Genomic DNA, 72,089 nt, shown 5'->3' on the forward strand with positions numbered 1-72,089 from the left:
CCTGCACTTCCCCTGCTGTCCCCTGCTGTTGTGGGCCTTTCCCCTACTTGTTTGCAAGCCCTCCTTTCATCCATAACCCTAGCCAGGTGCAGTGCTTGGTGCTCCGGGGGAAGAGCATGCAGGTGGTCCTGATGATCCCAGCACCATCAGAGGGACTTTTGGAAGAATTGTTTAGATATAAAATAACGGCAACCAGAGTTATATTTGCAACAAAATGGAAAGCAGAATATTGTCCAGGGCAGAAAGACTGGGAAAGTAAACTAGCAGAGGATGCAGTAATGGCAAAGTTAATGAGTTATGTGAATAATAGACCAGGCTCAGAATTTCAAGATAAATGGAAAACATATTCATAGTAGCCTCATGAAATGGGGAGCAGAGGAGGGAGAAGCTGAATTGACATACTGTATATATCATGTACTATTTTAGATTTCTTATCGTGTATTAAAAGGTGTTTAATAGAGAAAAACATTTGAATTAATAGCAAGTGGATGACAACTATATATGGATTTATTTTCCATATCACTATTATCACTATCAGTGTACCACCCAGGCTCTACACAACTGTGAAAGATGTCTCAAATCAATGCTCCTACAACCTGAAAATAATACTAACAAATGTAAATCAAGCCAATGGTTTGGTGCATTTGTACATTAACTTCCCATAGAAGTCAGTGTAATTTCTCTAGTTACTTTGTTTCATCTTAGTACCATGAAGTCTAAATTGAATCAGAAATTGGGAACATATGACCAAAATAAGGATGTATTAGATTTTATTGCTCTAGTTGTAAGAATGAAGTCATCTCAGAATTACTTCCCTCCTCAAGCTTAGGTTAAATAAAATGGATCATTAATTATGTATAATGCATTGTGATCCTGAACAGTTATAGCCTCCTTAGGCCATTGAAATTAACGGGCTAAGCTGTAACTCTGTTCAGGATTGTACTGTTGCCATTCAGTACAGTGTGTGTGTGTTTGAGAGCTGGGAAAAGTACAGAAGAGGGCAGCCAAGATGATCAGGGCATTAGAGCACCTTCCCTATGAGGAAAGGCTGAAGAGTCTGAGACTTCAGTTTAGAAAAGAGATGACTAAGAGGGGACATGATAAAGGTTTATAAAATTATGCACAGGGTTGACAACATTTTCTCCCTCTCCCAAAATTCTAGAACTTAAGGGCATCCAATGATGCTCATGGGCAGTAGATTTAGGATGGACAAAAGGAAATACTACTTTACACAGCAAGTGATTACAATGTGGAATTCGCTGCCACAGGATGTAGTCATGGCATAGTAGGGTTGCCAACCTCCAGGTATTAGCTGGAGATCTGCTATTACAACTGAACTCCAGCCAATAGAGATCAGTTCACTTGGATAAAATGGCTGCTTTGGCATTTGGACTCTATGGCATTGAAGTCCTTCCCCTCCCCAAACCCCGCCCTCAGGCTCCACCCCAAAAACCTCCTGCTGGTGGCAAAGAGGGACCTGGCAACCCTAAGGCGTAGACAGCTTTAAAGGGGGGGGGGGGTTTGGACAAATTCATGGAGGATAGGTCTATCAATGGCTACTATCTCTGGTAGGGTTGCCAGGTCCCTCTTTGCCACCGGCGGGAGATTTTTGGGGCGGAGCCTGAGGAGGGCGGGGTTTGGGGAGGGAAGGGACTTCAATGCCATAGAGTTTAATTGCCAAAGCGGCCATTTTTCTCCAGGTGATCTGATCTCTATCGGCTGGAGATCAGTTGAATTAGCAGGAGATCTCCTGCTACTACCTGGCAGTTGGCAACCCTAATCCCTGGTGACTAAAGGGAATCTCCATGTTCAGAGTCTGTAAACCTCTGAATACCAGTGCCAGGACGCAACATAATGGGGAAGGCCTCAACCTCTATGCCCTGTTGTTGGACTTCCAGAGGAACTGGTTGGCCACTGTGTGTGACAGTATGCTTGACTAGATGGACCAGCAGGGTTCTTCTTATAATGGATCCAGCAGGGTTCTTCTTATAATCGTGTGTGTGTAGTAGGATATAATGAAGTTCACCATGTTATGTAAAATGGGACTGATCTTGCTGCAGTTAATGTGCTTCAGGAAAGAAAAATCTTATTTTGCTTTTATTGGATCTATTACTTCCTTTGCAAAGTTCCTTTTCCATGTTGACCACTTAGGAGGGATTAATGGCTTTATAATACAAGAATGGTTTCTTTTTTACTAAATACTTGGCTGCATTTCTGTTCAATTCTCAGTCCAATCAGGTTGAAAAAACAGCTCATTCACAACCCCAAAATACTTGTTTTGATTTGGAATGAAGATGTTTGCACCAGAATGTAAAAAGGTAAAGGTAAAGGTCCCCTGTGCAAGCACTGGGTCATTCCTGACCCATGGGGTGACATCACATCCCGACGTTTTCTCGGCAGTCTTTGTTTATGGGGTGGTTTGCCAGTGCCTTCCCCAGTCATCTTCCCTTTACCCCCAGCAAGCTGGGTACTCATTTACCAACCTCGGAAGGATGGAAGGCTGAGTCAACCTTGAGCCGGCTACCTGAAACCGACTTCCTTCGGGTTCGAACTCAGGTCATGAGCAGAGCTTTTGACTGCAGTACTGCAGCTTACCACTCTGCACTACCAGGACGTAGGATGTGCGTAACATAAAATTTTATTTGCCATATTCACAGAGGATGTTCACAGTGTGCAAGAATGAACCTTATGCTCGCCAACAGGGGAAACGGTGGACAGGCCAGGTGGCTTTTTCAAGGTTGTTCTGTTTTTCTGTTTCACTTTGTTTTGACTCGCTGGTCTCTGAGAACGGGAAACCGTTATGTTGCCTAGGCAATCCAGAAAGTCTCTTTTCACCTATTTATCGTTTGCACCCAAAACCCTCCCTCATTCGCGTCCTTGCTGTTTCCTGGTCTGTTTCTGCATGTCACTGTGTATTTTCTGAATAAACCAACTTTCTATGGAATTCCTGCCTAGAGGTCGGTTATTGGATTTTGCCAAGTGGGCCCAGAGCTGACACCTTATTTAAGAATGAAAGCAAAGGCTTTGAGAGAAAGAGTAGAAGGTATTATTTGCCTACTGTAATCTCTAAAAACATCATCCTCTCGATTCATACAAGTAAACTGATAAGAAATTTAAATGTAGAATACATACAGAACACACTCACTGCACAACCTTTTGCCGTTTGTGTCCTTGTGGGATATAACCAAGTGAACCCTGTGCAACCATCAACTAATACCAAAATATTTACCATACCATCTGAAGGAGATAATGGTCCAATATAATCCATAAACACCTCAAATGGTGCACTCGAACGCTGCTGTTCAATGAAAGGAACTTGAACAGTGTTAGTACTGTTTACAACTTGACATGCTATACATTGTCTTAAAACAGAAATAACATCCTTTTTCATATTTGGCCACCAATATTTTTCTTTCAAACGTGTTAAGGTGGCATCTCTCCCCCCATGCAGTCCCCCCCATTTCAGCATGTGCTGTTTGAACAGGTTTTGGATGTTTAAAACAAGTGGAGGTAAGATATATTTACCACCAGATTTACATACAATTACATCACCTTGTTCGTTCCTGATGTAAGTATATGTTTTTGGGTATCCAGGTGGATTAGGTCAGGATGCATCTAGACAGTGAATTAGATCTAAATCAGTGATCGACTCGGTATGTATGGTAGTATATATTGAGCTAACGTGTCAGCTATCATGTTTCCCTGTGTATGTAGGGAAGATCCCAATGCTCTGTGCCCCAGCTCGTGTATCACTTGAATATCAGGGAGGTTTTTTGCAATGTGTACAATTGTTTTCCACTTACTAATGTGTAGTAGTGGTTGTTTCTTATTGTTCATGAATCCATTTGAGATCCATGTGTCTAGGTCCTCACTGAAACATCTGGCTAGGTAATTACTGTCAGTAACAATGAGTATTGGACCTTTTATCAGTGTAGCCTCCTTGAAGGCGTATTCCATAGCGGAAATTTCAGCATACTGTGCAGAATGATCTCCAAGTAAAAATTTCCATTGGTGGTCTATGACGAACTGTGAGTCCGAGTTAAAACGTCCTTGGGCAATTCCAATGCCAGCTGCATGCCGTTTCTTCTGGATAGGGCTGGAAATGGCGGATCCATCTGTATAAAAAACAGCTGTATATTCATTTAAATGAAGCTGTGGGAGAAAAAATGTAGTAGAGTTCATTTTCTACTTCTGGTAAGTCATCAAGTTGTGGTAAGGTATCATCATAATGAAACTCAAACCTTGTATCTTCAAAGTAAGACAGCCAAGTCAACCATCTACCAGAAAGTGCTTTCCTTTCTGTCTGCGGCATCTTTTGTAGACGCTGTGGTGAACGTAGCTGTGAATATACACGTATCTGTTGACCTTGTGATAAGTCAAGTGCTTGTAATAAAGCTTTATGCATTGTTGTGAGAAGTTTTTCAATTGGAATAAACTTCTCTGTAGGTGAAAAAATCAAATTTCCATACATAATAGGTGTAGAAGATGAAGCATTATGATATCTTATATATCCTGCAGTAGGAGAGATAAAAAACTTCACATCTAAAGCTTTATTTGAATCTCTTGCTTCTAAATATTTAGAGTCATTTATTTTCATGATTAAATCATTGAGTGTAGCTTGATATTCATGTGTCCATGGAACAATATGTTTTTCTGATTTTAAAATCAGTCCATAGAGAGGTTTGATGCTTTCAGCAAAATCTGGAACAAAATTTCTTGCAAAATTTAACAAGCCTAGAATGCTTTGCACTTGTTTCAAAGTCTTTGGTGGTTGAAGAGATACAATTTTATCCTTAAACCTTAGAGTCAGGCCTCTGCTGTGTCAGTCACTTCAAATCCTAAAAAAGTAACATCAGATTTGGCAATATCAGACTTCTTAAGAGAAATTACATACCCTCTAGCGAGAAGTTTTTGTATGATTTCCTCTAAGGCTTGTAGGTGTTCCTCTTCAGTGGAATGAGGAAAATAAATGATACGTTAGGAACTTCACGTAAAGTTTCAATGACATCCCCTGTAAACAATGCAGGTGAATTTAAAAACCCTTGAGGAAGGCGTATGAATGCATACTGTTTACCCTCCCAAGTAAAAGCTGTAATCCAATAACTTTCTGGAGAGATTGGACACGCCCAGAATCCATTACTCAAGTCCAAAGTAGTCTTGAACTTCTTTCGAATTAGGTTGTGTAGTATACTAGTTGAATGACAATTCTGTGCTGCAACTACAGGTGTTACTTTGTTCACTTCTCTGTAATCAACAACCATTCACCATCTGCCATCAGGTTTAGGTACCGGATACACTGGTGAATTCATTGGATTGTTTCTTGGAATTAAAACTCCTTGAGTTAAAAAATCATTGATAACAACTTGAATATCAGGTCTAGCATTGTGATTAACATGATATTGTTTTTGAGCTTTAGGCATTGTTGTACCTGTAGCAATATGAAATTGTACATCTTTCACGTGACCTGTTTGATTTTCCCATGTTTGAAAAACTTTATTATATTGATGAAAAAGACGTTTCTATTGTACACATCCTTTTCAGACAATTGAGATTCTTGAATCAATCCTCCTTGATATTGTTCTATTGGCAACTTAATAGTCAGTATTACACTTGAATCCATTCTCCAAGGAACATCTTTAATGGAAACTATGGCTTGTGTTCCATCATAAAAAATCACTTCAGTTTGTATATTTCTTCCATCCAAAGTTAAAGTAAAAAAATATAAATCATATTCCTTACCCCCATTAATGGTGGTTACCACGGTCACTGCCACTGGAATCTCTTCTTGTGTCTTCCAGCTGGTGGGCAGACATGTTATTGTTGCCTGCGTGTCTGGGACCACTCTCATTTGATGATTGTTGTACTGGACGAGTATTTCCATGTTGTACTTGTTGAACTCTATGGTCAGCAATAAGTACTTGTTGAACTCTGCGCTCTTGTTGTGGCTGTGATTGCCTCACAATCTGTCTCTCTTCAGCTGATTGAATAGAAGGTTCCCCTCGTCTATATGGATCTGGAGTTCCTCTCTCTGGATTTCCATACCAATCAGGTCGCTTAACATTTTGTCTCAGACCATATCTTCTTGGTTCCTCTTGACCTTCTGGTAAACTCCTCTCAGTTCCATAATCAGCTTTCCAGTTTTTATTAGTCTGGGGTCTGGAAAAGGAAGGTTGAGTTTGTTGTTTAACAAATTTCTGACCTTGTTGTGGACCGCTTTCAACTATGGGAGGTGTCCTTTGTTGGAAAATCCGGAACTGTTGTTTCAAATTACTTCCATTCCTTTTAATCCTCCTTTGGTTGGAGACTCTGGATGTCGAGCTACTTCTTAATGCGCTGGACGACCTGTAGAATCTAATCCCAGATTCTCATAGACAGTAGTTACTATTTGTGAAAACTGTAATCTTCTGACATTGTCATTTGGAAGAATAGACAAAGCAGTTTGAATTGAAGCAAGTACGGCAAGACCTGTACAGCTTGGTTTCAGAATACCCCACACTAAGGTAAAATCTTCTTTTAACATCATCCCTATATCAAAAGCAGCTATCAAACCTTCAGTTTTCACCAACTCTGATAAGGTTCTGGAAACCTTAACTCTGTTAAGGTTCTGAAAATGTCAGGTGGTACTGGCACTCAGTGGTTAAGCCAGGTGGTGTTCCAAGGTCGTACTGTTATTCAGTTCTGAGGTTGTTTTGTCTTGCTGTATCCTGGGAAGGGCAAGTGTTATCAGGGGGTTGCCGTGGCAACCAGTAGTTCAGAATGTTCACTTTCACTATATAGTGCCTGTACCCTTAGTGTTCCCCCCATTAGTGTCCTTGCTATTTCCAGGTTGGTTTCTGTAACTTGCTGTATATTTTCCATTAAATCAACTTTCTACGGAGAACCTGCCTAGAAGTCGTTTGTGGTATTTGTATGGCGAGCCCAGAGCTGACATTAGGACACTAATCTACTATTCTCCTTTCCACCGTTACATCGAACGCCTGTGTCCTGGCTGGGGCCACAGGAGAGGAACTCTAGCGGTCGCTTCTGGAGGAAGCGCGCCACGCTTATCAAGAGTCCTATCAGTTGGTGGGGTTGGTCGCCTCGCAATGGGTTCGCATTGAGCGAGCAGCGCCTTTGGAGTCCCAGGAAGACGCTATCCGGGCCCGGGAGGAAACCCGTTGGCTTGCCACCCTCCTCGAGGAAGCACGCCTAGCCCAGCAGGACTCTGCGCTGCTTACCCGACTTGTTGCCAGGAACTGCGTGTTAGGCGGGAGAGAGGCCCTGCTGGAGGGGACTGTTTCACTTGTTCAGGATCCCGTATTCCTCACTCCCATGGCGGAGAAGTCGGAGGAGGCGTCTCCTGCTCAACCCCGTTTTCGACTGGAAGCTGAGAACGCCGCCGCCAAAGCGGTCTTGCAACTGCTTGACTTACCGCCGGATACGGCCACCGACGCCACGGTCCTGCAAATTCTGGAACCCTGTTTCGGCTGCTCCGTACCTGTGGAGCTCGCGCAACAGGCGGTACCCTTGCTCCCTAATTGCAGAGAACTTTTACTTTTGTTGCAACAGGGCTGAACAATTTTTTGCTGCCGCGGCTGATGCCCAGGTTACCGAGTTGGAGGTAACACCGGCGGAGGCACTTGCGGCCTCGTGGGCCGCCGAGTTGGAGGCGCGACCCAAGGGCCTATAATTCCAGACATGGGGGGAGAGGACTGGACACTACCCTCATTCTCCCCCGACCCCCCGTTGTACAAACTCCCGAGGAGAGCGACGGCTCGCCTACTGAGACTGGCTGGAGCCAACCGCCACAGCAGTTTTGCACAAGACATTGGGGGGTACCCAGCCGAGGAGGACCTTGGTGATTAGAATACAAATCTCCAAGTGCCGCGACCCGGACAGACTAGGGGGGGCTGTGGACGAAGTCCAACGCCTGCGTTATTGAAACCAGGATCTGGAGGAGCAAGTAGCTCAGATGCGAGACCAAATGGACATTATGTGGCGGGAGTTTGGCAAGTTACAAAGGGCGCAACCTCCACACCACCTGGCTCCGCTGCCTCCAGGGCAACCTGGTCAGCCGGAAGCGCCAGCGCCGGACACCCCGCCCCGGGGCTACCCGGTGCACCTACTCCGGGACACCCCGCCCCGGGACTACCCGGTGCACCTGCTCCAGGACAGCCCGCCCCAGGATTGCCCGGGGTCCCCACTCCAGGACACCCAGGGGGACCTGTGCCGCCGGTTCAACCGCAACCACAACCAGTGAGGCCCACTCCACTACCGCGCCCATACGCCCAGCAAAGAGACTTGCGAGCAACGTTTCACGGATCCGTGGAAGGGCTACCTTACTTTTTACATCAAGTGGACAGTTTTATGAGAGAGCAGGGACCCACCTTTCCCACAGAAGACAGTCGGGTCAGGTACGTCTCATCTCTGCTGGAAGGAGAGGCGGCTGAGTGGATGATTCAACAATTTGACCTTCGGGCTCGATCCGTTCAAACTTTGAACAACTTTATGTGGGCGTTACGGAGACTCTTTGATGATCCCTTCCGAAGTGAGAAGGCGAAGACTGCCATCCTCCAACTGCGCCAGGTACTAAGTCTGTCAGGGAGTACACAAGTGAGTTTCAACGACTTGCCAGTAAGATTGCGGACTGGAGCGAAGCTGGTGATTTTAACGCACGAATAGGGCCAGATGATAATACTCTCTTCCAAAATCTTATAGGGAATTTTGATGAATCTTTCCTGAGCTCCCTATGGTATACTAGAACTTCCAGGGACTCGGTAATCAATTCTTCCAGCTTAAGCCTGGCCCAATTCGCTATTCAGAGAAACCTAATAATAGTCAATGGGCGATTGCAGATCGACCCTAATGGAGATTTCACTTTTTTTTAACCAAAATGGTACCAGTGTTATCGATTATTTTCTGGTTTCTGGTTTCTGGAGCGAAGCCACACGGGTACAATATTTTCGGGAAGGGCTGAATCCCGAAATCCTGTATTGGGGGTTTATGCAAAGAGACCCGCCTAACCTCGAGGAATGGATACTGCTGGCAGAAGAAGTGGAAAGTCGGCAGCAACTCCTCTCTCTCTCCAGGCGCAGGGCCAGGGAGATGGGGCCGCAGCAAATCCGAGCCACCCCAAAAGCATCCCCAAAAGTACCTGCACCACCGCCTGAAAGCTACCGAGCCAAACAGTTCCAGAGTGGAGCCTGTCTCATTTGTGGGACGGTGGGCCACTTCGCCGCAGCCTGCCCGTTGCACCCAAAACGGCCAGCTCCTACCCCCGCCCTGGGAGTACGACTCGGGCGGGTGGGAACAACCATCGGAAGAGCGCGGTTACAGGATGCACCGCCACCGCTGGATAAAAGGGTCCCCCCGCTCTCAATCTCAGCTTGGAAGACCCTCCATCAGCTCCGACTGCTCCCCTATCAGACTCCTCAGGGTCTCGGATTACAAATGCTGCTGTCCTAAGTGAGGACAGTACTGCCTCATCGGAGGAAGAGGGAAATTGGAGAGCCTCGGCGCTGAATCTGACATCCCCTGACCTGGCAAAAAATGGACCGGGTCTGTGGTAACTGGAGCGCCACCGCAGACCTTTGCTCCTGTGCAACCTAAAGTTCCACTAATGGTGAGTGAAGTGGGGGACACGATTTTCTTAGGTGTTATTTTACAACATCACAAGGGGGGTCCCCAGATATGTGTTAAGGCCTTGGTAGATTCCTGTTGTGCCCATACCTTAATTAATGAAAACACATTTAAGGCCTTAAAAGTGAAGTTGGTGCCTCTGCCCCAACCTGTCCAGTTTGCCCAAATGGATGGCAGTGACTTTGGGGGGGGGGCAGTGGATCGTCTCACCAGCAGAGTGGCCATGGGCGTGGGCCATCACTGGGAACAGTTGCACTTCACAATAGTGCCGGGCATTAGATACGCAGTGGTCTTGGGAGTGAATTGGCTGCATGGGCACAGCCCCACTATTGACTGGGCAGCCAGAACCATTGAGTTCACTCAGCCACAGTGCGACCGCCATCGCAGAGAAGTAGCAGTTAAAACACTGGCCGTGGTGGCACAATTGTGGTGGCGTCTCCAAACCCCCCCCCCACTGCCTCACGAATATATGGACTTTGCTGATGTTTTTGATGTGAAGGAGTGTGATGTACTGCCTCCCCACCGCAGAACAGACTGTGCTATTGAGGTGGTGGGGGAAGGCAAATTACCCAAGAGTAAAATTTACCCAATGAGTCCCAAAGAGAAGTCTGTGCTCAGAGACTTTTTAGACACGAATTTAGCTCGCAGATTCATTTGACCCTCCACTGCACCTAATTGCACCCCAGCCTTTTTTGTACAAAAGAAGACGGGTGATTTACGATTGTGCATATACTTTTGCAGACTCAGTGCGGTCACCCAAACTAACACCTATCCCATTCCCCTGATCTCTGATTTATTAAGTCAGCTGAAGGAGGGGCGCATTTTCACCAAACTGGATCTGGTTGAAGTGTATTATTGGGTGCGAGTCCGTGAGGGGGACGAACCGCTGACTGCCTTTTCCAGCTGTTTTGGGATGTTTGAATACCTAGTGATGCCTTTGGGGTTAAAAGGCGCCTCGGGAGTCTTCATGCAATTAATTAATGAAATCCTGCATGACCTATTGTTTAAAGGAGTGGTGGTTTACTTAGATGACATTCTGATTTACTCTAATACTTATGAAGAGCATGTTGTCATGGTCAAAGAGGTGCTATGGCGCCTCAGAGAGAACCAACTCTATGCTAAGGTATCCAAGTGCGAGTACCACCAAGACATTTCTGGGGTACATAATCTCGCACCAGGGACTAGCCATGGATCCCAAAAAGGTACGAGCAGTGGTGGACTGGGAGCCGCCCTCAACCCGGAAGCAGGTACAACAGTTTCTCGGGTTTGCAAATTTCTACAGGGGGTTCCTCCACAACTTCGCCCAAGTTGTGTTACCCATAACCGACCTTCTCAAAACCAAGGGGAAGGAAAATGCGGCAACCCTGCCATCTGCTCAGGTAGAATGGATGCCAGTGTCAAAGGGCTTTTGAAACACTTAAATGGTTGTTTACCTCTGAGCCCACGCTGAAGCATCCGGATTGCGGGCGGCCGTTAGTCGTTCAGGTAGATGCTTCCGAGATAGCCATGGGGGGCCCTCTTGCAGCGGGGGGCAGATGGTCAGCTGCACCCATGTGCTTATTTCTCCAAGACGTTTTCCCAATCCCAGCTAAACTAGCCCATTTGGGAAAAAGAGGCCTCCGCGGTAAAGCATGCTTTAATGGTGTGGAGACATTTTCTAGAGGGGGCAGACACCCCCTTTGAGGTGTGTACCGATCACAAGAACTTGGAAGCCTTAAAGGGGACCCGCAAGCTCTCTGCCAAACAAGTGCGATGGGCAGATTTCTTTTCCAAGTTCAATTTCATGCTACGCCATGTCCCGGGGAAACAAAACCAGCTGGCGGATGCTTTGTCCCAGCTCCCCCAATACCCGAGCAAGCTTGAACGTCCCACAGAGTCCCTTTTCACTCCCGCACCGAGGGGTCTGACGCCAACGTTAGCCGTGCAGACCCGAGCCCAAGCACAATGGTCCCTTGAGGTTATGGACGTACTGCGCTCGAGTGAGACGCTTGCCCCCATTCCTCCATCACAGCAGACTGAAGTGTCGGGGAAAACCGCAAGCCCTACTCCCGAGGAACCTCCTGAATCCCATCCCCCATTTTCTCTCCCGGAGGGACTACCTAATTCCTTCAGAGACGCTTTGGTCCAGGGTTACCAAACGGAACAGTTAACCAATGCCTTCCCTGCAAATCTTGTCAAAGGGGGGGAGCTGTGGTATAAAGACACCAAGTTGTATGTGTTGGGTCTTGTTCATGGGGCGAAATCTGCAGGACATTTTGGATTCATAAAGTCGCTCCACCTACTTTGTTGGCAGTTTTGGTGGCTGAAAATGCGATCAGACAGACGCCTTTATTCGCAGTTGTCCCACCTGTGCCATCACCAAACGATCCCCTGGAAAGCCCCCTGGGTTGTTGCAACCGTTGGAGACGCCCTCAAGACCGTGGGAAGTCATTGCCATGGATTTTATGACTGATCTCCCTCTCAGCAGGGGGAAAACGGTACTATGGGTGGTTACAGATCTATTTTCCAAGCAAGTGCATTTAATTCCTTGTGCGGGCTTGCCCTCCATCCCAAAATTGGCCCGTTTGTTTGTGTCACATGTCTTCAAATATCATTCGTTCCCACGCAAGGTAATCAGCGACCGCGGGGTTCAATATGTAGCCAAGTTTTGGAGGGCTTTTCTCAAATTGGTGGAAGTGGAGCAGGGGCTGTCAAGTGCATTTCACCCTCAAACCGATGGGCAGACTGAACCGGTAAATGCTGTACTGGAGTGTTATTTACAGTGTTATGTCAATTACCATCAAGATGACTGGGTCGACCTCTTGCCTTTTGCAGAGTATGCTTATAATAATGCTGTGCATCAATCTACAGGTTTTAGCCCATTCTATGGAAGTGTATGGAAGCGAGTTCGGCCCCCTAGGCAGTGTTGACGTCTCAGGGGAGGAGGGGGGTGCTGACATAACCGAGTGGGTCCATGCAATTCAGACCACTTGGCCATGGTTGCAAAAGAATTTGGAACGGGCTAAACGAAAGTACAAGGCTCAAGCCGATAAACATTGTTCGCCTGGCTGGTATTTCAAGGTGGGGGATCTAGTGTACCTGTCCACCAAAAACCTACGCTCTCTACACCCGTGCAGGAAACTCAGTGAAAAGTTTGTAGGAACTTTTCCCATATCGAGAATCATCAACAAAGTGACTGTAGAGCTCTCCCTCCCCAAGGCTCTGAGGAGAGTACATCAGTGTTCTATATTAGTCTTTTAAAACCACATGTACCCTTGCCTGATGTCAGAGACTGTGACACGTATGTGCAAAATGTTTTTTAAAACTTTATTTTCTTTTGCTAGGGCATATTGGCCTAAATTCATGTACTCTATATTGTAAACCAGGGCAGATATGGAATAGCACATTTACACAGAAGTAACTGCCATTTACTTCTGTAAGATTTACTCCCTAATAACAGTACTGACAGTTTCAACCCACAGTGTCTTTTCAGCACTCCTAGAGATTGTGCATGAAGCTAGATTGAACTCAGGGCTCCCTAGTTCAATCCTACTAGCCCAGCATGAAGATATAATGCAACTAACACAGTTACTTTCTCTTTTAACCTTTTGTTTTTTGTTTCCTAATTAATTTTTCTATTTTTCCCCATGAAGCTTCCTTTGTGTTCTTATTTTAAGAGTACTGATTTTAGTGATAGAAACATGAAAACAGAATGCCAGTAAAACATAGCAGGGTGTTAGATGCATAAGCTAAATGTGATGAAGTTTGCTAATTGATCGGTACTTGCTAAAACAAATCATGCACAGATTGTAACATTGGTGCTGAAATGCCCAGAATGTTTGTAGCATGTGCTTTTCCATAAGAGTCCTGTTCCAAAGTCTGCTAGTAGTTGGAAGGGTTTACCAGATCTCCAGGATTGTGTTGTTTCTACTTAATAAGAACAATTATGAAAATAATTATATAACATAATGTACTATTTCACTCAGGCTTTTAAACAATAACTTGATTCAACTTCCTCTCTTACCCACCCTTCTCCACTTACTGCATCGGCACAATGAATCATTTATTCTATAAGAGTGACTTCAATAATTGAACTATAGAATATTGTTCTTGTGCGTGGAAAGTACTGTCAAGTCACAGTCGACTTATGGCGACTCTAGCAAGGGGCTTTCAAGGCAAGTTACTAAGCCCAGGCAGTTTGCCATTGCCTTCCTCTGCAGAGCCTTCCTTGGTGGTCTCCCAAGTACTGAGCCTGCTTAGCTTCCGAGATCTGACAAAATTGGGTTATACCATGCTGCCTTCCCTCCCAGAGTATTGTGCTTACACAACCTGTAATCTATACCATGTATACAAGGTTTCAACCTAAATTCAATTAATTTAATACTAGTTCTTGAATGCCTTTGCTTTTGAATGGCCTCTTATGGCTTTGATGGTTAGAAATGTGAAAACAAACCAAAGTATAGTGCAATATGTCTATTATATTTTAATCCCACCATTCCTCCAAGGACTTCATGACAGCATACGTGATTCTCCCTCACCCATTGTATTCTCTCAAGAATTCGGTCAGGTAGTTTACAGTGAAAGAGAATGACTACTTCTTCAAACTCTATAGGCATTCTAAGACAGTACAAGCTCATAAGAAGACTTCACCATGTGTATGAATGCCTATTTGGTTCAGCTGTATGTCTTCGAATTAAAAATTATGGATAACTTCCTTCTCATTCAAACCCTGGCACACCATCTCCTCTGGCTGAGCTGGTTAAGCTGGCTTGCTTGAGGTCCAATTTAGTTCCATGGAAGGAGCTTTGAATTCAAATTAGCCCAAGGTCCTAGTTTCCCAATATTGGTTTATAGGGCTTAGCCAGGGATCTGTGGATAAAGCCTGGAGTGTTAAACTTTTTGTTTTAGGATGTGATTCCAAATGGAGGATACAAATTAGGATAACTGTCAGTCGATTTGGATTAGAAGAAACAAGTTCTGTCTTCCCAGATTTAGGGGTAAATATTACAAAGCACGGAACGGTTGCTGCTGCTAGAATAGATTCTTAAGAAAATGATTCACCAGTTTGCTATTGGTTATAATTTTACAGCACACTATCAAAGCATGGTATCTATTGCTGAATCATGGCTAGGGAATGAGGATTACACATTTTTGAAAATATTTAAATAAAGTCTGCTAAATTCAATTTTAGGAAAGTATCATTCTCTGTGAAGCCTGCAATGGTTTATCTGAATGAACAGTTGTAGGAGCTATAACCTGAGTGCTTTTTACAGTTATGGCAAATTCTGTGGAATAAATAACATAGTTTCTAACATGGTAAAGTGAGGTATTGTTAACACTACTTCAACCATTCAGTTTTTAAAAAGTGATGCCAGAACTTAAAAAAAAAAAAAAACTGGTGAAAGGAGATGGAAGATTTGAAAAAATCAAGTCTCTACTCAATCCCATTTCTGTACCAGCATGGAAAAAAACAATTCACTCTGTTTTGGCAGATTTTCTTTTATGGGAAAGAGTAATTGAAGCTAAGGTATCTGAAGAAGTGAGCTGTGGCTCACAAAAGCTCATACATACCCTGACAGAAATTTTGTTAGTCTTTAAGGTGCTACTGGACTCCTACTCTTTTCTAGTGACAGACTAACATGGCTACCCATCGTGAAGGAGCCTAATTCAATCCAGATTGTGAATGAGTCACTGGTTATTTAATTTCCATCTGATTAATTTATTTATGGCTTTTAAAAAAAAGTACCAGAGCCCCCATATATAAGAATCTTCTAAAAGCAAAATTTAATATCTTACTTGTTACACCCCAAACACATTTTATTACAAGAGAATTTAAAAAAACACCACCACTTTCTCACTCCATCCTTTCAAACAAAAGTTTGAACAAATAGGTCTCTGGACCAAGAGTTGTATAGAAGTAAGAAATTTGCCACCTGTGGCTTTTCCTGTCACAGTAGAAATGTGATTAGACTTGACAAACTTAGATATTTTGACTGGGTTTTAGTAAAATTACCTTGGCGTTAATAATAAAATAATAAGTGATACAGATCAGCTGCACTGGACTAGTTAAGGAATTAAAGGTGTAAGAGAATAGAATTCAGTAAATTCACGTGGCTGGGGCTTTCACTGTCTTACGGTTGCCAACTCCAGGTTGGGAAATTCCTCCTCCCCTCCCTCCCTCCCTCCTCTCTCCTTTCCCCTCTCCGCCTCTGAGGTGTAGGCTAGGGAGGAGAGGAGCTTCAGTAGGGTATAGTACCATAGAATCTAGCCTCAGGGGAACTGATCTCTGTAATGTGGAGATCAGTTGTAATTCTGACAGATCTCTAAACTCCACCTGACAGTCAGCAATCTTACAATGTCTTACATCAGGAACATACCGGTAAACTGAGCAGGAGTAGCCTTTACAGTGAAGGGGAGGGGGTAACATGAGACAAAGCTTCACTTGTGTGTGTAATGTGATGTCAAGTCACAACTGAGTTATGGCAAGCCAGTAGGGTTTTCAAGGCAAGAGACTAATTGCCTTCCTCTGCATAGCGACCCTGGTATTCCTTGGCGGTCTCATAAGAACATAAGAAAGGCCCTGCTGGATCAGACCAAGGCCCATCAAGTCCAGCAGTCTGTTCACACAGTGGTCAACCAGGGGCCTCTAGGAAGCCCCCAAGCAAGACGTCTGCAGCAGCATTGTCCTGCCTGCGTTCCACAGAACCTAATATAACAGGCATGCTTCTCTGATACTAGAGAGAATAGGTAATCATCATGACTAGTATCCATTCTAACTAACAGCCATGAATACCCTCTCCTCCATGAATATGTCCACTCCCCTCTTAAAGCTGGCAGCCTTCACCACATCCTGGAGCAGGGAGTTCCACAATTTATGCGTTGTGTGAAAAAAATACTTCCTTTTATCTGTTTTGAATCTGTCACCCTCCAGCTTCAGCAAATGACCCCGCATTCTAGTATTATGGGAGAGGGAGAAAAACCTCTCCCTGTCCACTCTCTCCAAACCATGCATAATTTTATAGACCTCTATCATGTCTCCCCTCATCTGCCTTCTTTCCAAGCTAAACAGCCCTAAGCGTCTTAACTGCTCCCCATAGGACAGTTGCTCTAGTCCCCTGATCATTTTGGTTGCTCTTTTCTGCACCTTCTCAAGCTCAGTAATATCCTTTTTTAGGTGTGGTGACCAGAACTGCACACAGTATTCCAAGAGTGGCCTCACCATAGATTTGTAACAAGGGCAGTATGATACCCAACAAGAGATGGACGGACTCAATAAAGGAAGCCACAGCCTTCAGTTTGCAGGATCTGAGCAACTCTGTCAAAGATAGTTCATTTTGGAGGACTTTCATTCATAGGGTCGCCGTGAGCCAGAAGCGACTTGACGGCGCTTAACACACACACACATGCCCAGCACGATAACACAGTGGGTAGCCGTGTTAGTCTGTCTGCAGTACTACATACTACAGTATGATATCAGTAGTTTTATTCTCTATTCCTCGTCTAATTATGGCTTCTTATTAGCTTCCGGCGAGATCAGGCTAGCCTGGGCCATCCAGGTCAAGGCGTTTGCTGAACAAAATCGCCGAGTCACCGGGGGGGGGGGGTTGTTATTTTTGTTCTCTTGCAGCAGCGCTTTTGTCCCGCCAGAGGGCAACGGCTGCGCAGCCCGGCGCCGCTTTCTGGCCCCGGCCTTGACGAGTCATGGAATCCTTTCCTAGAACGGTGACGTCAGCTGGGAGGGGCGGTGGGGGGCGAGATGATTGGTCGGCGTGCGCTGATTGGCAGGAAGGGTGGGCGGAGGGCGGCGCCGGCGGGCTTATAAAGGGCGGCGGTTCTGCCGGCGCCTCAGCAGCAGCGCCTCGTCCGCCGCCTTGCCCTCGCCGCCTGCCCGCCGGGGGATGTTGGCCGCCTGACTGCGCCTGCGCCGCCGCTGCTGCCGCGCCCGGGACGCGAATGAAGAAGCTGCTTCTCCTGCTCTTCAACTATCGGGGACTCTCGCAGGGCGGGGGGCGCAGAGGGAAGCGCCGGCGAAAATGGCCCCGTTCTGCCTGCGCGCCGCGCGGCCCGACGACTGCGCCGACCTGCTGCGCCTCATCAAGGTAACGGCGCCGCGCGGAACGCGGCCCGCCGCAGCCCCACAGGGCCGCAGACGGGCGTAATGACGTCATTACGTTTTGAAACAGAGGACGGTTGGTGGGGGGGTGGGGAGGCCTCTGAAGAAGAGGCGAGCCAGGTGCGGGGGGGAGGGGCTTCCGGTCGCCGGCGCGTCGCTTGAAGCCGCAGAGGCGCCAGGCCGCCAGGGGGAGAGGTCGGAGGCTTCCGGCTGAGCTGGTTTGTCCCGCCTGCGCCGCCGTCTGCGTTGGCTGCGCAGTGGCACAGTGGTGCAACCTGCCCAGGTGTAGCCCCCCCGCCCCGCCCCCAGCACCTGCTCACAAACACTTGTCGTTTATTATTATTTTTGTTTTTTTGCATTTTTTTTTCCTATTTCTGTTTTTTATTTTCTGTTCAATTATAAAAATAATTATAAAAAAAACAAACACACACTTTGGTTCTTGTGGGTTATCCGGGCTGTGTGACCGTGTCAGAGTTCATTGGTTCACGGTCAGAGTTCATTGGTTATTGTGGGTTATCCAGGCTGTGTGACCGTGGTCTTGGTATTTTCTTTCCTGACGTTTCGCCCGCAGCTGTGGCAGGCATCTTCAGAGGAGGAACACTGAAGGACAGTGTCTCTTCAGTGTTCCTCCTCTGAAGATGCTTGCCACAGCTGCTGGCGAAACGTCAGGAAAGAAAATACCAAGACCACGGTCACACAGCCCGGATAACCCACAATAACCAATGAACTCTGACCGTGAAAGCCTTCGACAAAACAAACACTTGTCGCTCAAAATATTGTCGAAGGCTTTCATGGTCAGAGTTCATTGGTTCTTGTAGGTTATCGGGGCTGTGTGACCGTGGTCTTGGTATTTTCTTTCCTGACGTTTCGCCCGCAGCTGCGGGCAAAACGTCAGGAAAGAAAATACCAAGACTGCAGTCACACAGCCCCGATAACCTACAAGAACTTGTTGCTCATTTTGGAAGCTGAAGAGCTCTGTGCGCTCTGACTTTTTCAGAGAGAGAGACACACACACACCCGTACGTACAATTGAAGGTTAAACTGATTAGGGGTGGGATGTTTTATTACTTTTGCAGTGGAGCAGTTCGCCTTGGGCACAGATACCTTTGCCCTCTCAAGTCAGCAAAACATCCCTCGCACTCCCTCCCACCTCTTGCGCAACAGGTTTGATCATCTCTCCCCTGTGCACAAGGAAGTGACTGTTAAAAAAACAGAAATGGGGGGAGGGGAAGAGTGAAGAGAGACTTGATGGCAGCAGCTTCCGTGTCCTTGCACTAGATACCCTGTTCTTGGGGGTGGGGGAACAAGCAAAGAGATTTCACCTTCTATCTAAATGATCAACAGCTCCTTTTTTATTTAGGAAGATGTTCTTAATGTCCAGTTTAAGCTTTATTTATGTAATGCAAATCATTTGGATGAATTATTGATCAATCTGTTCTTCCTGACATTGAATATGTCGGAGACGAGGCAACAGATCCATGCTACTCAGTTTTACACCTTGACTTGAAACTGCTTAATCCCAGGTTGCAGTCTTAAGAATCTCTAGATAGCTCTGTAAACTCCTGTGCCTTACAGACCTTCCAGTATCCGTGTACTGTTTGGAATCCTGCCTGTTTCTCTGGAGAACTGCGGAGTCGGGGCGGGGGAGGGAGTACAGAGTGCAGCCTATACACTAAAGAAGAAAGGAACATTTCCTCATGTATAAACAGCTGGCCAGGGTTGATGAGATAGAAATTCAAAACTCACAATCAGGAGAAGAAGAGTTGGTTTTTATATGCCAACTTTCTCTACCACTTAAGGGAGACTCAAACCAGCTTACAGTCACCTCCCCACAACAGACACCCTGTGAGGGAGGTGAAACTGAGAGAGTGTGACTTGCCCAAGTAACCCAGCTGGCTTCGTATGTAGGAGTGGAGAAACAAATTCAGTTCACCAGATTAGCCTCCGCCACTCATGTGGAGTAGTGGGGGAATCAAACCTGGTTCTCCAGATCAGACTCCACCACTCCAAACCATCGCTCTTAACCACTACACCACACTGGCTAGTGCAATAAGACATTAACCCTATTTGCTTTCTTTTTGGGCAGGAGCTTGCTAAATATGAAGAGATGGAGGATCAAGTGGTGCTGACTGAAAAAGGTAATGTTGTAAATTATCCTGTCAGGGTAACTTCATGACAACTCAACCAGATTGCAGAAGAATGGTATTGAGGTTTTGTTTACTTTTCTCCTGTAGATCTGCTTGAGGACGGCTTTGGCGAACACCCTTTCTACCACTGTCTTGTTGCGGAAGTGCCAAAAGAACACCGCACTCCTGAAGGTGAAACTTGAACTCTTTTTGCTTTATTAGAAAAACAGCATAAAAACAGCACTTATTGCTTATAGAATATCTGTACAGTTCTAGCAGTGAATTAAAGCAAGAGTAAATGTTACAACTAAACTTATTGAAATAAGAAAAGTGTAGCTTTTCAATTAATTGTTCTGTTGCCTTGAAGACCATGGAACACCAGGTATAATGGGGAAAATATACTGTAATTCCACATTGTTACATGGTTGTTCTTGTTTGACCCTAACTTATCGATATGTAATCCTGTTGAATCACATGTTTTCTTCAATTTGTCCCCAATCTTCAGGTTACAGTCTCTAGCTTCGCCATGTACATGGCCCTTCCGTGTACATGGATGGGCGGGGAGGTAACTAAAAGATCCGTTACACAATAAAGTAGATGATCATGATATGAGGTAAGGTCTCCAGGGACAAATATTATTCCCAAACATCTACCTCACAAAGAAAAAAAGACAGAGAAAAAGCATACAAAACACTCGGTAGATCAGAAATCCTATATGTAACTCTGTTCCTAAGAACACGTGTAATTTATGGATGTAATATCAGATTTGGAGTTCTGTGTTGTGACTGGGATGTTGAAGAAAAAAAGATTATCAGTTGTAGTAATTGGTTTCTTTGCCAGTGGAAGGGTAGAATGTGAAGGCAATAAAGCCAAGAAGAAACTTGAATGCAATTGACTGATGAGTAAAAGCTTCTGTTTGAATGGCTGCATTGTAAGCAACTGGCCATAAATTAATTTAGAAGACAGTGTTCAGATGTGTTCACTTCAGGAGTTCTGTGTTCATTATTTTAAAAGAATCAGAGTTGAGATGACTGCCACAATATTCTGATCTGCCGTGTAATATTGTAGAAGTCTGAATTGTATTCGGTCATGCCAATAAATCATCAGGGTATGTACAGAATGTCTCTACCAAAAAGCTGTAATTGTGATGTAACAGTTGACTGCTCGGTTCTCCTGTAGTATGACCATGTAGGTACACACAGGAGCAACATTCAGTTGATTGTAATAAATGTAATATTGGCTTTGGGGATTTTGGACTCCTCAAAGATAATATTTACTTGTTAAGAACTTGCAGCACTACTCTTCTTATAGACAGTATGTTACATTCTTACATTGGCCAGAGGTGGTATACTGGTTGAGTATCCCTTATCCATAGTGCGTGGGACCACAAGTGGTCCGTATTTTGGATCTTTCCGTATATTCGAATATTTTGGAATTTTTGCATCTACACAATAAGATATCTTGGGGATGGGACCCAAATTCGTTTATGGCTTATATACACTTTATACATAGCCAGAATGTAATTTTAAACAATATTTAATACTTTTTGGACATTGAACCATCAGAAAGCAAAGGTGTAACTTGTCTCACCAGAATACCTGTATCAACTGTTAAACAAGATCAACAACAAACTAATAACAGTCTCCAATCTCTTTCAGTCTCCACCTACGATGCAGTGTACACTGTATTTTATTTTTTGTAGGTGAGAGGAAACATTGAAAGCAGGCAGCACGGATCTGCCTGTATGCAAGCTCTAAGGGTCCAGTTTTCGGATCAGTCCAGATATGGGATGTCCAGATAAGGGATACGCTACCTGTAATAGGTTAATTTTGCATGTACACTGTTGTGACATATGCATGTAAGACCTGAAAGATACTAACTCTTCCTACTGAAATTTTACTTTGTGGTAAAGTAAATATAATCTTTCTTTACAGGATATGGAATTGTGGGCTTTGCAATGTATTACTTCACTTATGACCCATGGATTGGAAAACTGTTGTATCTTGAAGACTTCTTTGTGATGAATGAGTTCAGAGGTATCATTTATCTTTAAATTTGAAGACTTCTTTTTGATTTTCAGCGGTATCATTGAGATTTAAACTGTGTCAGATGCAATTCTCAATCTAAGACCTAACAACATTTATTTCTTTTTAGGTTTGGGCATTGGTTCTGAAATTCTAAAGAAACTGAGTCAGGTAACTAGACGTCTTTCAGTCTGCAGAGTTTTCAGTCCATCTGTATAGCTTGCAGATTAATCAGTACAGATTGTGTAGTTCCCATAGTCAAGCAGTTGACATATCAAACCATGATAATAAATCAAGCCATCATAAAAAGATATTCCCAGGAAAGTTTAATGAAACACAAAACAGATTCCAACATGCTTCCACAGGACAAGTCAGTGCATTGCCTGTGAGGAAGGCCTTCTATGAAAACAGTGAAATATATATTGTGTGTGTTTAAACTATTTCACTCACCTATTGAAACTTTTGTTGTTTCCTGGAGTTGTGGCGTTATGTTCTTTGGAATGATTCAAGTCCTCCATCCAATCAACACATTAGTTATTTCCGTTGACGGAGTATTCAAATAGCCTGTTCACCAAGAAAACATCTGCCTAAATGGAGAAAATAAGCAAGTCACACGCAATAAAGTAATATAAATTCAGCCAAGTGCATCCTACGTAGCTGATTTCAATTAAACGTAATTGCAATAGCGTACTGCTTCTTCGGACTGTTGATGATCTATACTATCCAGTCAGTTCAGATTTGGTTTTAACAATCCACAGTGGTTATTTTCAGTTGTGTAAATTGATGGTCCTGTTAAAAGAGCATTCATACTTGAAGTTGCAAAGACATCAAGAACCAAGTGTTTTCTCACACTTGTGTAGAACCTTGAATGTGAGAGACACTGTCCTTCAGTGTTAATCCTCTGAAGATGCCTGCCACACTTGAATGTGTGATTTGGGAGATTTAGTACAACTATTTTGCATGGAGAGTAATAGCTGAGAACCGGGATTCAGAGAGACAACAAAACTGCTGACACATGTGCCAACAGATAGTACTATCTCCAGTTTCAGCGTTCTGTTTCCTTTCTCTAGACAGCTGTCAAGTGCCGTTGCAGCAGCATGCACTTCTTAGTGGCAGAGTGGAATGAGCCTTCCATCAGGTTCTACAAGAGACGTGGAGCTTCTGACCTGTCATCTGAGGAAGGCTGGAGGCTCTTCAAAATAGACAAGGAGTACTTGATGAAGATGGCAACTGAAGAGTGAGGGCTTTTGTCTGGCCAATAACAAATTCCGTCCAGTAATTTCTGTATGTTCTTCTTCCCTTGCTTTTCATACGATTTGTACTGAAATATTTAGTATGGACCTTAATTCAAAAGCTTTATTACCAGTGGTGTTGTTGCATAAATACGATTGGAGATCTGTGACCCCAGGAGTCCCACAGGCTATGACAGTTGTGGTGTCAATTATTTGTCTCTATCCTTCATCAGTACACTTGTCATCCTAAAATGTATATTGTATATAACTTCATTCTTGTAAGTGTCATTCAAATGTGTACAATGTACACTCTGGTAAGGGGGTTGTTTTAATTATTTACATTCATAATAAAATTGTTTTTCATTGGTGTGGGTGTATATGTGGACATTTTTTGTTTACATGCATTCTGTGCGTACTTGCTATTGTTAGTCTGCATGGACAGCGTTAGAAGAAGGGCTCCTGTTCTTTCCAGCTGCAGATTCTCCAGCCTTTGTTCCAGATTGCTATCCCCCTTACCTCTTTGTACTGCTGTCACTGCTATTTCTCTTTGTGGCGTACTGGAAGAGTCTTCTGTGTTGTGCTGCATATGTAGAACATCTAGGTTAGTTTCTCTGGGCTGGGTTACTCTGAATCAAGGTGGTGCCATCTTAGAGGGATTAAACCAGCCCCATAAACTCGTTGCCCCCTCTTAAAGAATCTTCAAGTAAGGCAGCAAAGTGAAGAAAAGATGATAATATGGAAAAAGTTTGTTTTCCACTCATAAATTGGTGCCTAGCATTCTCTCTTTGGCGTATTAGGAAATAGGCTGAAACTGTGATTTGCCCAAAACCACACAATGGCAACAACGAGACTGAAAGCCACAAAGTAGAGAGTGGGAGAGGTGAAACCCTCCCAAATCTGACCTCTAAAGTCATAACTACAGATAGCAAGACCCAGACATCTATTCACCTTGATTGCCATGCAAATAATGCTTTTTAGAGCCAACTGTAAGCTCTAGCCCTGCGGCGAACCCATAAACAGATTCCAGCAGACGGCAAGTCCACAAGAGCAGTTTTATTGGTTATAATCGACAGGTTTCAGAAGGGGCAAAGGTAAGGCACAGGAATATATGGAAGAGCAAAAGGAGATAACTGGTAACCCAGGCAACCCCCCTCCCAGAGGCAGGAAGGAGTACTCGGCATTTCCCACAGTATGGGAATCTATGAAGACTAAACACGGTACAGACTGGCCTTGGACAGAATAGCACAACACCTGGAGGCGGCTCAATCACACTATCACATACCATCCTCATGGCCTGCTCCTGACACCAACACAGATCATACAGTACATGAGGAAGTGGTCTTGAGCTGCCCAAGCCCCTTGTGCCCACACTTCGCCATGTTACTTGACTGCTTAAAGTAAGCCAGTCTGACAGGGATCACTAAAGCCCAAATGATTGGCTTTGGGTGGAGGTGGTGGAAAGAAGGGTTTTCCTTTGCCTAAGGTACTTTCCATATCATTGACAGCTACAGCACCTAACCAGAAGCCCAGGAAGCTGCCAGTTGATAGCAACTGGCAGATGAAATTTAACAGCACAAAGGTCAAGCAGTACGAACAGGAGCCTGGCTTCTGCATTCCATTTGGTGGGTTCTAGGTTAATTGCATTTTCAAACTAAAGGTGTGTATATATCAGTGCATATAGTCAATGAAGACTTGTGACTACACAAGAGCAAAGGCATTGATCTAGGCTAGATAATGGGCTGCAAAATACAGAAGGATCTATAATTACTGTTATGTAACATCATTCTACTTCTAAGCATAGTCTGATTAGTTTCTACATGAGCATCCTGTTCAGACAAGGACTGAATGACTAAAAGGGATGCAGAAAGTCTTGCATAAAATGCAGATGTAAAGATCATGATAATTTGCTTGGTTGAGACTTATACATTATAAAAGCACCTAAAACAGCACATAGATACGAGCAATTAGTAATTTCCTAGAGTTTAAAATACACACACTAGAAAACATGCCTACACACCTCTGGCTGAATGCATCACAGACCAGTTGCCCTTCTAAAAGGATAACAGACACCATGTAAAAACCGACACAATAAGCTACACTACCACAGGAAATCCAGTCCTGGGTTAGGGGGTATGTTGCACTAAACTTTGTTAATCAATTATAAAGTGACCTTTATAAGTAGCCCTTTATCCTATCAGAGCCTTTTCCTTGGAAAATTATTGAACTTCACCTGAAAAGTCTCACAGCACGAGCTAAACAATCTGAGGAACCAGACAAAGCAAAAGCTACATGTCTGCTTTTATTGGCTACTAAACGTATCTAAAAGGAAAGCAAACTATGTTGAATGTAGCCTCCTTTCATTCTCTACTTCTTGCTTTCTCATCATAATTCCCTCAAACACACTTTTCTTTCCCATCTATTATGCTCTAACCAGCGGCAGCAACCATTCCACCTTTTTCAACTGAAGACAGAATAGCACAGAGGTGTGACAGTCGAATGCAGCTGCTGGCATTTCACACGCTCCAGCAAGACTTCCAGCAAAATGCCTGGAAAAACACACATACCCCAACCATTTGTTGTAATCAGAGACTCACACCCATGACATGAGAAACGGGGTTTAGATTCCTCAAAGTAATGTGAGCAAATTGCACAGATTTTTTCATGATTCTGCATCATTTGGAGCTTTTATTTGCTTATGCATATAAAGCACATTTTCTTCAGACATTGCGGCAGCAGACAGGACCCTGTCAATTGGCCCTATTTTTTAAAAATCCCAAACCTACTACCAGCTTATTTAGAAAGCACAGCCCACATGCAGATGACCCGGAAAGAAATGGTCATTTGCATTTGCTCACCCCCAACCCACCAATCTTTTGTTTTTTTCCTCTAGGCATTTACTATCAATTAGTGAAATGGCACCAACTAATTTTCCTGGACAGTCCTGATGAGATGGAAATGAGTGTGGTGCCCCACTAGCACCTCCCCCCCTCCCGCCACCTCTGCCTCAATTAGTGTGTGTGTGGTGGGGGGAGGGGTGATGGGGGCCCAGATTTGACCACGCCGGTTGCATTTGTCAACATCTTTTTTGTATCAGCTGTAGCTCTATCAGCTATATATTCAGTCGCAAAAAAAATTGCTCAGAAATGTACTGTTCATCTGAGTGTTTATTATCTGTTGTAAGAGTGGATAAACTACAGGGAATTTTACTGGCTGACAACAGGTGACGAACAGGGTTTAATAACCGCATGGAAATTGTATCTATTCTGGGAGCCAACAGAAGAATTCTAGTATTCCGATATAAACATAAACATGGTTATGCTTTACAACCACTATAACAGTTTTCCATTTGTTCCCCACATTGGGGGCTTTTTTGTTTTTTACTAGTTACATGGCTCTTGTGCAACATTTTAAAGGGGAAATAAGCCGTTTACAGGACTTCTGCCTCCAATTCCTAAGTGGCTCACATATCTTCCTTATGCAGGGTATGGTGGTATAGTGTGGAAGTGCATGATCTTACTAGCTGATAAGCAGAAGTCACATCCCAAAAGAAGTCTCTTGAGGTCACTAAAGTTGTGCAATTCAGTTAAGTATTTACCCAGGCCATAAAAGAACAAAATGTTGCCTAGCATGAGACAGAACATACAGGTTATATACTACAGTGCTACAGCAAACTGGAAAGACCGCTTTTGCAGCTTTGCTGTATGGGGAAATGAAACTAACTATTGTTAGCTAATAATTCCAGAGAGGTAGCCGTATTTGTCTGTTGCAGCAAATATAAAGAGGAATTGTGGGGACCTTAAAGAGTTGGGGGGAAACAATTTTCTTCCATTGTAAGCTTTCATAAACTAAAACCCACTCATTCAGATAGTCCACAAAATATAGTTCAGGTTCTTGAGTGTTGCAAAGTTTATAAAGGACTAAAACTTCTTAAACTACACTTCAAGGTGCTATGCAACTTCAGTTTAATGTTAGCCAACAGTACCTACATTTTAAACTAAAAAAACATTCGATTACAGAATTAAAACTCTGGTCATCTAGCCTGATGGAAAAGTTCTGGTGAGCTCAAAAGTTTGCACGTTTTGTGTCAATTTGGTTGGTCCTAATAAAAGGTATTACATTGATGTTGTTGTTTTTAGATTTTATTTAGTATGGACCAATATGGCTTGTCATAACTTCTTTCCATTTTACAGATATCCAATTTAGATTTGTAAATTGAAAGCCAGCATGGTGCAGTGGTTAATGTTGGACTAGGATCTGGGCAGGCCAGGTTCGAATTCCCACTCTGCCATGGAAGCTTGCTGGGTGACCTTGAACAAATCACACACTTAGCCTAACCTACATCATAGTGTTATTGTGAGGATCAAACGGAGGAGAGGAGAAGGATGTAAGTTGCTTTGAGTCCCCATTGGGAAGAAAGGAGGGATATAAATAGAGTAAATAAACTTCAGCCAAGAAAGAGGAGGAATTGTCAACAAAAGAAAAATATGTCTGGGGGAAAGATGTAATGGAGTTTCTCCACAAGGTAAAACTACCCAATCTGACATCAATCAACTCTGTACCTTGTGCATATCCTTAAATCAATCTCAAACATTGTTAATATAAAGACCATCAGATGCTTCTTCTCCAAGCATTCCAAGGAAGTGGTCTGTCTTGTGTGGCTGTTGAAAGTAATTTGGATGTACTTACATGGATTTTGTTCTTGGGTTTGGATTATGCCTAGACCAGTGATGGGGAACCTTTTAGAGACCGAGTGCCCAAACTGCAACCCAAAACCCACTTATTTATTGCAAAGTGCCAACATGGCAATTTAACCTGAATACTGAGGTTTTAGTTTAGAAAAAAACAACTCATACATTAACATCCAGACTATTGAAACAGAACAAGCTTAGCCTCCAGCTATGCCACGCTGTGAGCTATGCTCCCCTCCAACCTAGCTCCTCTCCAACCCCACCACGGGAATCACCTTTGCCACAGACTCAACAGGCTGCTGTCCACGCCGCACCCTCACGCCGCATGTGAGCCGTCCTGCCACATGTGATGGGAGGGAGGAAGCTCTCCCACTGGGCTGCTGGTTGGGTGATGTGAGAAATGCCCTCAGACGCGCGTGGAGATGGTGAGGGGAGCAGCCTGGCCCCGCGTCCCTCTGGCTTTCTAGTAACGAACTCAGGCGAACTCTGTGCTGGGGCGATGGCATGCGTGCCCACAGAGAGGGCTCTGAGTGCCCCCTCTGGCACGCGTGCCATAGGTTCGCCACCACTGGCCTAGACACTGCCTGGTCAGTATTCCATCAATCACCAATATAGATTGGAATGCATTTTAAAGTATGTCACCTAAACAGCCAATAATTTGGAATGGTCCTCATAGCTAGAGTCAACACATTTTTGGGTAATTTTCACTATGTTTTTTTTACAAAGCTTGAATCAAAGTAATGACAGGTAGACACCATCTAGAACCATACACATTGCTAGGATTTTATTTTACCAGCAGGCATTTCCAGTTCTTGAGTAGATCAGCCACTTTTCCAATTAAAACACAGCTTCTTTTTCCAGCAGTGGGAAACTGATGGCATGGAACCAATAAACTAAGCACCAAGCATGTGCATGTTTCTCCTCTGCCTATTACTACTTTAGATGCCATCCACAATATCAGCAGGGTATTTTCACTTGCAAGTTTTATTCAGTTTTAAATGTCATCCACTAAAAGCAAAAACCCAATCCCACAAGCACAGTGGATTTTTAAAAGTGTGATTTTGTTACACTATATAACACAAGGAGAAATCAGTGCTGAGGAAGGGTGTCAGACACAGAAAGACTACATAAAAAATGTTACCAAAAATTTGGGTTCAGCACAAGACCAGGTCAAATGGAGAACAAAGGCATACACACAGCTATGAGATAAGTGGAACCTCCAAGCTCAGAGACAATACACCAGATGTTGGAGTCGAATAAGGGCTGTTGCTTCTACTATCACCCTGATGATACTGCTGGAGGCAGCAGACTGATCTAGATAAATGCTTAATCTGATACTTGCTTAAGAGCAGCCCCATTATATCACCAAAATAGATTTTCCTAAATCTAAGAATGCTCCAGCTTCCAAGCACTTCATAGCCAATGTAAACTGTACCCTGGGTTTGCAGATTTTTTTTAAAAAATGCTTTTATAATGTTCACCCATGTGAAGAAAGAGATAAAAGAGAACTAAAAAGCGCCACTATATTTAACTGTAAATGTTTGTTTTGGGAAAGAAATTACTACAGAGGTGACGTGTATTAGCGCCAAAGTGTCATATGTGAAAACAGAAAGGCCTGTTCTGATGTCTTCAGTGGGTGTAAGTAGAGAAAGCTTTAAAAAAAAAGCCAGCAATAGAAGCACCACTACATTACTGATAGTTTGATAAGAATAAGGTATAATGTGAAGTTCCATGCAAATATAGTAACACAGAGATCCATAAAACTAGCATACAGGTATGCTTATTAAGGAGACCAAGCGCTATGATATCTTAGAATTACCCTGGCAGCACAACCTCTTCCTGAATTGTAATGCTGTACAAATAATCACGTAAGATACCGCACAAATGTTTAAAATGTAAAGCAAATAAAAAGCTGCCAGTGTGACTGAAAGTATCCCTATTTTGATTGCCTAGTATCTCTAGAATGTACGGAAACGGGAAATGTTGCAGGCACTTCTTCACTTTCACATTTTAAAATCATTTATCAATTTTTTAATTTGAGACTACAACAGAGAAACTGCCAGTGTGTTACCATTTTGCATTTCACCCCAGAAATTATGTACGTAAATGACTGTGAGTAATGAATTATTTGTGTGTTGTGGCCCATCCTACACAAAATGTTTGTGTCTCATTTGTTCTAAAGTTTTTTTCCTCTGGCTGGCAGTGAATAAATCATTAGCTATGCTATAGTTAGTTCCCATCAGTGCAGCATTCTGATCTTTACTGAGCTGTGCATTCAAGCAAGGAAAAAACTCTAAAGAAAAAAACAAGCACTTCTGTTCCCATCCATCTACGGAGAGGAATGCACAGATGCTTCATTATACACTTCCCACTGACCTTCGTCATCCAGAAGAGTTTCATTAAAGAGAAGGGGGGAAGAAAGGCTCAGACAAGAGACAAGGCCATTGTCTTTGTGTTCCTTTTGTCAAGTTCACTAGCCTACTGCTAGACATAACTACAGCGCAAAGATGTTAAGTTAAGCTTTCCCCCCCAGTAACACAAAAAAGCTTTGTTAGGTTCTTTCTAAGAATGCAATTAATTCCCCTTTGTCAATACAATATTGAGATGCTGGTTAACACATCCAAACATACAGAAATACAGGCAAATAGTTTTTTTTAATCTTTCGTTTAATTATGTCCATAAATAGTAACAAAAGATTGAAGAGCGTTGAGACTCAATTAGCAGCCCAATCCTAAACATTTACTTAGAATTAAGTCCCACTGAGTCCAATGGAACTTCCCTCTTTGCAGCTGGGGCTCAGTGTTGTGGAATTATGCCCAGGTCCTGAATTAACCTATGAGACCTCTTGCAGAACTCCGACCTGAAGTCAAAAGCTGGCAGAAGGCAAGGCCGTGTCCCTTCACACTCAGGTCTCTCCAAGGCAGCTTGCAAGGACAGTCTCTCCTGAGGCAAAGCATATGCAAACTGTACTCATATTCAAGGCATATTCAGAGGAGATCTTCCATTCTAAAAGAGTGTTGATCTTCTGTAGACCATCCATCTATAGCTAAAAGGAGGATCACAGTTAGATTGACTACATTCACAACCATCACTGAAGCTGGACAGGGTAGCCACCAAGCTAGATTTTAACTACCTGGGAAGATTTTTAAGCTTTGCTTGAATACTAGTCAATTGTAAGATATTGATCAAGTGGCGATATGTGAAAGCAGCCTTGCTCTACCTCCAACCCATTTCTCCTGGTTTAAGTGTGCATCTGACAAAAGTAAACACTTTTACAATATTTTCATATTACATTTCTCAGTATAACCTGACATTAGCTGAAAATGTTCTGTATGGATCAAAATGTTTGTCTTGTATAAAGAGATATATTTTTTGTAACAGCTGCTGTGATAATCTTGGTGCTCACTTTTTGCAACAGGAAAAAAACATGTTAACAAGAAGGAGATAGTGACATTCAGCTATTTTTCCTTCTTCTCCTGAAAGGAAATATAAGCACACCACCTGCATTCCCACATTGCTTCTTTTTGTGGGAATCATTTGGAAGCCTGTGAGAAGCTTCTCCTTACCTTCCAGGAAAAACGGAATAATGGAGCTATTGTGGTGGGGTTTCTTGTTCTGGCAGAGAAGGGCAAGCTATGATGAGTCTTTCAGCCCAAACTCAATTTGGTTCTGTTTTTTGTCCCCAAGAGAAGCACACAAATGCACATCAATAGTATGGCTTGCCCTACCTGCTAACACTGTGTGGAATTACCTTCTATGCAAGGGGGAGAAGGTTACACACATACCTGGAACCCTAATGGGTCAAGAACCAACCTATGTAGTGGTTAGAGTGTCAGACTAGGACCTGGGAAACCCATATTCCAATCCCCACTTTACCATGGACGCTTGCTGGTTGCCCTTCCAACAGTCATGTACTCTCAGCCTAAGCTACCTAGCAGAATTGCTGTGAAGACTGAATGGAGGAGAGGAGAATAACACAAGCCACTAAGAGAGCTGTGACTAGCCCAACGTCACTCAGCTGGTTTCATGGGTAGGAGTGGGGAAACCAACCCCGTTCACCAGATTAGTGTCCGCTACTCATGTGGAGGAGTGGGGAATCAAACTTGGTTCTCCAGATTAGTCCACTGCTCCAAACCATCACTCTTAACCACCACTCTTAACCACTACACCACGCTGACAAAATACACACTGTTCACAAAACCTGCTCAGCCCTGAATGAGTCATCTTGGTCTGTACACCAGGGCTGGTATGCCAATGAATGCAAGCAAATAGAGAGGTTCCAAATGCCCACTGCTATTTCCAGAGGGCTAATTCAGTGGCAGTACTGCATAGATTGCTTGTGCCAAAAAGGACTATAAGACCCTTATTTTCTTTAAATAATCCCAGCACTGTACCAATCAGTGGCGCCAGCTTAATTTAGCAGCATGCAACAATGATGCTAGGAGTTTCTGGACTTTGGTTTCCAATTCCCTTGCTCCTGTTAGGGCCCCATACCCTTGCATTCCAGCAGAGGTGTGGGAGGCCCACTTTTTTGCCCTTTTCAATGCTCCAGGCACCAGCAAGACCCTCCCCTTTTTACCATCATCCTTGATTCCCCCAGTAAGAGGATTAATTCACTGTCTCAAGGCTGGTCAGGGTCCAGAACCAGATTTCTTACCAGCAGATTTGTTAAAGACTTTTCCTCAGTGGCGGGCGCCACTATTAGCACTCTTGTTTACTGCAATCAATGACAGGTGTAGTTCCAGAGCTATTATTGTACCCATTTACCAGAAAGGATGTAGGTCTGATCCATGCAATTGCCACCCCATTAGCTTGCTTTTCTCCACTGGGAAACTTTATGCTTCTTATTTATATCTGAAGCTGGTTTCATGGCTGGAGACTGAAGGTGTTTTGGGGAGAGAGCAGGCTCAATTCCAAAGAAAGCATTCAGCACTGGATCATTGCTTGGTTCTTCTCCACCTGGCAGAGAAGTATATGGGCCACCCAAAGGGCATGCGTTGAATAACCTTTATGGATTTAAAGCCTGCATCTGATTCTATATACCTAGAAAGCATCTATGGGCCAAACTTAATGAGTCCTCCATTCATCACAGACTTTTGTACCAAATTAAGCTATTATATAATAACTGCACAGCTCATGTTCATTATGGCCTTGAGGGCAACTGACAAAGGACAACACTGAGTCCAGGGGAATGAAGCAGGGTTACCTGTTGGCTCCCCTCCTATTTAATCTCTATATTAATGATCTTGCAGGAGCCTTAGCAGCAGTACATTTCCATGCCCTGTTCTAGCTACCAGTCAAATCCCATTGTTACACTATGCAGACGATGCTGTCCTATCTAGATCACTGGTGGGTCTGCTAGATTGCTACAGACATTTCAGAATTATTGCAACAAAGAAAGCTTGGTGATTAATGGTGAGAAATCTAAAGTTATGGTCTTTTCAAGATCTTCTTGACCCAATCAACTCTCCTGGAATTTGAATAACCAGCCAATTCAGCATGTGTCCCAGTTTTGTTATCCAGGTATTACTTTTCAAGTTATACTCTCATGGAGAGTTCATAAAGAGTGCGCTCTTTGTTGCTTTTTTCTCTGCCATGGATCAGTATGTTTCTGGAGCAATTTAAGTCTTTGGGGCTAAAGTGCTGTCCCCACTTTTATGTGGCCTGGCCATTTGGATTACTAGAGCTGGATAGTTCAATTGATCAGCCTTTAGTTTTTTTCTTTAGCAAATCAATGGAACTCCTCTTTGTGTTGTCTCTGTGATTCTCCAATTGGAACTGGATTCGGGATCAGTAGAATGCTAAGCTTAGAAACTGGCTTTTCACATTTATCTGAAGGTTTTGTTTTCTGAAGACATTAACAATTTCCTGTCTCCTTTATGGTCAGATCTTTATGTTTCGCATTGGTGGTCTAATCTTGAATTCAAACTTTCCTCCCATGGGATGCTAGACTATTCTTAGACAGAGCACTGGAGGCTCTTGGCAGGGTTCATCCTATCTTTTTCAACTGTCTCCAAATATCAGAGGGCTTTTCTTCTGGCTGGGCTCCACGCTTATTCCTCTCTGCTGTTCTGGTGGGTAGATTATGTGCATGTTGGTCTGTTGCAACTGGAAGTTTAACCTGTATTTTTTTTATTGTGTGATGCCTGCCTCTTTGAGAGATCTGTGGATACAGAAGGTGGTAGTCTTCAAGGTTTCCCTCGTTTCCATGCCTTTCCTGCTTGCTGATTCCACTCCTGGTGTTACTATGGCTGTAGCTAAATTTTTGGCAGCAGAGGCTTCTATGCAAGGATGGAAATAGAGCGTGGTATCTGTAAGATTGTTCTGTCCAATTGTTAATAAAAAAAACCTCAGTATGTTCTCTACCCTCTATGTTCCTTATTAAGTGACAATTTTTAAAGTGACAATTTTTAAAAAGACATGGCTGCATTGAACAAGAATTGTAATTTTTTGTTATGAGAGCAATGGAACACTGTCCTACCTTTTTGAGAAGTGAATTCTATTTTATTGTTCTTTATTCAGAAGTACCTTCTTGTACTTTCACTGTCTTGTCTCTGTCTGCATCACCCTTCAAAGATAACATAGACAAATTATATAGAAGAAACCTGCCAACATCCTAGAAAAACTTTTACAATACACAGTTCCTTCCTGAAAAATAAAAGTATTTGGTACATTAGATCAATAACTTTCAGTGCCAACAGACCCTGGTTGGGTCACTACGGCATGGTTGCTGGGGATGCTAATGCAGCTGCAAACTCTTTTGCCTGTTGGTTGCTCACTAACCAAGCCCTTCAGGGAGCATACTAGCAACACCACAGTTACACCAGCACCATGGCAGCACCATCTGCCCTTAGGATTGCACTGAAAATGTTCCCCCCACAATTAAATTCCATGTACAAAGAACTCTATCAATATGCAACTACTGCTGCCAGAATTGTGTATGCTAAACATTGGAAATACAATACAATTTCAGACACCACAGAGTGGATTAGTAAACTTTTTGATTTCACTTTGATGGCTAAGTTAACGCAACTGATGAATCAGAAATCAATTGAAGAGTTTGAGTTGAAATGGCAACCTCTTTACGATTATTATTCAAATAACACATAAATATTTTAGAATATTAGAAGGTACCTGTAATGAGAATATATATTGAAGCATTAAGAATATGGTATGTTTAGGTTACCTGAAAGGGTTTTAAGGTGTTCTAGGATATAAAATAAGAATTGAATTTTTGATAAAATGGTTATCAACCCTTTTTAATATAGTCTTTGTTAAGGCTCAAAAGAAAAAATCTGTTCTATTTTGCTTTTTCCCCTACCCTCCTTCTTTTTTCTGTATCCTTAAATTAAAAAAAAAAGCAGAAGCAGCAGCAGCATGTCACTGATATTATACAATTTATTTGGCTTATTCTTCAGCAGCTTTTTGCTTTTATGCCCTAAAGGTATACCAAGAGTGGCAAAGAAATAAATAGCAAGAACTTCAACAAAGGGAGAAAGACAGTAAACCCCAGGAATGTCATACCTTGTCAGATGCTTTTGAAGATCTTTTCTTTTTTGGACTTTCTTTCCAGAGAGATTCTATTGTTATGTATGCTTGCAAACTCCAGTCATACAGCTGAGAACCAGTTACCTTTCAAAATCCAGAGATTTGATAGTTAATTTCACAGACAGTAGTAGTAGTATGAGTGCCAGCATGGTTAAGAGCAGCAGACTCTAATCTTGATAACCGGGTTCAATTCCCCACTCCTCCACATGAAGCCTGCTGGGAGACCTTTGGGCCAGCCACATTTCTCTCAGAACTCTCTCAGCCCATGCGGAGGCAGGCAAGGGCAAGCCACCTTCTAATGTCTCTTGCCTTAAAAACCCTATGGGGTTGCCATAACTCAGTTGTGACTTGATGGCACACACACACAGCAGCAGAATATTTTATTTTTGAATTTCATTGCAGTTTAGGCTTTATTAGAACTCATCAATAAATGTATGAGGCTTGCTTTACCAAATATTTACAAGTCTCAGTGCCAATACTGGCATTCATGAATAAGGCAAGGCAAAACAAAAAATAAAAAGGTCAGAACAGCAAAGAACTGGCTTTCATGCAGTATTTTGAAACTTGCTTTCAAGAGAACTAGCTTTTAAGTCTCTGTCATTTATTTAGCACTTTTGAGTGTTTAAAGTTCTTCAAAAATCCCTAATAACCTCAAGTTGAATGCTAGAAACAAAACCACTTATTTTTCTTCCCAAATCTTTCCCTACAGCTGTTCCTATCGAAAATACCTTGCTCCCTGGCCATGTTGAACGACGCAGGCAAACAATGGCTTTCTGATACATGAAGGGGTTAACTGGACACACACATGCTTCTTACTGCATATGTGGGCCAGCTAGTTAGAGACAGAACTTTTTGATTATGCTCAAAACCATAGTTTGCTGTTTTGTCTGATTGAGGAAACTTTAGTTTATGCTTTCCCTGAGAATGAAGATTTCAAACAGTGGTTTAATCCTAACTCATAAGAACAGTGCGATAGTCCCCCATTCACACTTGAAAGCATTGAATGGTTACATTGGCGGGGGGGAGGTATGATGATCCACCAGGCACATTCACATAGCACTAAACCATAGTTTGCCATTATGCCTGAATCATCCATTTGACTTTTCTCCTCCAATATTTATCACCAGACCTTAAAACACTCCTTTTTATCATCATCTTCAAGACCCTAAACCAATCCTCACTCCATCTTTGCCCCTCATCTATCAAGTATTGTACAGAACGACTGCAACTTCTACGGTGGTCTTCCCTCTGTCTAAATTTACACTGCCTCTGCCAAGCACCTCTCTCCTCAATCACTAAAATCATGCCACTATTCGGAATTTGTCACTCTCCATTCTGTGGAAGTCAAATCCCTATTTTTTTTCCCAAGGTCTTCATCCTATTTCCCTTTTGTCAATTCCTGATCTTTCCCCACATGTGTAACATAGGCTAACAATCTTGGTGGGAACTGTGTGAGCTGGTTCACACCTAATGAAAAACCACAGGGTGTAGAAGCACAAAATTTGGACCCAATGAACAAAATGTAGTTGCTTCCCGACCCCTCTCTTCAATACTGATAAATATATCAGTATTACAGTGTAAATAAGGGTCCTAATTTTAAAAAAGCTGTTCTTTAAAAAGATATTTGTCACTGCTAGAAATGATAAAAACAACTCTCAAAATGTAAGAAATGTAGCCTTACACAAAAGTATAAATAAAGGTTAGTAGGAAAGAAGCACATAATTGCTTGAAAAAGGAACATTAAGGCTAAGGCTCCATAAAAGCAGAAGCTAAAAGCTTCTTTTGGAAAAAAATAGCAAATAGGAACTCTCATCGTTAACTTAGACTGTCAATGTAACATTGTTTCATGGTTCCAGCGCATTAAGAATGGCATTTTTCAGACTTATATTTTAGAGTAAATTCTCTGAACTCCAAGAGCAACATATGTGACTCTGAAGCATTACACTAGTGCACATATTAATCGCATGTTTAAGTAAATAAACATTACACCATATAAATAAGTAATACAGGACTGAAGCACAGTCAACAACGTAGTACTTCAGAGATGAAGCTATGAAAAATTAACATTGTCCGTATAGCCTGTTATCATCATATCATCTACATCCTAACAGTGAAGTCAGCAAAATCTCAGGATTCTTAAATCCAGATAGTGGAGCAGTGGACAGGCAAGACAGATCTTTCTACAAATCTGAATTCATAGAAAAATCTAAAAAAAAAAAAAAAAAAAAAAAAAAAAAACACATTGAGGGGTTTAAAACCCAAAATGATAAATGGAGCGCCTACAGGTTTAAGCAACCGATTCCCTCAGTGGCTGTTGCTAGGCAGATTCCAGGACTGGTTCGGTCTGTAAAAGGCAGGGGGAGGGGCAGGGTCCTTTCCAGGCCTATTTTAGCCTTTGAGGGAGGATCCATTAGGGCCAGGCCTGGCAGGGTTGCCAGCTCCAGGTTGGGAAATCCCTGGAGATTATAGGGTGCTATCTGGGAAGGGCAGCATTTGGAAAGGGGAGGGGCCTCAGACGGATATAATGCCATAGAGTCCACCCTTCTAAGCAGCCATCTTCTCCATCAGAACTGATCTCTGTAGTATGTAGATCAGTTGTAATTCTGGGAGACCTCCAGGCCCCACCTGGAGGATGGCAACTCTAGGCCTGGCAACAACCAATTGGTGACTTGATACCACCCAATTTGCATGACTCAATTAGGCACAGCTGCTTGCTACTGTTCAACAGCAGCCGTCCTGTGAAAGCCAGTGTGGTATAGCAGTTACAGCTTTAGAGTAGGGTCTGGGAGATCCAGTTTCGAATCCCCATCTGGCTGTGGAAGATCACTGGGTGATTTTGGGCCAGATACCTACTTTCAGCCTGAACTACCTCACAGGGTTGTTGTGAGGATAAAAAGCAGGAGAGAAGAATAATGTAAGCTGCTTTGGTTCCCACTGTACAGAAAAGGTGGGCTATAAATAAAAAATACAAATGAAGATGGGAGGCAGATAAAAAGGCAGGTTGGTGAATGGCAGAGGAAAGAATGAGGCAGGGAAAGGGGAGAGGATATAGGGGGTGACAGGAGGAGGGAAAGAGGAAATAGTGTAGGGGGGGATACAAGGGAAGGTGAGGTGCCACCCCAAAAGTCCTTAAGGGTTCCATACCATGTAAGTGGGCCTGGCCCAGTGGCTGACACCACATAACCAGGCCACAGTTTTCCTAGGCTTCTGGGAGGAGGCTTCTTGGGGGGAAGGAGAGCAAAATCTGAAGACAGAGGGGCAGATAACAGTAGGTTGGCTATTGGGTGGGAAGGAGAGAAGGAAGCAGGAAAAGGGTAGAGGCTATGGGGCTTTCAGGAAGGGAAAGACAAAATAGTGGGGAGGGAGAAATGAGATGCCTCCTCCAAGTCCTCGCAAGTTCCCACTTGTTATATCTAAAACTAAACAATGGTTTGAGACTGTGAATTTTTAAAAAATCTGCTCAATGGGGCCACGTATGGATAGAAATATTTTCCTACAAGCCCAGGTTTGCAGAAAAATACAAAAAATATATAGAAAAAAGTAGACTGACTTAAAAAAGCACACCTAAAATCATTGGGGGCAATTTAAGAAAAGAATGCCACCAACATCTCACAAGACTAGGTTGTGGATGTCACTGGCCATTTTGGGAGCTGCTACACTACTGAGCAACATTGCTAAATTGGTTCTTGTAGGTTATCCGGGCTGTGTAACCGTGGTCTTGGAATTTTCTTTCCTGACGTTTCACCAGCAGCTGTGGCAGGCATCTTCAGAGTAGTAACACTGAAGGACAGTGTCTCTCAGTGTCAAGTGTGTAGGAAGACTCTTCCTACACACTTGACACTGAGAGACACTGTCCTTCAGTGTTACTACTCTGAAGATGCCTGCCACAGCTGCTGGTGAAACGTCAGGAAAGAAAATTCCAAGACCACGGTTACACAGCCCGGATAACCTACATGAACCAATGAACTCTGACCGTGAAAGCCTTCGACAATAACATTGCTAAAGCATCCAAGCCTTGGCTATTGGGGGGGGGGGGGGCTTTTAAAAATGTAAAAGGCAGGAAAGAGGCAAGGTAAAGCTGATGGAGCAAGGAGTAAGTAACGTAAAAATCCTCACACATGGGATCTAGTGAAGTAGGTGGAATAGAAAGTGAATTAATTCATGTGTGCACTTGTTTGTGTGAACCTATTTTGGAAAATTCCAAACACCACCATCACCATATCAGATCTATGAAACCTTAAGGTCTGCCTACAAGATACACTGGTTCCAAAGCAAGAAGTCAAACTCTAAATAAGTATACTTCAAAGCAAGCTGTACTATATTTAATATGACTTGTTCTTTCCTAAGTGTACATAAATTCACCAGACTGCTCATGAAACATTTCAGATTGCATGTGATTTTAATGTTTCCAAGAATGCATATAAAAGCACTTAGCAGCATTTGCCACATTTAAAGTTGTATAGAAAACAGGAAGAAAGTCCCCCACACACACACAAGTTACTAACCTTGGCAATAGCAATGGCTTGCTGTGGATAGTATAGCGAGGCACCAATCCCCATGAATCCTATTGGGTACACCAACCTCTTTATTTTGGAACCTGTTTCACAGAAAACATCTCTATTAATGGTGTCAGCATCCTTTCAAAATAATCAATCTTTATTTTACGGTCATTTGACCAAAAATAGAACACATCTAATCAAGGGTAACATAAATTTGTAATAAAACAGTATTAGTCAATCAAAAAGTCCACAAAATAAAATATATCAATAAAATCCTATATCTAAAAAGATAAGTAAGCTAGCTTCTAAAACGTTTATCTATCAGCCCTTTACCGTATATACCCGTGTATAAGCCGACCCGCGTATAAGCCGAGGTGCCTAATTTCTCCCCCCAAATGGGGAAAAATTAGGCACCCGTGTATAAGCCGAGGGTCGGCTTATAACCCCTCCCCCCCCCCCGCAGGCTTACCTCAATCCAGGTGCGCAGGCCGGCGCCGGCCGGCAGGGTCCTCGCTGTGCCCGGCAGGGGCGGCGCCGGGGCCTCCAGAGGCCTCTGGAGGCCCTTCCAGGCCGGCGCCGGCCGGCAGCAGCCTCGCTGCGCCCGGCAGGGGCGGCGCCGGGGCCTCCAGAGGCCTCTGGAGGCCCTTCCAGGCCGGCGCCGGCCGGCAGCAGCCTCGCTGCGCCCGGCAGGGGCGGCGCCGGGGCCTCCAGAGGCCTCTGGAGGCCCTTCCAGGCCGGCTCCGGCCGGCAGCAGCCTCGCTCCGCCCGGCAGGGGCGGCGCCGGGGCCTCCAGAGGCCTCTGGAGGCCCTTCCAGGCCGGCGCCGGCCGGCAGCAGCCTCGCTCCGCCCGGCAGGGGCGGCGCCGGGGCCTCCAGAGGCCTCTGGAGGCAGCAGCCTCGCTGCGCCCAGCAGGGGCGGTGCGGGGCGTCCAGAGGCCTCTGGAGGCCCTTCCAGGGCGCTCCTGGCCGGGGGAAGCCACGCGGGCACGGCAACAATGGCGGCGGCGGCGGCGATGGCGGCGGCGGTAAGTTCCCCCCTCCCTCCTCTCTCCCTCCCTCCCCCCTCCCCTACCGTATTGACCCGCGTATAAGCCGAGGCCGGCTTTTTCAGCCCTTTTTTGGGGCTGAAAAACTCGGCTTATACGCGAGTATATACAGTAATTAAAAAGGGCTGAAAATCCTCAGCCTCAAAAAGCCTGGTTTGTTTGGTAGGTTGGGGTGAAGGATCTTCTCCCTCAGATGAGAACTCGCCCTCTTCTCTATCAGAACCCTCATTATCAGAGGAGAAGGGAGACTCAGCCTGCTCAGGTTGTTGAGGCTGAGAAGAAGTAGCTTTTAAAGCCGCCTTTGTGGGCCAACCGCCGTCGCCCTGCGATACCTGCGGAGCGATCCACTCCCCGCCGCCCGCCTGACTGTTTCCCCGAGAACCACGAAGGTCCTGATTAGAAACTTGCATTCCCGCAATAGAAGGGGTTGGGGAAGGCAGTTGTGCCGCTCGTAGTCCTGTCATGGGCTGCGACCATATAACCAGAATTTTGATATGGAAGCATGTCCCATTAGGTTTCATAAGGATTAAATATATTGAAAAGATGTAATCACTTCATAGACTGGGACTGAATAAGCTCAAGGCTTACTTGCTATTTAGAAGTAGCAAGCCAGATTCTGCTGTTATAGTTATTCAATAGAAGCAATCGAAGGTTCTTGTAAACTAAAATACCTGTGATAGTATTAAGCTCAAGGTTGGTAACCTATTATGCCATTCAAAGTCTTGATATTGTAATCATTTAATACTACTGTCCCAGCTGAAGGTCATAGCTGCACTCAGAAGCACTAAGTTAGACAACCAATGCAGATGTCAATTAGGTGCATAGTCTAACTATTATTGGCCTGCTGACTGACTGTTGGAGGTAGGCAAGCTCATAGTCGAGTACTGCTTGTAAGCCTACTGTTGATTAAATCAGTATCAATCCAAGGACACTGGGAAGATATAAATAGAGACCTTTCTCTGACTACAGGAGAGAGAAGATCCTGATGGTCTGAGCATGCTGACCTATGGACTTCCTCCATCTACCAGAGATGTAAAACTCTTGGCAGCCTAATTCTTGCGTGAATTAGGAAATCTGATTCTGGTGCATCAGAACTACATTTATTCTTGTCTCTGTTTCTGGAGAACTCTTACAAAGAGAGTTATTATGCCACACAGACTGTCTTTCTGATTGTCTGGAGTAACTGTCTGTACAAATGCTTCATCCTAAATGTGATGAAGGCTTTTATATTCTAAGGATTATAAAAGTATGGATCTTACCATCTTTGAATATGGTGATATTGAGAACTCATTTGTTCTAACAAAACTAATGTCTTCTCATAAGATCTATCTTACATACAGACTTTATAGTTCTGATAGACAAGATGTAAATGCAGCTTCTCTAAAGAAGCCCATTACCAGAGCATATTTCAGGGGTCTCTCTACACAAGGTGAGAGCACTGAATATGTTCTGCAGTCAGTTCTAAGACTGAGGTCTGCCACAGAACTGTCTGACATACACATGCATACATATACATGCATTACAGCCAACAATGGCTTACACATAGAATTATTCTAATTGGAATACATATAATTGAAATACATGGATGGAGATCCATGGAGCCTTATGCTCTTAAACTGAACTATACTCAGTATCTCTCTAAAGATTGGCACTGCCAGAGAGACTGTAGAATAGAGTTTTATACTCTACATATAATGTTAAGCTTTACACATAGTAACAGCAAATACTGATTAATTACAGTATAGTTAAACCATCAAAGTGGCTCTTAACTATCCAGCAATGCTTACATCAAATGCATGCTTAGAAATGGCTTTCACATAGCTTTTTCTAATCTGAACATGGGCTTCAGATCCAGAAACCTCAAATATATAGAGACTCTACGGTCTCATGACTTCAGTCACAAACAGACTGCTGGAAGAGCAATAGAACCAGCTCTAACATGAAACTATGGAACCAAAGAGATCTCTCCTACTAAAGGCATTGAATTAACAGAATAATACTTAGAGAATGCCTGAAGGAAATCTAACTATTCTAAATGAACTCATAGAATCCTTACAGAAACTCTGCAATGACATAGCTGGGTAAAGTATGTCTTATATTTAAATATTTTGAAGTAGAATACTTATTCAATGCATTAACCATTATTTTACAAGATTTCTGTAAACTGTATTATTTCCTGAATGAAATATACACTTGGGAAACTCTCATATACAGTCATAGAGATTGTTGATATTGCTAATATTGCTTGCATATATTTTGTTCCTGTTGAACTAATATAGTTTTTATTTCTGTAATCATTTACATGCATATATTTTATGTGAAATAAATAATATTTTAATCTATATATTCTTTTTATATTTTTACTGGAATAATTCAATAGAAAGTCTATCTCGTGAGAGATGGAAAGTGTTGATCCCTGCTTAGTGGGTAACGGGCTGAATAGATACAGATCACTTTTTAGGAAGGGGTCAATTCTAGGAGCTGGGCTACCTTAACGGCACGGACCGCGACAGTCCCTCTGAGAATGCGTCCTTAGTTATAGAAGCAAGCTCTGCTCTCAGGAGAGCGATCTCGCTAGCGGCAGATTGGGAGGGAATGGGGGGGGGAGTACATTACCGGCTTCAGCGGTAGCCGGACTGGGAGCTTCGGATGGTGAGACGCCTACAGCCTGTTCATTAGATTGACCGCTCGTAGAGGGAATAATGACCGAAGCCGCTGTTTTTTCCCTGGCCGTGCCCGGTTCCGGAGGATTTATCCTTGCCTTTTGCGGTTTTAGCCACCGCCGCAGCTGACACACGGGCGGTAGAGAGGAGGCGTTTTGTGCTACCCTGATGAGAGGAACCTCTCTTACGTTTATTTGCCGTTTTCTTTACTTTGCCTAATAAATCACCGGAGTGATTGTCGGTAGGCGGATCCCGAGCGACCGGCATTGCCTGGAGTAGACCCAGGTCCAAATCTTCCTCAGAGATATAATTATCAGGACGATCGGTCGCCATTTTGTTTTGGCTGGAAGGAAAACTTTCCTCTGCCCCGTCTCAATCTACAGCTAAAGATAGAGAGAATATAGTATAGTATATAGCTTTTTTTTAATAGAGTAAGGAATTAGAAATAGAAACAGAATAAGAGAATAGGTTCTTCTAAAGCTCAAGGAAGAGAGCTGTGATTACACTGCTCTTCCCGGACGAGGCAGGAACAAGACTGGAAAGGGCGGGGGCATTCCCTCCAGAGATAGGCAGTTAAAAAATTTTAGGTCCTGCCTCCCGGAACTAGAGGAAGAGGAAACACCCACTCTTAAGATGGCCTCCTCTCCCAGAGCGAGAATGTACCTATTTGCACATTACATCCTTTCGGGCCTTACATATGGCAGCACAAAATTTGGCCACACATCTCGAAGTTTGTGTGTTACTATCTTCCAGTAGTCATTGGATACAAATTTTATCAGGTAGCCCTGTATTATTTCTTAGAGTTTCTTGAATAGTCTTAGATCTTAACTCATGATGGAGAGGGCAGTATAAAAAGACATGTTCACGGGTCTCAATTTCTTCACCATTGCACAGGCAGACTCTCGGAAAGAGGAATTTTTTTATATCTGCCTTCTAGGACGGCCAATGGCAAAGCTCCACATCTGGCTAATGTGAAAGCCCTTCTGAATTTGTTCACCTCCAGTGTCATCAGATATGGGGCTGCAGTCATCAGGTGTCTGAATTTCTGTGAGGCTATGAAACCAGGGGACCTTGCGAGATCATGCTGTCTCTGAGTGTCTTCCACTCTCTGCTTTACTACTTTTTAAAACTGATCTCCACTCAGCGTCAATAGATCCTGGGGTGAAAACCCTAGTTTTCTTAGGTTTAATTGCACCTCCTCGGACCATTTGGACTGATATGCGTCCAGACTAATCATTGCAAGGAGGCCGGGTTTATGTATATTTAGTTTGGCCCACATGTAAAAGGACATGAGATGGATTTTAGCTTCAATTCTCATCATGCCTATCTCCAATTGGATCATAGAATTGGAGACACATCTCGGTACTTGTAAAATAGCACGTAAGAATTTTGACTGCACTTTTCCAAGACCTTCAGGCCTGGGCCCACAAACCCCAAGTATGTACTATACAGTAATTGTGCCAAAACCTTCGCCTGATACAACTTTAGGGCAGCCAGGATATATCAACCTCCTTTGGAATGGAAAATTTTTATTATAGCATGGGCTGAGCTCTTAGCACGATCAGCACCTTTCAAAATAATTTCATGAATAAGTTGACATACACATTAAAGTACAAATACTTCAACCATAAGCCATTCGCACTCCTACAGTGTATTCTGTTAATTGAGTTACACTGACAGGCAACAGATCAGAAGAACGCATCAACAGTGGGATTCCGTAGCTGCACTGGGGAGAGCATTTGAAGATCAGGATGGCTAAGAACAGATGCTATACTGAACACCCAATTCTTTTCCGTATCAGCAAAAGCACTCTAGGCCAGCTTCTGAGTCATCAGCAGGTGTTGCCCTTCTGTTCCCAAGTTATTTTCTGTAATCTTGAGGACTAGGAAAAGTTTTTACATTTAAATGAAAGCTAAGATTTCCAGCTGTCAAAGAAAGACACATCAGCCAACAATAATATGGACTTGCTTTCAGATTTCCTGCTCAATATAACAACTGGATTCATAAGGGGCCTAGTCTTTCCTCTCAGCTTTATTTTATGTAATAGTTTCCAGGGACAGTTGGCTGTTGCACCATTTCTAAATGTGTGTCTCAACAGCAACATAATAAATGTAGTGAAATATTTTCCTGTGTTTAATTCAACAAGCTGTAGTGAGGAAAAAGAGAGCTCTTCAAAGCCAAGTTTTCCTTTCCCTCAACTGTTTATCTGCCCACACATCCAAGTCAATGAACATGAGACTAGCTTGGGTAAATTGAACAAACCAGTAACTCTTCTGTTCCTAAGAAGTGAACCATGGTCATCCAAGAATTATAGGACTTCCAAGAAGAAGCATATAAGAACTTCTAAATATTCATTGTAGCTCAAGATTTGCATATTGGAAATAATAAATTATTTACATCAAACTATAAAGCAACTATAGATGTGAAGGTCTGGAAAAAACAGCATCCCCCACATATAGTTAAACCATCATGTGGCAAATCCTAGAGCACTCCCCCTCCCCTGATATTATGATGTCACTTCCAGTTTCTCACTATTTCCCCCACTTGCCATTGAGGCACTGGCTGTCAATGTAGGGGGGAATTGCTGGCACCCCTACTTTCAGCTGCTTTTCATTCCTACCTCTCAGATGGCTAGCACAAAGATTCACATGCTAAGGTAGCACAGGATGCAACTTTTCTCTTGTAATAGTTATATTTGCCACTTGTCTGTAGAAACCCAAAGCATTTATGCTTTAAAATTTCAAAAGTATGCCAAATGGTACAATTGTATATGCTAAGTTATAAATAATGCACTTTATAATAAGTTGAGGTTTGATATGAAATTAAGCACTGAATTAATTTTTCCAAATATAACCCCCCATAGCTTCAAAATTCCCAGAAATTTTACATTTCCAAGGCATCAGACATTGTCAACAACCATCTACCTCTAGACAGGAACAATCCAACAACACCAGCAAAGCCTATGACTCCAAGCCTTGGGTAAAATCCAGGTGGTGGGTGTTTGAGAAATTCACAGCCATCTAAAATAAAATTTAACAACAGCATATTATATTTATGTATATACAGTTCGACTATTTCAGCAAAGTTAGAAATAATAGAAATAACTTGCTTTCCTTTTACATGAAATTTGACTCATCAAACCAAAATGACTCTGGGCAACTTCTTTTCTTGATACCTCCTCAACTTCCTCTGTAATGCATCTGTACACTGCTCCTCACTTTCTACACAAAGAATCAGTTCTTTTCCTAACTTTCCTTGCAGCTAGTTTATTTGAACCCAGTTCAAAATTTCACCTTTAATACCGAAAACTGCATGGGTCCAAAGTACCTCCATCTGTACCAACCTGCCCAAGCATTAAATCTGTGGGTGAGGACTCCCTATAGTAGTGGTGGCGAACCTATGGCACGCGTGCCAGAGGGGGCACTCAGAGCCCTCTCGTGGGCACGTGCGGCGTCGCCCCAGCACAGAGTTCGCCTGAGCTCGTTACTAGAAAGCCAGAGCGAAGCGGGGGCAGGCTGCTCCCCTCCCACTCTCCGTACGCGCCTGAGGCATTTCTCACATCACCCGCCCCTCTGCCCAGAAGCCCAATGGGAGTGCTTCCTCCCTCCCGTCATATGCGGCAGGGCGGCTCACATGCGGCAAGAGGGTGCGGCGTGGACAGCAGCCTGTTGAGTCTGTGGCGAAGGTGATTCCTGTGGTGGGGTTGGAGAGGAGCTAGGTTGGAGGGGAGCATAGCTCACAGCGTGGCATAGCTAGAGGGGAACAGAGCGCTCGGGCCACAGTGCGGGCTTTGCGGTGCCTCCCACCTTTCAGTGAAATCCCCTACTAAAAGAGGAACACCCACTTACCCAGCATGTAATTAACCTGCGAAACTCTGTAATTGTGTTTTTCTTTTAAGACAAAAGTATGAATTGTTTTTTCTAAACTAAAACCTCAGTATTCAGGTTAAATTGCCATGTTGGCACTTTGCGATAAATAAGTGGGTTTTGGGTTTGGGCACTCGGTCTCTAAAAGGTTCGCCATCACTGCCCTATAGGAACCTATGTTCCCTGAGATTAAGTTGGTGGGGACCTTCTCAGCCAACACTCCCAGGCTACAGAATCCTCTCACTGAAATGGTAAGATTGCCACAATCTTTTTCAGTGACTGAAGACGAAGAAGAGTTGGTTTTATATGTCAACTTTCTCTACCTTTTAAGGAGAATCAAACTGGCTTACGATCAGCTTCTCTTCCTCTCCCCACAACAGACACCCTGTGAGGTAAGTGTGGCTGAAAGAGCTCTAAGAGAGCTGTAACTAGCCTAAGGTCACCCAGCTGGCTTCATGTGTAGGAGCGGGGAAACAAATTCAGTTCACCATATTAGAGTCCACCACTGTTAACCACTACACTACACCACGCTTAACCACTATGCCACGCTGAAACTTATTATTGTGTTGGGCGATGAGGGGCCATGCCGCCCGACTGTCCAAGTCCCCCCACACCCCTGACCAGGTCGGGGAGCCCAGAGAGGCTGAGAGGAACAGGGCGCAGCCCTGGGAAGCACACACTCACCGGGAAGGCCAGCTGGGGGAGGCGATGCTGGGGAAAGAGGTGGCAACAGTGAGGAGAGAAGGTTCCCCAGGAGCAGAGGCTGGTGGCAGCTGGCTAGAAGGTGGCGAGGAGGGGCCAGAAGCTCTTGCGTCAGCATTCCGGGAGAGCCACATGGCACAGAGGCTGGGCGAGAGTCCCCATGGGCTGGTGGGGCAGCTGCCAGTGTCCCAGGGGAGCCCAGAGGTAAAGGGAGCAAGAGGAAGCAGACAGGGGAGGGACCCTGCCGAGGGTAGGGCCCTGGAGCAGTTCCAGGGGCCAGGAGGAAGCCAGCCCCAGGCAAGCGTGAGAGGGTTGTGGGAGCGGGCACGTAGAAGGGAGAGGGTGAGGCGGCCAGGAGGGACTTTTGAAAGTGCAGAATGGGCAGGGAGTAGGAAATAAAAAGCAGGCTGGGATGAGGCCAAGGAGGATGGTACTCTGGGGCGGCCCAGGCAGAGACAGGCCCTAGGAGGAAGGGGAAAGGCGGGCACCTGAAGGGAAGGCTCAGCGTCCCTATCTGAGGTCCAAAGGAAGCTCAGGTCTATAAAGGGGAGGAGTAACGTTGGGACTCGTGCAGTAGCTAACCCGGTGGAGAGAGAGAGGGGTGACGGCGACTTGGAGGGGGAAGGAAGACCCGTGCCCCGGTTGTCACCGTGGACCTACAGAGGATGCGCAAGTCACAGTGGACCCGTCGCCTGTAGAGGGCGCACAACCAGGGCATCACATATTGCAATTTATGGATTGCTAGCTACTTTGGGTGCCTTGATTAGAAACAGAAAGGTAACATGAAAATATTCTAAATAAACAGAAGTTCAACATTAGAGAGGTCCAGGCAAAAACCTCTTGCAGATGTATTGACACACAGGAAGTTTTCCCGTGAGATTGCCTTCGAAAATGTAATCCCTATCTGCATTCTTAAATGGTACTCCATGAATACCTCTACCACAAGTTTTTGCGTAAGTTGTAGACAAACCTAAACACAGTGAACTATGCATTCAAAAACTGTGCAGTAGCCCAAGGTATTTTCAAAAATACAAAAATTGCCAAAAAGGAGTGCCTTGCCATACTGACTGACTTGGCACATGATTGGATTCTTGAGGATTCTATACACCCAAGTTGCCTATTTTCAGTCACATTATCTATCATTGGAGTCTCTCTTTAGGTAAGTATCTGCTTTTCAGATCTTAACTTTTTGTTCTCTCCCAGCTATCATAAATACTTCAAAGTACAAATAGTAATGGCAGAACTTGCAAGGCACAAAACTTGAAATAAGAAAACAGTTTCCTAGGATATAACTTAATTGCCTTGCAAGCTGACTGAATCATTTCTTGTTCTACTATAACAGAAAATAGCATAAGAAAGATCTTCGTTGTACTTTCGTCTGTCATCTCCCCTGTTGCCTGAGGCATGTATTCAGCCATTTCAAAGACAGCTATGCTGCCATTTTGTAAACAGAAAGACATAGGCTGATGTGTCAGTTAAGTGCTTCGAATATGATTACTTTCAGGACAAAAGATTATCAGAAGAACAAGATGGGGAAATAAAGTAGGTTAGTGAAAGTTAAGTCAAGCAGCTACAAGTATTTCTGCAATATCTGGGTGGAGTGTTTCTTACCAGTATATTCAATGGGCTGTATTCACTAAGCTCAACTAGAGATGGCACAAGGTGTGTCCCACTGAGGAAGGGGCCTTTTGAGTAGACAGGATGCCCTAATAGAACATGCCTCCCTGAATAATTGGAATTTTGCAGCTACAGCGTTCTTTGCACTGTTTCATTTGCAACATCAAGTGGATCATAACATGTATAACAAAAATAACAGAAATAAAAATAAAATTGGTTGAACAGATTAGAGGCTTTCAACCACAACGTCTTCGAGTACAACAGAAGTGCGTTTGTTGAACATGGGCCACATGCCTTCTCTCAAGGTGAGCTTATGCAGGGGCATTAATTCATTCAAATTACTGGATGAACTCTCTTTTGTCGGCTGGAAATATGTTACTTTTCCTTGAGACAGCAAGTTCATTGCTACCTTAACTGCCATGGGGAATGTTGTGTATATCTCACAAGCCCATAATGGATATTATTGGACACATCATTAACAATAAGTGAAAATGTACTATGTATTCACATAATTTTGTAAACATTTACATTAAACTAAAATTGCTTGACTGCAGCTTTTTTTTAAAGTAGTTAGCCAAGAAACAAGGCTCTCTTCTCCTGCGTTGCCTGACTTTGTAAAGCTTTTGTTTTTATTTACGTCCCGGGGTTGTTTGCAAAGGCAGCAATAGTTTTTCTGCTGTGCAAATTTAGCAGCAGTGTGCTCATCCAGCTTCAGTGAGCAGCCAATAGCAGCCTCCCCCTCAAGACTATTCCTCCCTCTATCCATATTTTATAGAGCCATATAGTAATATAACTATTCACACGGGATTTAATTTTGTTAAAGTGTGGCTAGAGTTCTGAAACAGCAAAATAAAGGACACGGTATACTGGGGAAGCCACTATGTTCAAAACAGATTAGTTCAGCTTCATTTGGCAAACTATGATTTGGATCTTGAGAATGAAGAACATTCTCTAGAAGTCCTAATGTCTAATGTCTGAGAGTCAGCGTGGTGTAGTGATTAAGAGCAGTAGACTCTAATCAGGAGAACCGGGTTTGATTCTCCGCTCCTCCACATAAGCAGTGGACCCAAATCTGGTGAACTGGGTTGGTTTCCCCACTGCTATACATGAAGCCAGCTGGGTGACCTTGGGCTAGTCACAGCTCTCTTAGAGCTCTCTCAGCCCCACCTACCTCACAGGGTGTCTGTTGTGGGTAGGGGAAGGGAAGGTGATTGCAAGCCGGTTTGATTCTTCCTTTAGTGGTAAAGACAGTCAGCATATAAAAACCAACTCTTCTTCTTCTTCTAAAAGGGAGCTGACAATTTTGCAGCTGAAGACTCAAATTTTATATAACTACCCAGAGATTGAAACTAAGCAGAATGCTTTGAGCAGTCAGTCTGAATGTCTATGACCCAACAAGCAACTAGTCATCTGAAGAATCCAATTATTTTAATTGTCCTTCACATGATCCTTGTGTATTGTTCTACTGTTATCTGAAGCAGAACAAGCAAAAACATTTAAAATTATAAAACCGTGAGTCATTAATAGTGAATTAAATAGGGAAAACATTCAACATAATTGCAATTTTACCAAATACATAACACTGCATTAAAATCTTGTTGCCTAATGCCACCTGCTTTTTACAATATCTTACCTTTACCATATTTCACTGCTTTTTCTGTTCTGGGCAAGACTTTGCCATAAACATTCTAAGGGGGGGGGGAGAGAAGAGAAATGAAAGAACAATTATGTTGTAAGAACCCAATAACATACAATTTATTCTAAGAAACTTAAGCCAAAGTTTTTACTGAAAACATCACATGAAGCCTCTATAGTAAGTAAGTATTTATTACGGTCCTAGACCAGAATGCTATTATATACATAAAATTAACAGTGTTACATAGGTTGTAAATATAAATATCATGTCTTCAATCAATCACCATATGTTTAATGATCATTTGTCATCACTAAAATACAGAGGTAAAATAATACTAAAACGGATGAAAATAAAAGATACAAATATTAGGTGCTTATGATCCTTCTTGATCCTGTGTAGACCAAGATTTCCTGATCTTTAAAACCAGCCAGCCAAATTTTGCCACCTTAAAAGTCATCTCCTGATTCTTATCTGATATACTATAAAGGTAAAACATTATATTCTTCCCTGGAGAGCCCTTCATTATTGGATCAAAGCATCCTGAATATATTTGTAGATTTTACAGTCAAAAACATGTTCTAAAGATTCAACAGATTAACCCTAACCCAACATGCCACTCTTTATATAAATGTTCGCATTCTTCGAGAGGAATCCTCTTGTACCTACCCTCCAGAATAGAAGAGGGGAGTTGTCTGTTGGAGGTGATGGAAACAAGGAAACATATGTTCTTGAGATGTCATTATAAGGAGGTTAAGATTACAATTTTTAAAACTTCTGTTAGATAGGATTTCTGATTAAACCAATGTAATTAAACTGTTACCATTGCATCAATACTTATAAGCTCCTGATCAAAAGAACATTCTCATAATTGGCCAGTTTAAATTGTATGAAGTAAAACATCTGCAGCTAAAATTAAACAAATTCTAGAATCGTGGCCAGCCACTAATTTTGCAACTTTAAAGAGTCAATGTGAGTTAGCAAATGCCTAATGTACACTCAGCAAAGAACTCTGATATATCTGGCCCAAAAATCCCACCCCAAAACCCTTATCTCTGCCAAAGGCAGTAAATCCCATCCTGAATATTGTCGAAGGCTTTCACGGTCAGAGTTCATTGGTTCTTGTAGGTTATCCGGGCTGTGTAACCGTGGTCTTGGAATTTTCTTTCCTGACGTTTCGCCAGCAACTGTGGCAGGCATCTTCAGAGTAGTAACACTGAAGGACACTGTCCTTCAGTGTTACTACTCTGAAGATGCCTGCCACAGTTGCTGGCGAAACGTCAGGAAAGAAAATTCCAAGACCACGGTTACACAGCCCGGATAACCTACAAGAACCCATCCTGAATGTTTCCGGATATATCTGTGTATATTCAGAGCCAGCAATTTAAATTTCAAAGCTCTCCAAGGCAGCTTGTTTTTTTTCCCTTTCGCATGTTTCCCAAACAACTGGAGAGAGGGGGGGAAGGAGGGAGATGTCCACAGGCAAGTGGGATTGCATGTTAAGGAGAACCGATGTTTGTGTGTGTGTTTGTGTGTCAGTGTCTTACAGTCCTGCCTGGCTGGCTGTGATTCTGCTAGGCTTCTGTGGATTGACATTTTGTTGGCCTTGCAAAAGTGCCCCCCTTGCTCAAGTTTGTTTTGCTGGGCTTGTGTAGATTGACATTGGTTCCGTTGGGCTTGCAAAAGTGCCCCCTTGTCTACATTTATTCTGCTGGGCTTCTGTGGACTGACACTGGTCTGTGGTTCGGCTGAGATTCCCTAGTTCTGCATTGGTTCTTTGGGCTTGTTGTTTCTGTCTGCTTTCAGAGGCTTTTGACCAGTGGTGTCAGGATCAGGCATCTGTCACTAGCATCCCATAAGCAAACTCATCCAGACAGGTAGATCTGAAGCAGTAAAACTTTATTGGGAGCAAAAGGCAGATTTAAGACCTGACTGCCCACAGGCAGGTGAGGCTGGTAATGGCGAATATAGGCAGGTTACATGTTTAAAAGCACTACAGGCTGCGAAGGTAAACATGGCTAAGCAACCCCGAGATAAGTGATTCCCAAGAAGGAAGACTAAACATTAGCGCAGCTGTGGAAAACAGGACGAGCGAAACAGTACACAGACGTTTACAGGCATGAGAACCAAGGACTTGACTTGTAGCCAGAAACTGGCCTAACTCATGCCAAGAGCCTTTATTCCTGCTAACGGCAAAGGCCTGACAAGTGGTTGCTTTGCTTGCTCTTGAGTGTCTAGCTAGTGTTTTCCTGGGAGAAAGCTTGGAATTTGTTTGTTTGTTTCCCCCCATAGGAAACAATGGAGGATGGCTGGGGGGCACCCTGTTCAGGGGTCCATAGAACTGGACCTCTTGGTCCAATTCACTTGAAATTTGGGGGTTATTTAAATTACAGGTACCAGCAGTTCCGCTGCCCTTTTGGTGGCATTAGCTTAAAAAACAGACCCTCAAGCCCTCCAGAAAGATTCCTCACAGGGAATAATGGACCTGAATAATATCGGAATCCCCGCGCAAAAAAACACCCCAGATTCAAATACCAAAGAGGTATTTGGAATTCGAGTAACTGGGCACACTGATATTTTTTAGCTTCCTGTTATCGGGATCTGAAAAACACTGATTTTTCCCCCCAAGGTGCACACCTCTATACCAGAGGGGTAGAAGAGTCAGAACTGGATTTGGTCCAGAGACTACAGGCACTTTCACATGAAGACATTATCCCATTTTGAGTCACATTCTGTCCTATTTTTTTCAGCACAAATGGATTTTTTTTCAGATGGGCTCTTTGCACTGTATGCATAGAACATTTGGATCAGATTTTTGAATTTCAGATGGTGTCACATTTTCCTCCAATGCCTGACTTTCTTTTTGTTCTCTTTCCTCAGTTTTGTTATATATTGATATGTCATATGAAAAACTGCTTCAGTTTAAACAAACTGTAGAAAATCAGTGGGGAAAGTACAGCGGCTCATTACAAAGGGCTACAAACAGTTCAGATAGCTGAAGGAAAGTGGCTTCACAAAAAATGGATCAAACCTTAATTTAAAAAATGGGACATCACTTGCCCTTGAAGATATTTGAAATGAAAACCTAAACCACCATTAGAACTGGAAACAATTTAAAGAAATGTCTATCTGAAATGCAAAAAATACTATTCTCCATCTGATACTAACATGGAGAAAGAGCCCATCTGAAAATGATCTACATGTTGCTGATCCCTACTCTAGAATGACAAGGACCTTTAAGGAAAAGACAGATTTTCTTCTGTAAGCTCAGACAATTCAGTGTTTCTACGTTTAATGATTCAAAGAATTCTCTCTGAAGGGGGGAGAAAAACTTTGACAACAGCACAATTGCCTGTTACTGCAATCTAGTCTCCATCCTTGAATTAATAACGCCATTCCAGAGATAGGAGGCTCTCAGTGCATGACTGTAAAACTGTTATCAAAACAGCTTGAGTACTAGATGAGTATATACCAGCACAGAAGAACAAAGTCTAAAGATTCTACTGTAGATTCACTAACCGCATGGAAACCCAACGTGCAGACATTCTATCTTTCAATACCAAATGATTTAAAATCAGCCATTACAAATTCTATTTCAGTAATTTAATGAAAGCATAACAATATACAGAAATTTACACAGAACAAATCTTAAGTGCCATTTGATACACTTAAGATGCAAAATACATGCAAGGTATCTGGAGAAACCTCTCACTCAGGCAAAATCAACAGAGTATGAAGTAAAAAACACTTGTGCCTTAGGAGACCTCCCTCATACACTAAAAGCCCATAATGCAACCCATACCTCAACTGTCCCAGTTCCCAGGAGGTCACATTCCATTTCCTTCCACATTGACTCAAGACTTCCAACACTGCCACAGTGTTGTAGAAAGCAGCCAAGGCACAGCAACATATAGTAGAGTCAATAGATTTTCTTTGCTTGCTGCTACAGTGTCTGACTGGCTACCTTGGGGAGATCTTCCACTTATTGTAATATTCTATTATACACATTTCTCTGAATGCTACAGAAATTGTTCTACTCACAAACAGGAGCAAATATGATCTACCAGTTTATGACAGAGCCCAAAAATACTGGATATATTTTTCAAAAAACAATACCCACAGAGGTATATACTATTAAGCACACTGGGGCATACTTAAAAAATAACGAGCAGTGGGTCTGGCTGGCTGCAAAGCAGGGTAGATAAAAATCAATGATTTTTTTTAATTAAAAAAATCAGATTTTTTTAATTTAAATCGAATTTTTTAAAATAAAATGCTTTTGGAGGAAAAGTCTATCTAAAGATAGTTTTCTATTTAAGATACATTATAGTCCAAAGGCTATTCATCAGGAAATAAGGATTAGTTTTTAATTATGTAGCATGAGGCTTTATATTTATGCAATGTTTAAATTTTTGGTAAATGAATTCCATTAATCCATTCACAATCCATTCCATTAATCCATTCCAGAGGTTTCTGTAAGATTATTTGGGGCAGTTTTTCTAATGAGAATATATTATCACAGATGCTTGTTTCTGCAGTTCTCAAAAGTGTGAATTTGTGTCTGCAGAGATAACATGCCTCTTCATCACAGCAAAAATATTATAAAAATAAAAATATAGAGTTGAGGGAAAAACCTTAATCTCATTGTTCCTTTGCAAATCTATATACTTAATCAATCTCTTACCTCTTAAGTGCTAAATTCCAAGAGGTTCAACGAATAGATTGTTTGGAGTGGAATAGATCTGCACAAGTAGCTAAGCGTGAAGCGGGAGGGGCAAGCAGTGAAAATGAAAGTGCAACCTTGTGAGCAGAATACTCCACAAGTCTTGGGATCTTTGTGTAATAATTGTGCAAGTCAGTTGCGTGCCTGTGCAATTCAACTTGAGGCAAGTGCTGAAGACAGTTCAGGGCTGGCAACCTCTTCCCAACCCCACTGGGTTCCAACAACTGTACTAACACTTAACTGTACAGAATAGGCACTTGAATGTAGAAGCAAATCCAAAGGGGGTGGTGGTGGTGGAAACAGTGTAATGCCCAGATATAAGGGCTGGTTTAGAACACTACGTATTCATATGCACACACATGGAAGCTTTGGGGAAGTTGGCATCCGGGAGCCATGAACCAACAAATCATGCTCTCTGTGTCTGGTACGGCCTTTCACCAGTAGAGAGCTCTGAATTACCTTCATCTTTAGGAATGTGGTTTCTAGTTACTAAGATCACAAGACCTAGCACTTGCTTAGAGACAGCTTCGGCCAATATCTATAGGTTATGCTAATTAGAGTGAAGTAGACACCTAATGTGCATTGGTGCTTTTGTGTATCAATCTGCTTGTCAGCAGCCATGGCCTGCCCCATGCGAATGCATAAATATTTCTGAGCTACCTTTGTTTCTCGGGTGAGTAACTCTGTATCTTAATTGTGGGTTATTTCACCCCCAGGTCTGTGTTAAGCTAAATAAAGAACTGTTACTTATTTTAACCTCCTCCTAGTTGTCTTCATTGGACTCTATAAGACAACCATGCACTTCAATAGTAACTGGGATCTGTAAGTCCTTGGCGAGGCCCTGAAGTGCTTGCCAGTTAACTAATAAGAATTCACTGGTTCCAGGCCCTTCTTCCCAGGGCTCGCCTGACATTGTCCTAACAATAAAGTCTCTACCTGGAATTTCAGTCCTGCAGCAGGAATCCCTGAAGTTCTCTGCTCCAGTCCTTGGTTCCCCTTTTCCAGCTTTCCACCAGCCGGTTTCTCCTCCTCAGCCTGTTCTTCCTGCCAGCCTGCTCCAGCCTAGGCTCACCAACTGTATCTCTCCTCCTCCCCTCTTGAAAAAGGAAGACCAGCCTCTCCAGAGCCAGGGCTGCTGGGAGATAGAGCCCCTTTGAAATTCCATTACATTTGTGTGTATAGCCTATAATGGCAGCAGGTCGTAAAAGAGACCCAGTTTGGGAATATTTTAATGGTTCCTCTTCCTCGCAATAATTTCATAATTATCTGTCTGTGTATTTCTAATAGTATAACTAAATCAGTAATTTTTGATAAACCTGTAAAAACTACTCTGAAAGTTTATTATTCCAAAAATGAAACCTTCATCTGGTTGTAAATATTATACCAGAAAGAATGAGTCTTTCTGTAAAAAACCATGATTTAAATCAAGTCTTATTGACGTGATTTAAATCGATTTGATTAAATCAAATCCACCTTGCTGCAAAGTAAAAAGTAAAAAATCCACCCTGCTGCAAAGTAAAAAGTTTCTACCAACCACCTCCACGCCCTGCAACTGATAATTTACAGTTGATTAATCAATGCTGCAACAGAACCAGCTAGCTGGAACGAGAAAGAAGAGGACCATTTAAAGAAACAGTAATCCTAGGAAACTACACCAGTGTTTTGACGGCCTGGCACTGCAACTCTGTTTTATATCTTAAAAAGTCACCCCAAACCACATCTGGAAAAGAAAGTAGAAAAACACAGAACTCAGTACAGTGCAATGGACTGCCAATTACATTTTCAGGATTCTCTATTAGAATTCAGTGAATGAATCATAGCAATCTCAAACTAGATGGCTAGTGTGGAAGCTACTCTTGTCAGCCCAAAATCAAAGGCTGAATACATAGTATGCCTAAATTTAATCCACAGCAGCTAAATCTAGATAGTATCAGGTTGTAAGGCTGATAAGAAAAGAACCTTTCAGAAAAGGTAGACTGACCTTGCAATGACAAAAGGTTAGTTCCCTTTCACATCTCATTCCTAGTTTGACATCCTTACAGATTACTCAAGAGAACACAACACAGAGACAGTTTGGGACCAATTTCAGAAACTAGTACTTTTCTAGTCTTATTTGTATTTCAGCTTAAAAGTCTTAGGAGATTTAGTAGCAAAGAGCAAAGTTAAAAGCTTAGTACACATGCCAGTAGCTCATCTAGACCGCAGCTGATTTGAAAATCTTGTGATTGCATTTCCACAGTTTAAACAAACAATACCTATAATCAAAACAGCATCTCATAACAAATGTATGTGGATGGATATGTTTTTCAGCCTGCACCATGACATAGTCAGGAGACTACTTTCTAAGAAGAACCAATTCATTACATTCAGGAGACTACTTTCTAAAAAGAACCAATTCATTACTTTCAATCACACTAGGACATGTTACTATCCTGAACAGAATCTACCCAGCATGGGAGGACTTCTCATGTTTAATGCACTGGGTCAGCTAGATCTGTTTTCAGAATGTTAGAAGTATTATCTTTAAGTTTGTTTGTCTGGATCAAATGATAGCATTGGAAAGAACACTTTTACAGTTCAATATGCCATATGATTTTTACACGGAGATGAATTCTGAAGCTGCTGATACTCCCAGTCCCTTGATAATATAAAATCACTGTACCTGAAACCAGGCTGTATACGGCTCCAAAGAATGTCGCAGATAACAGATACTATCCTCCAGCTGTGTCTGTTGATCATCTACATACTTTGATTTTGGTGTTGGACTGGTGTAGAGTGAAAGCTGTGAACAGCAGCAAATACAAGGTTACTTCCACAGCTTTACTGCAAAAAAGAAGAATTTGGGTATCATTGGTTCTTGTAGGTTATCCAGGCTGTGTAACTGTGGTCTTGGTAAGGCTGAGACCAAGACCACGGTTACACAGCCCGGATAACCTACAAGAACCAATGAACTCCCACCGTGAAAGCCTTCGACAATAATTTGGGTATTTTTTATTCCATGTCAGTTTACAACTGTTATCAGTGAAAAGCACAAGTAGGACTGCATCACTGAGACAATGCCGTAAACCGAAAATTGCATACCAGGAAGAGAAGCATTCTCATTATTAATCTGAACACTGAAACTAGTCTATGGCCGATTTAGAACTAGAGAGACGGTAAAAATCTTACCTCACCAACTTTTAGTAGGTTCTTTTTGGAAGTTTTATTCTCAGGAACAGCAGCGTGTACCCGGACTGCAAGAAAGCCCAAGCTAGCAGGAGCAGCCATCAAGTGTGTTACCTAAGGATAATGTAAATATGCAATGTTTTATAAACTCAGGTGGAGATATAGTACACAGATATGTGATCGTCATCTATATGGCTAATGGATCTATAGGTCACGGACAGACAATGTGTATCAGGAATATACAGTTAGTAACAAGTAAATTAAGTAGAAGCTGAAAGGTACACAAGACCTAGAACAGCGCTTCTTTTTCAAAGGGCTCAGATGGCTTCTGGGGAAAAGGAAAGCTGGGAAAAATGTAATTTAATGAATTTGTTGTGTTCATGGAAGCACTGCATAGTGCAATTCTAAGCAGAGTTACATGTTAGTAAACCAACTGAAGTCAAGGGGCTTAGAATAGTCTAATTCTGTTTAGGATTACACTGCCAACTCCTGACATTGATCTGCCACCACCAGAAATTAAACAGGTTAACCTATACTGTGGTGTCTCTCTCCCTCCCTCCCTCTCTCTTTTTTGCCATCAAGTCTTAACTGACTTATGGCGATCACATGGAGTTTTCAGGACAAGAAACCTTCGCAGGTGGTTTGCCATTGCCTGCCTCCATGCGACCCTGGAATTCCTCGGAGGTCTCCCATCCAAATAGTAGCCAGGGTCAGGGCTGAGAGTGTGTGTCTGGCCCAAGGTCACCCAGCAAGCTTCCATGGTGAAATGGGGATCTGAACCATGGTTTCCCAGGTCCTAATCCAACATCTTAACCACTACACCACACTAGCTCTCCTACTGTGCTCTAGTCCAAGATTAACTTTTCTTATTTAATTAGTATGCTTTCATGTATTTATTTTAAACTTAATTTTAAGCCACCTCTAGCACTTTATTGTAAAGAATGAAAGATAGAAATGTTTCATTTAATTAATGCAACCATACAAGCAAGACAAACATACTAACCTCCAGAAATGCCACAGAGAAACTTACATATTTGAGGAGAAATTATAAAAGCAAAAGCAAGTAAATTACACCTGACATATTGGGATTCCTCTGCTACGTGCCATGTACATTGACAACATGTCAAACTAAAGTATGTTCATGAAACGGTTCTCCTTCCCCATGAGATTGCTAAAATATATTGAACTGGTACATTTTTTTTAAAGTGCTCATTACTGGAAAATTTAATTTTAAGCCTTTAACACTTAAAAATTATTTAGAGTATGTACCTTTGGCACATATTTATAGAAGACCTGATGAAATATGGCAATTTAATACCTTCCATGTTACAAATAAATAATGCATGCCTACAATACATACACAAAACCATCCAGAAATGAACAATATGGGATGCAGAAGTCTCCTTATCAAGTTGGACATCCAACATGTGCTGTTTTTCCTTTGCAGGATACTAATATGAACAGTCTAAGGTATTGTCCAATATAGAGAATATGAAATTCCTTTCTGGGTAATGCTGTAAATTACTTTATAGATCACCTTTCCATTCCACAATCCTTTATCCTTTAGCTCCCTCTGTAGAAGAGCAGACGGTATAACACCATCATAAAATCCAAAATTTTCAAACACCGAGAGCCCATAAACACAAGTAAAATACAAAAAAATAACTGGCCTGTAACAATATGAATTGCAACTGTAGATCAGGAAGATAATTCCTAACTCCTGCTAGAAATGTGCAGGCATCATGAAATCCAAGTCTCTCCCAATAGCAATGTGGAGGCCAGACTCTCTCAGACATTTTTTTAACCAACTAATATTTTGCCTGTTCTCACACTGTAGCCAAAGCAACTACAGAACACCTGCCATCTCAAAAAGCAGCAACTTTATTGACTTTTAAGAGGCAAGAAGCTCTGACTTTAATAGTCCCAGGCTAGTCTGATCCCAGAAGCTAAGCAAAGTCGGCCCTGACAAGTATTTGGATGGGAGCCCTCCAAGGAATACCAGGGGCGTGACACGGAGGCAGGCAATGGCAAACCACCTGTGAAGAACTTTTGCCTTGAAAACCCCACCTGGAGTCACCATAAGTCAGCTGTGACTTATCGACAAAAAAAAAATAGAAGAAAAAAGCAAGAAACTTTGGGCATTTTCACATAGCTGTCAGGTCTGTAACTCAGTTAGTTTCGTTTTCCCGCCAACTTGCTTTCAAGGTTTGTTTTGCATATTTGGACTCTTTGAAGCCGACAGTAGTCCGTGAGAACCACGGCGCCTCTGGGCTGTTTGCAATCTGTAATCTCTTGAAGCTGTACTGTACTGTTGAGTGCTATTTTCAATGCTTTTATATTATCAAGTGCAAACCAGTATGCCCCATTGCTGTCTTAGTTTCCCTGTGCTCTGCTAACCTTTGTGACCAGTAAAACCAGCTTCTTTGGACAACTTCGTCTCCTGTTGTGGTTTGTGGTTCTCGTTAGGCCAAGTGCTCGCATTAAGACAGCAATGGGGCATACTGGTTTGCACGTGATAATATAAAAGCACTGAAAATAGCACTCAACAGTACAGTACAGCTTCAAGAGATTACAGATTACAAACAGCCCAGAGGCGCCGTGGTTCTCACGGACTACTGTCGGCTTCAAAGAGTCCAAATATGCAAAACAAACCTTGAAAGCAAGTTGGCGGGAAAACGAAACTAACTGAGATACAGACCTGACAATAGCCTAAATAATGCACTTTCAATCCCCTTTCAGTGCACCTTAACGATCGTTTGCAAGTGGATTTTGCCAGTTCACACAGTAAAATCCACTTTCAAAGTGGATTGAAAGTGCATTATTGGTGCTGTGTGAAAGTGCCCTTTCTTTCCACAGGAAGGAGCAATCGGAGACAAGTTAACTCGGGGAAAACGGCTGAAGGGTGCCAGGAATTCCCCGTTTAGAGATCGACACTGACACACAACCGCTCTGGCCCCGTTGCGTGTGAAGCGGTGTGGCAGGAATCGCTTGCACCTGGTTCTTCTGGAACCGCCCAGCTTTCGCGCAGTAGAAACCCTTGAGGCCCGCCCACGTTAGTACGGCTGGCCTCCGGATCCAGGTGGTATTTACACAGCCCAAATAATACGCACGCAATCCACTGCACCTTAACGATCGTTTGCAAGTGGATTTTGCCAGCGGACACAGTAAAACCCACCTTCAAAGTGCATTATTTGGGCTGTGCAAACAGCACCCTAGTCTCCCCTCGCCTGCTCTCGAATCAACTGCATCATCCACTCCGAGACTTAACACGAACCCGAACACTGAAGACCCTAAAGCAACGGGGGGGGGGGGCTCCGACGCGTGCAACCCCCCCCCCGGCCGTGCGGAAAAAGCCGCGCACCCTGTCTCCATGGCAACAGCTGCGCGCGGCACACAAGCGCTGCGCGCGACCTAACAAGGCCCCACACGGAGGCGGGCACAAAACAGCTTGAAAAGGGAGCGCGGCGAGGCTGCGGCGAATTAATAAATCAACAATAGTAAAGAACGGACGCGGTGAAATCGCGGACAGCCTCCCCCAAAACCGTTAATTAAACTTTCTCACCTTGAGCATCGCTGCGACAGCACCTCTCCCCGAGGTACGGCGCGGCGGTGATGACGTTCGAAGGAGGCACCCGCCCCCTACGGATGCCGGGATGGTACACGTGACCGAAAGAAATTGCTATCATCGCGGCGAGGCTGGGCTGCACTGCGCAAGCCTTTGAAGTCGATGACGAAGGCGCAGGTGGGCGGCGCCGAGCGGGGCTCTCGGCCAACCGTTGGGCTCGGTTTCTAGGCAACGCAAGAGATGCTCCGGAGGGCCGCTGCTGGGGAGCGGCGCGACCATGTGGGGCGGTTACGGCCCGTTCTTGTCCGGCGAAGCGAGCGAAGACAGGAGGAAACAGTAAAGGGGGCGGGCAATAGGCGCTTTTTATTTCGAGTCTCCTTATGGGTTTAATTAGGGTTGCCAACTCTGGGTTGGGAAATTACTGGAGATTTGGGGGTGGGGGTTTGGGAGGGGGGGAGGGATTTCAGCAGGGTGTCGTGTCATCGAGTCCACCCTCCAAAGCAGCCATTTCCTCCAGGGGAACCTCATCTCTGTAGTTGGAGATCGGTTGTGCCTAAGAACATCAGAAAGGCCCTGCTGGATCAGAGACGCAGGCCCATCCAGTCCAGCAGTCTGTCCCCACAGGGGCCAACCAGGGGCCTCTAGGAAGTCCCAAAACGAGACAACTGCAGCAGCACCATCCTGCCTGTGGCTCCACAGCACCTAAGTTAATAGGCCTGCTCCTCTGATCCTGGAGAGAAAATAGGTGTGCATCATGACTAGTATCTCCTTTGACTAACAGCCATGGATAGCCCTCCATTTGCTTCAATGGACTCCTATTAAACTGCCACTTAAAATAAATCTTCCATGGATAACACTTTTGCATATTAAATAAGATATACGCCATTGCAAATGTTTTCTGGTTAGCTGCTGTAGAATAGGCCTTTAGAACATAACATAAGAACGTAAGAAGGGGCCTGCTGGGTCAGACCCAGGCCCATCAAGTCCAGCAGCCCATTCACACAGGGGCCTCTAGGAAGCCCCCAAACAAGACGGCTGCAGCAGCCCCATCCTGCCTGTGGCTCCACAGCACCTAAGTTAATAGGCCTGCTCCTCTGATCCTGGAGAGAATAGGTCTACATCATGACTAGCATCCATTCTAACTAGTAGCCATTAATACCCCTTTCCTCCATGAACATGTCCATTCCCCTGTTAAAGCCTTCCAAGTTGGCAGCCATCACCACATTTTGGGGCAAGGAGTTCCACAATTTAACTATGCGTTGTGTGAAAAAATACTTCCTTTTTTGAATCTCTCACTCTCCAGCTTCAGCAGATGACCCCGTGTTCTAGTATTATGGAAGAGGGAGAAAAAGCTTCTCCCTGTCCACTCTCTCCAAACCATGCATAATTTTATAGACCTCTATCATGTCTCCCCTCAGCCGCCTTCTTTCCAAGCTAAACAGCTTTAAGCGTCTTAACCGCTCCCCATAGGACAGTTGCTCTTTTCTGCACCTTCTCAAGCTCTGTAATATCCTTTTTTAGGTGTGGTGACCAGAACTGCACACAGTATTCCAAGTGCGGTCTCACCATAGATTTGTACAAGGGTAGTATGATAGCCGCAGTTTTATTCTCTATTCCTCCTCTTTATGGCCAGCATGAAATTTGTAATTCCAGATCTTCAAGCCCCACCTTGAGGTTGGCAATCCTAGTTTACATGGATGGAGCCATAACAGTGATACTGAGGATTGACAATATTTTATGGCTTTAGCGTCTGCATTAGAGGCAGAGATTCGACAGCAAACATTTCCCTGGCACAGAGATATCTTCATGGGGAAAACTTCTCCTGTTGAATTTCTGCTTCTGTTGGCTAACTGTCTTTGCTGACTATAACCACAAATGTACCAAAATCAACATGCTCTTGTCTTGGGTGAACAAAATGTATAAGCACTGGTGCTTCAAGTCTATAGATGTATGCTATGTTTAAAACTGTGTGTGTCTTGGAGGATGAATGAAGTCTGGGAAGTTAAAAATTTCTGGCAAGAGGGAAAAGCCAAGTGGATAAGTGGATTAGCCAACAAAATTCCAAATTACACAAGGAAAGAAATATAGCAATTTGGTTTATAAGCAATTTCCTGTGTCTGGCACAAAATAGTCTGGATTGTGCAGGTGGATCTGGATGTAAGTTTGCCATCCTTTTTTGTGTGAAAGAAGCCCCTACTGTATAACAAGCAGAAATTAAGAGGTGCTCTTTCTCACATAGCAGATGCAACATGACATAACAAAAGCCACACCAGATTTATTTCTCCCTCCCAAACAACTGAACCCACAGAAAGGCTGGTAACCTGTCTGGATAGTAAGGGAACTGATGCACAGACTCTAATAGCAAAGGCCTTATGATTCTCCATGGATGTTGTATAATTCTGTATCCAGGAAGCTGAAACCTCACATATGCAACTTAAACGTACAGGCATTCTTCTGATTCCCAAATATTTTACACTTTTCTTGGCTAATGAACAATGCAGTACATCAACAATTTTTTGCTTCTCTTCTTTTGGCAGGTTATAACATATAATTTTTGTTTTTTGCTTGTTCTGTTGATATCCGGAATAGTAGCTGAATTGCTCAAGCTGGGATTTAATTAGGGTTGCCAGGGCCCTCTTCCCTACTGGTGGGAGGTTTTTTGGTTGGAACCTGAGGAGGGCGGGGTTTGGGGAGGGGAGGGACTTCAATGCTATAGACTCCAGTTGCCAACGGCCATTTTCTCCAGGTAAACTAATCTCTATTGGCTGGAAATCAGTTGTAATAGCAGGAGATCTCCATCTACTACCTGGAAGTTGGCAACCCTAGATTTAATGCCTTGTATTGAATTCAATGGGTCCTGGCAAATCAAACCCACATCGTCTGTGTAAGTCCTAATCTTGTACTCTTGATCATGTTTCAAACCGGCAATACTTGAATCTGATCTTATTTTATTTGCTAAAATGTCCATAGCAATGTTGAACAGTAGAGGAGATAGCGGACAGCCTTGTCTCGCTCCCTTTTCTATTTGAAAAGTATCAGTAAGCCTTCCATCAAGTAAAAGTCTTGAATTTTGTGTGGTATAAATAATTTTTATTGCCGTTACGAACTTCGGACCACAGTTTAGCTTATTTAACATTTTCAAGAGAAAATTCTTTGAAATGTTATCAAAGGCTTTCTCCGCATCCAAGAATATGAAGGCGGCCTCTTTTTTTGATGCCTTCACATTGTTAATAGCACTTAGAATGATCCTTAAGTTGTCTTTTAAATGTCACTTTGGTAGAAAACCAGTCTGATCTGAATTTATTATTTTAGAAATACATCTCTTCAGTCTTTCCATTAATATAATAGCAAAAAATTTATAATCCACGTTTAATAATGAAATTGGCCTGTACGATTTAGGAAGGCTCTCATCTTGATTTTCTTTCGGGATCAAAGTTATATGAGCTTCTTCCCAGGACCTTGGAATTATGCCCTCTGTCAAAAGATCATTAAAGACATTTTGAAGATGTGGCATCAACAATTGGTCAAAACTTCTGTAATATTTTGCAGTTAGCCCATTTGGACTTGGTGCTTTATCCAATTTAAGTTTTTTAAAACTATCCATTAATTCTTGAATAGTAATTTTGTGATTAAAATATGGCAGTTTGGCTTGATCTATGTATTGTTCAAAACCTTTTTGGAGTGAATCATTGATTTTGTATAGTTGTGTATAGAACGTTGAAAAAACTTCTAAATCTCTTTCTTTGTTAGAAAGTTGGTCATCTTTCCAAACAGTCTTATTCCAAAATTTACCTATAATATCACATGTCAAATACTTTGATACCTGGAGAAAAGATATATTAAATTTCATCTGGCAAGGGAAAAAACCGAGGATTGCTTATAAATATCTGGTGGATCTTAAAACTAGAGGAGGCTTAGCATTACCTAATTTTCAACTCTACGCTGAAGCAGCAGCCTTAATATGGCTAAAAGACTGGATGAACTTATCTAATGTGCGTTTGTTAGATCTTGAAGGTTTCAACAACATAAGTGGATGGCATGGCTATCTATGGTATGATAAAATTAAGATACATGCATCATTTCGTAATCATATAATCAGGTCCGCTCTACTTCGTACTTGGATGAGATATAAACATATTTTTGAACCAGCAACACCGATGTGGATATCACCCCAAGAAATGTTGACATTACGCCCGCTTAGACCGGATAAATTTATTATCTACCAGGATTTAATCAACTGGGAAGGGAAAAAATGCTCACTAAAAGACTTTCAGTTACTTAAAGAAGATTTACAATGGCTTCAATATTGTCAGATTAAATCAGTTTTTACACAAGATTTGAAAAATGGATTTTCTAAAGAAAAATCGCCTTTTCATAAGCTGTTACTAGACAATGACACTAAACTGATATCTAAAATGTATAATCTTCTTTTAACAATATACTGTGAGCAGGAGACAATTAAACCAACAATGATTGACTGGGCTCAAAATGTGGGACATGATATTGCTTTAAATAAATGGGAAAGACTATGGTCAAAAGACCTGAAAGGAATAAATGCCCAGTCAGTTCGAGAAAACATCTACAAAATGATGTATAGATGGCATTTAACACCCAAGAAAATTGCAAGGATTTACAAAATGACGTCCCCTAAATGTTGGAAATGTAATAAGGAAGTTGGTTCCTTTTACCATATGTGGTGGACCTGTGACAAAGCTAAAGATTTTTGGGATATGATTTACAATGAACTAAGACTGATACTACAAAAAATATACCCAAAATACCAGAAATGATGCTATTAAGTATGATACCTGATGACTTGTCAATGCAAAGAAATTTCTTGATTTATGCTACAACAGCTGCAAGACTGCTTTATGCAGCAAAATGGAAAGGGGCAGATATTCCTGGGAAAAAAGACTGGATTATGAAAATGTTTGAACTGGTGGAAATGGCAAAACTTACAGCTACTTTAAACCAAAAAGACAATGCTCAATTTATGGGGGAATGGGAGGCTTGGATGAAATATTGTGAACATGAATTAAAACTGGGGAAAATGCAAGAATATTTTTCAATCTGATCTAGATGACACTTTTAATATTAAGAGCTATAACCATTTATATTAATAGAGTATGTTATATGAAAGTTAAATGAATTTTAAATGGGTTTAAGAACAATTAAGATCAGAACATATCACGTTGGGATAACAATACTTTATTAAGAGGCGGATAGAGGTGGCGGGGAAGTCTGAGAAATTTCCCTTGTTTTTTCTTTTTCTTTGTAATGTTTATATATTCTTGATTGTTATGGAAAATTTCTATTATAAAAACCAATAAAATTTATATATAAAAAAAGATCCTCCTTTTTATTGATTCTTTCTTCAGTGTGTTTGCTAGGAGTCTTCCAGATTTGTTAGCATGTTCAAAGTATTTCTGTTTTACAAATCTCAGCTTTTTCTGCATTTCCTCAGTTTCATACATATCAATTTGGTGCTTCAGTTCTCTTACTCTGTACAGTATCTTCTTATCGTGAGTTTTCTGATGTTCTTTGGCTCAGTGGAGCTCCTCGTGTAAGTTGTTGATTGTATGATGTCTTTCTCCAACTGTGGCTCGGAGGACATCTTATCAGCGGGTCTTATCATCCTATGCTCAGGGAGGCAGGAGTTAAAATTCTTCAGGTCCTGTATCCAGGCTAGGATCGCCCCCTGGCCAGTTCTCTTCCTCCCTTAGAGGGAGAAGCAAGTTTTGTGACTAGCTCCGCAAGCTTTTTACCTTATTACCTTCTATTTTTCTTCTTAACTTTTCATCCTGTCCTGTAATCTTTTATCTTCTGTATCTAACCCCAGCGTTAGTCCTACTTCGTCTCTTCGCCTCCATTTTTTAGCGTTTGTCGCCCTCTTGTTCTCCCTCCCCTTCCCCTCCAACCTATTTGGCCGCACTCGTTCCTCACTGAAGGAGAGAATGGCGGCAACGGGGGACAGGGCGATGGAAGAGCTCATGTCGGGAGACGAAGAGCAGGTTACCGGCTTACTCTCACCACGGTGATCAGCCGAGGCGGCGCCAGGGAGCCACGGTGAGGAGAGGCGAAAGACGTCAGAATCGGTGTAAGCTCTAGTCCTGCGGTCCCATTAAACAGACTTCAGCAGACAACCAATCCACAAAAGCAGTTTTATTGGGTAGAATGGAGGGTCGGATGAAACCGCGAGCCATGTTCTTGTCTAAGAATTCTCGGAGTACCGTCCGTTCCGTAGGACTCATTGGGTAGATCTTACTCTTTGGCAGTTTTCCATCTCCCACCACCTCAATAGCACAGTCCGTCCGGCGGTGGGGGGGGGGTAACACATCACACTCCTGCACATTAAATAAATCCGCAAAGTCCTGATAGTCGGGTGGCAATTGGGTCGGACTGGAGGTGTCAGAGGCCAGGGCAGGAGTTGGTTTGATTACGGTTTTAACAGCCACTTCATATCAGTGTAACTCACATAGTGGGCTATTGAACGTTAAAGTCTCAGCTTCCCAGTCTATGGTGGGGCTGTGTCCTTTGAGCCAATTTGCTCCTAACACCACAGCATATCGAACATTGGGCACAATAGTGAAGTTGATTTGTTCCCAACGGTGGCCAATTCCCATTGCCACTCCGTCAGTGCGATGGTCGACTGGGCCCCCCTGAAATCACTGCCATCCATTTGAGCAAATTGAACAGGTGTCAGCAAAGGGACTGACTTCACTTGGAGTGCCTTAAAGGTGGTTTTGTTAATTAATGAGCGGGCACATCAAGAGTCTATTAAGGCTTTAACTTGTAATTGAGGACCTTTTCTATAATGTCGTTATATCACATCTACATACACCGCTTGAGCTCGCTGTAGGCGACCGTACTCATTCATCAACACGTCCATTTGGTCCTGCATACGGGCCATACGATCCAACAGCTCTCGGTTTTGAAATCTCAAGGCATGGATCTCCTCCTCAGCCCCCCCAGTCCGTCGGGCTTGGCTGACTCGATAGTTCGTATTTCAGTCGCCCTCCTCTGCATACAAGTCCACCTCCTCCAAATATTCTTGCACATCAGGAGCAAAGGTGAGCCGTTGCCTGCGCGCTACCTCCCGGGGCAGGCCAGGTTCCGGGGAGCCCAAAGAAAACAAGGGGAAAGACCAGTCCAGACCCCCGCTAACTTTTGACCGCCCTCCAGTTCCTGCTGTCGCTTGCGCCCGAGCAGTGGCCGCATCTACCAACAGTTGCTCCTCCGCCCGCCTCTGGTCAGCGAGTACTCGGTCCGCCTCGAGTTTGGCGACTGTGGCGGCCGTCACAATTGGTTCGGCCGCTTGTTCCAAGAGCATTTTTGATCTCCTTGTGTTGGCCCAACAGCGGTTGGACCTGTTGAGCAAGATCTGCAGAGGAAGGACTGAACTCAGGTTTTAGTACCTTCTCGACATCGGCCGCTGTTGCCGTGGTTGGTGGTAAGTCCATGAGGACCAGGACTGTCCTGGTGGCAGCGCTCTGTGCTTCCCGGCGGCATAGGGTGGGATCCGAAACAGTTTGTGGAATGTCTCCCTCCCGAGCCCCCGCCATTGGGAAACAGAACTCGAGCCCCTGGATTGGGGCTGCCGACTCCTGTTGCGCCCCACGGAGCGTAAGCTCAGCCAATAACCGAGTTAGCAGAGCAAAGTCCTCCTGCGCTAACCGGGACTCCTCCAGCAAAGTATCCAGTCCCAAAAGGTCATTGTGGGCACGCAAATCAGCGTCCTGAGTCCTCCAGGGGGTCGCTGCTGCCAGCCAACGCCACTGATTAATCACCAGCCCAACCAGCCGGGTGGACTCCGCGTAAGTCCGCTGCGCCTCTTCCAAGACGGCGCGCAGAAAGTCAGGGTCCTCATCCTGCGCCCCAAGCCGAGGAGACAAGTGTCCAGGCGAACCCTCCAGGGCTCCAGCCAAGGTCAGCAAGTAAGGATAGGACTAGTGTCCTAATGTAAGCTCTAGTCCTGCGGCCCCATTAAACAGACTTCAGCAGACAACCAAGCCACAAAAGCAGTTTTATTGGGTAGAATCGACAGGTTTCAGAAGCCATATTCCAAAGGACACTAGTAAGGGTCAAAGGCAAGGTACACAGCATATATGGAAGAGCAAAAGAGATAACCGGTTACCCAGGCAACCCTCCTTCCTCCAGGAGGCAGGAAGGAGTACTTGGCGATTCCCACAGTATGGGAATCTATGAAGACTAAACACGGGGCATAGACTGGCCTTGGACAGAATAGCACAACAGCACCTGGAAGCAGCACAATCACACTACTGCATACCATCCTCATGGCCTGCTCCTGACAGTCGGCTTCTAAGAGCCGCGGGGAACGCAGGCGGCAGAATCAGCCCGTCGCGGAGGCGTCAGCGGGCAAACAAAAGAACAATGCCGCAGGCGAGAAGGAGAGCGCGAAAAAAGTGCGCGAAAACAAGATGGCCGCCGCAACTTCCCAATCGGCCCGTAGGGGCGACGAGAGTGAGTCAGATCCCGGTGTTGCAGTTTCCACAGAGAACAAGGCCACAGAATCGGGATCTGGTAATGTTCAGACTCCTACTTTATTTTCTCTTTCTGGAGGGGGGGGAACGTGGCATGATTGATCTGCTCCGTCAAGCCCTCAGAGAGGAACTTGCACGGGCGGGGGAATCTTTCCTCAGGGAAATGACCAGCTCCAGGGCCTCCTCCCCCACGTCGGTTATGTTCCGCAGGTCTAGTCAGAGGGCCAGAGAACCTACCAGCAGCACTAGCTCCACCTGGCCCACCAAAGCGGCTAGAAAGGCTCCCTCTACAAGTAGGGTCAAACCTCCCTCGTCAGATGAAAGCGAGAAAGAAGAGGGTGAGTTTTCCTCCCGGGATGAGAAAAGAGGGGAGGGGTGGCACCCCAGGACCAACAATCCCGCCTCATGCTGTCTAAAGTCCTAGCTGCCCTGGATTTGCATGAGGAAGAGGAGACGGAGGCCTCTAAGAGCAAATCCAAGTTTAGGGGCAACAAGGAATTTTTTGCCCGACTGAGATCTAAGTCCCGAGTGGTGCCCTTCCCAGAGTACTTTGAGGATCTCTTAAGGGCAGAGTGGGACAAGCCAATGTCCAACAGACAATTTCCCACCTCCATTAAAAAGATGTACTCTAGAGCCATGAACCTTCTACAGATTCTGTTGGTGGAGGCTCCAGTTGCAGCACTGCAATCCGCTGCCCTGCTTTCAGAGGATGGAGCAGGCAGCATAAAAGACCATTTAGATAAAAAAGCAGATTATGCTGCCAAGAAGGCGCATGAGGCTTC

General features: G+C 43.4%; 2 protein-coding genes across 2 annotated transcripts; one reads left to right on the top strand and one right to left on the bottom strand.

Moving 5' to 3' along the window:
* The first annotated feature begins 17,604 nt into the window (after window positions 1-17,604).
* SAT1 (spermidine/spermine N1-acetyltransferase 1) lies at window positions 17,605-23,140 on the top strand. The gene is made up of 6 exons (XM_056861833.1): window positions 17,605-17,696; window positions 19,797-19,848; window positions 19,945-20,028; window positions 21,771-21,872; window positions 21,991-22,031; window positions 22,931-23,140. The coding sequence occupies exons 1-6, from the start codon at window positions 17,631-17,633 to the stop codon at window positions 23,099-23,101; spliced, it is 516 nt and encodes a 171-aa protein (XP_056717811.1). The 5' UTR covers window positions 17,605-17,630; the 3' UTR covers window positions 23,102-23,140.
* Window positions 23,141-34,261: 11,121 nt separating this feature from the next.
* On the bottom strand, window positions 34,262-59,351 carry APOO (apolipoprotein O). Its single transcript, XM_056861832.1, has 7 exons — window positions 59,245-59,351; window positions 58,739-58,858; window positions 51,354-51,408; window positions 46,460-46,555; window positions 39,834-39,925; window positions 35,305-35,412; window positions 34,262-34,348 (listed from the first exon to the last, which is right to left on the bottom strand). The coding sequence occupies exons 1-7, from the start codon at window positions 59,341-59,343 to the stop codon at window positions 34,295-34,297; spliced, it is 624 nt and encodes a 207-aa protein (XP_056717810.1). The 5' UTR covers window positions 59,344-59,351; the 3' UTR covers window positions 34,262-34,294.
* Between the last annotated feature and the right edge of the window lie 12,738 nt (window positions 59,352-72,089).

The sequence above is a fragment of the Euleptes europaea genome, chromosome 16, assembly GCF_029931775.1.
Source record: "Euleptes europaea isolate rEulEur1 chromosome 16, rEulEur1.hap1, whole genome shotgun sequence".
NCBI classification, from domain to species: domain Eukaryota; kingdom Metazoa; phylum Chordata; class Lepidosauria; order Squamata; family Sphaerodactylidae; genus Euleptes; species Euleptes europaea.

Bases quoted from the DNA above. Each gene is read 5' to 3' on its own strand.
- SAT1 (XM_056861833.1), top strand. From the start codon at position 17,631: ATGGCCCCGTTCTGCCTGCGCGCCGCGCGGCCCGACGACTGCGCCGAC. The intron at 21,873-21,990 runs GTATCATTTATC...ATTTCTTTTTAG, and splicing joins TGTGATGAATGAGTTCAGAG to GTTTGGGCATTGGTTCTGAA. The intron at 22,032-22,930 runs GTAACTAGACGT...TCCTTTCTCTAG, and splicing joins TTCTAAAGAAACTGAGTCAG to ACAGCTGTCAAGTGCCGTTG.
- APOO (XM_056861832.1), bottom strand. From the start codon at position 59,343: ATGGCTGCTCCTGCTAGCTTGGGCTTTCTTGCAGTCCGGGTACACGCT. The intron at 51,409-58,738 runs GTACAGTGATTT...CCCCCCCCTTAG, and splicing joins CGTATACAGCCTGGTTTCAG to AATGTTTATGGCAAAGTCTT. The intron at 35,413-39,833 runs GTTAGTAACTTG...GGATTTTGAAAG, and splicing joins AAGCCATTGCTATTGCCAAG to GTAACTGGTTCTCAGCTGTA.